A 72,089-nucleotide genomic window follows, 5' to 3' on the forward strand; every position below is an offset into this window, starting at 1 on the left:
CCCAAATTCCCTCCGTAGGATATCGTGATGGCACCTAATCTCTAAGACTAGGTAAGCCTATCAATGCGGAATAATAATAAATATCTGAAATAAATAAACTACAATTCAAACAATTTCAACTCCCAAAACCCGGTAGAAATAAGTCACAAGCTTCTAAGAATTTATTCTTTATGTCTCTATACATCAGAGTCTAAAGCAAATAAGGAAGACAACATAGTAAAATAGAAGGGGACTCCGGAGTCTGCGTACGCTGGCAGATATACCTCGAAGTCTCCTCGTATATCTAGTTTACTGATGCGTGGTCTAATAAGATGTACCTGGATCTGCACAAAAAGATGTGCAGAAGCGTAGTATGAGTACACCACAGCGGTACCTAGTAAGTGCCAAGCCTAACCTCGGTAGAGTAGTGACGAGGTCAGGTCAGGCCCAGCTAGAAAATAAATAATGGCATGGTAAAATGTTTAAACAATATTATAAGATAAAATGACAATGAAAATGAATCAAGTAGTATGTCACATTTAATTACATCAAATAATGGCAAATAAATACCTCGTTGAAACAAAACAGAATTCTTTTCAACTTTAAAAAATCACAACAATAATCAAAGGCAACTACGACCATAAATCAATATCAACAAGGGCACTCCCGAGGTACCGCCTCGTAGTCCCAAATCATAAATAAATTCACAATATCTCATTTCCTTATATCACCACGGGAGCCTTCACAATTTATTTAAAGAAAATATTTTTTTCCCGAAATAACATCCCGCGTTTTAGCCACCCTTATCACACTGCACGACTTCTAGTAATTCCCCTACTAGCCACGCGTATCAAGCCACCCTTATCTCACCGCATGCGTTTCAACACTCAGACCTTATACCACCGCATGCGTATCAATATCACAATATATCACAATTTGCACCTCAAGTGCTCAAATAATTTAACTTGCCAAAATAATTCAACAACAATATTTTTTCACAATAAAGAGCTCACGACTCATGCCAAAATAAATCATCAATAATAATTTGCCACAATAAAGAGCTCACGGCTCATGTCAAAATAATTCATCAATAATATTTTTCCACAATAAAGAGCTCACGGCTCATGTCAAAATAATTCAACAATACTATTCTTCCAAAATAAAGAGCTCACGGCTCCCTCACAATGAGTATAAAAATATTAAGGAGTAAATAATTTAGGAAAATAATATTTCAAAATCTTTACTACATTGCTTCAATATCAAATTTAAAAATGTCAAATACTTCATATTAATAATATTTACTTTAAAGAAAATCAACCTTCAAATAATGCACATAATAAAAGAAACCGAGTTTCAACTAAACAGGTAAAACAATTAGTAAGAAAAGATCAAACAAATTTGAAGTATATATCTCAGATCAATGATGAAGAATATAACAAGATAAAATAATTTAATAAATGCGTAACAGTGATCTACACAATTTAAAAATATAATCTTTCGCAATTTAGCCCATGTACACACTCGTCACCTCGTGCACACGACTTTCAACACATTTCAATAATCACATCAATACCAATCCTAGGGGAAATTTCCCCCATACAAGGTTAAACAAGTCACTTACCTCGACTTGCTCCAATTTAACCAAGTATTATGCTTTTTCCTCGAATTTCTGACTCCAATCGACTCGTATCTAGTCATAATTAATTCGATACAGTCAACAAAAATTATAGTAATCAATTTCATAAGAAAATATTACATTTTCATTAAAATCTAAAATTAGCTTAAAATTTACTCGTGGGCCCACATCTCGAAATCCGGCGAAACTTATAAAATCCGACAACTCATTCAATTACGAGTCCATCCATACCAATTTTACCAAAATCCGATAACAACTCGACCTCCAAATCTTAAATTTTCGTTTTTAGAAGATTTTGCAAAAATCTTGATTTCTTCCATTTAAATCCGAAATTAATGATGAATATGACAATGGATTTATGAAATATAATCACATTTGGATATAGGACACTTATCCAAGTTGAAGTCTTGAAGAAATCCTCAAAATGGCCTAAGAACCGTGCTCCAAAACTCCAAAACGAAATGAAGGAAATGACCATTTTTGGTCCTTAAGTTTCTGCCCCAAAAACACTATTCCGGTCGCTAAAAGTCCAATCTCGTCGCTAAAAGTGTCACATCTAGTCGCTAAAGGTGCACACCATGACTATTTACACCAGCAGTTGTATTTCACTAAAAAGGCTCTAACTCCATCATACGAACTCTGAATTCGACGATTCTTGTTCCTATGAGTCACAAATAAAACTATGAACCCATTCGTTTAATCGAAACTCAATTCGGAGCTCATTTACTCAATGTGATACCAATTTCGCTCGTTAAACAATTAACTCATATTTCGCGCTTAAAACTCAATCGCGACTTGATGAAATTAGACCAAACTTTCCAAATCACTCCTATAATTCATTATCAAAATGTCGAAAGTCTCAAAATCGAATTTCGATCTCTAGAACTAAAAATGGACTTTTGGATCATTACATGCTTATGTTGAAAACATCAAACTCTTCCTCGACAGCCTATAGTTTATCAATCATAACTTCTTGTACTCAACTCCAACTGCCAAACGGTTTAAAGTTCTGCAAACTAGATACAAAGTACTACAACTTTTATGTTTTTCTCATCACCCAACACCTTATAGATTGCGAGATATAAGCTCCCAAAGTCAGCCTTGTGCAGCAGAAATTTCTGGCGATGCACACTGCTGTAGCCAAAATCTGCAGTACCAGCTTCAGTCAATCGATCATAACATTTTGTATAAATGTCTGAATGATAAATGGTTTATCATTCTGGAAACTAGAATCAAAGGGCTACAACTTTCATGTTTTGATAATGTTCAGATTCCTTATAGGTTTCGAGATATAAGTTTCCAAAGTCAGCTCTGTGATTGCACCGGTTGTTGTCCAAAAATAGCTTCTGCAGCAGAAATATTCCAGCAGTTCCTTTTTGTCCGAAATCCATTCCGTTAACCTTCCAAAATCCACCGAGGCCCTCGGGACCTTAACCAAATATACCAACATGTCCCAGAATACAATATGAACTTAGTTGAGGCTTCAAACCATGCCAAACAATGCCGAAATTACGAATCGCGCATCGAATCGAATTATGAGTTTTCAAATCTTCCAACTTCTATATTTTGTGCCGAAACATATCAAATCAATTCCGATTGACCTCAAATTTTGCACACAAGTCATAAATGACATAATAGATTTATGAAAATTTTCAGAATTGGATTTCGACCCCGATATCAAAAAGTCAACCCCTCGGACAAACTTCCCAAAAAATCAACTTTCGGCATTTCAAGCCTAATTCCACTACGGACTTCCAAATAAAATTTCGATCACGCTCCTAAGTCCAAAATCACCATACGGAGCTGTTGGAATCATCAAAATTCTATTCTGGGGTCATTTGCACATAATTCGATATCCGGTCACTATTTGAACTTAAACTTTAAATTTTTCATCAAAATTCCATATCTCGGGCTAGGGATCTCGAAATTTGATTCCGGGCATACGCCTAAGTCCCAAATAACGATACGGACCTACCGAAACTGTCAAAATACTTATCCGAGTCTGTTTGCTCAAAATGTTGACCAAAGTCAACTCTGTTGAGTTTTAAAGCTCTAATTCATATTTTAATCCATTTTTCACCTGAAAACTTTTCCGAAAAATTTTACAGACTGCGCACGCAAGTTGAGGAATGATAAATAGTGCTTTAGAGGTCTTAGAACACAAAATTAACTATTAAATTTAAAGATGACATTTTGGGTCATCACATTCTTCACCTCTAAAACAAACGTTCGTTCTCGAACGGAGTTAGAAAAAGTACCTAAGCTGGTGAATAAGTGTGGATAACAGTTGTGCATATCATGCTCGGTCTCCCAAGTCACCTCTTCGACTGGATGACCCGTCCACTGAACCTTCACGGAAGCAATATTCTTTGACCTCAGCTTTCGATCCTGCCTATCCAAAATAGTCATTGGTTCCTCAACATAAGATAGATCTTTGTCCAACTGAACCGAACTGAAGTCTAACACATGAGACGGATCGCCGTGATATTTCCGAAGTATGAAAACATGGAATACCGGATGAACCCCAGAGAGACTAGGTGGTAGTGCAAGCTTGTAAGCCATCTCTCCAACTCTCTCAAGAATCTCAAATGGCCCAATATACCTAGGGCTCAACTTGCCTTTCTTCCCGAACCTCATCACAACCTTCATAGGCGAAACCCGGAGCAATACCCGCTCACCAACCATGAATGCAATATCGTGAACCTTCTGATTCGCATAACTCTTCTGTCTAGATTGGGCTGTACGAAGTCAATCCTGAATCAACTTAACCTTTTCCAAGGCATCCTGAACCAAGTCTGTACCCAATAGCGTAGCCTAGCCTCGCCCGGTTCTAACCAACCCACTGGGGACTGGCACTACCTACCATACAAGGCCTCATACGGAGCCATCTGAATGCTTGACTGACAACTGTTGTTGTAAGCAAACTACGCAAGTGGTAAGAACTAATCCCAAGCACCCCCAAAATCTATCACACACGCACGAAGCATACCCTCTAGTATTTGAATAGTGCGTTCGGACTGGCCGTCCATCTGAGGGTGAAATGTTGTACTCAACTCTACACGAGTACCTAACCCTCTATGTAAAGCCCTCCAAAACCGTGAGGTAAACTGTGTACCCCGGTCAAAGATGATGGATACCGGTACACCGTAAAGTCTGACAATCTCGCGAATATATACCTGAGCCAGCTGCTCTAAAGAGTAAGTAGTAATCACAGGAATATAATGAGCTGACTTAGTCAATCTATCCACAATCACCCAAACTGCATCGAACTTCCTCTGAGTCCTTGAGAGCCCAACAACGAAATCCATAGTGATCCTCTCCCATTTCCATTCTGGAATCACTAACTTCTGAAGCAATCCACTCTGTCGTTGATGCTCATATTTCACTTGTTGACCATTTAGACACCGAGCTACATACTCCACTATGTCTTTCTTCATCTTCCTCCACCAATAATGTTGCCTCAAGTCCTGCTACATCTTCGCAGCACCCGGATATATGGAGTACCGCGAACTGTGAGCCTCATGGAGAATCAATTCATGAAAACCATCTACATTAGGCACACATAGCCTGCCTTGCATCCGTAATACATCGTCATCTCCAATTGCGACTTCTTTGGCATCACCGTGCTGAACTGTATCCTTAAGGACAAGAAAATGGGGGTCATCATACTGACGCTCCCTGATACGATCATAAAGAGAAGACTGAGAAACCACACAAGCCAAAACTCGACTCGATTCAGAAATATCCAATCTGACAAACTGGTTGGCCAAGGCCTGAATATCCAAGGCCAAATGACTCTCTACTACCGGTAAATATGCTAAGCTGCCCAAACTCTCCACCTTACGATTCAAGGCATCGGCCACTACATTGGCCTTCCCAAGATGATAGAGAATGGTGATATCATAATCCTTAAGCAACTCCAACCATCTTCGATGCCGCAAATTAAGATCCTTCTGTTTAAACATATGTTGTAGACTTCGGTGATCGATGTAGACCTCACAATGGACACCGTACAAATAATGCCGCCAAATTCTTCAAGGCACGAACAATAGCTGCTAACTTAAGGTCGTGGACCGAATTTTTTTTTTGTTTTTTTCTTTGTACCTTTAACTGTCTAGACGCGTAGGCAATCACCCTACCGTCTTGCATCAACATCGTGCCGAGACCAATACGCGACGCGTCACAATACACAGTATAAGACCTTGAACATGTAAGTAATACCAACGTTTGTGTCGGAGTCAAAGTGATCTTGAGCTTCTGAAAGCTTAACTCACACTCGTCTGACCCTGTAAATGGGGCACCCTCTTGGATCAATTTGGTCTTAATAGTTATTCATAATCAATTACAGAATCGTCATTTAACCTCATGTTAACAAAAATATCATTGCAAACCTTCACAATACTGATAACTATATGTAAGGCATGAAGACTTCATAATTATTTACCTGAATTAACGAGTCACATTTAACGCTACCTAGGTGGGCACCTACCTCGTAGGTTAGAAATTAATAATTACAACACGAATTTGACAACTATGCACAGAGAATTTCATATAAGAATTTTCAAATAAGCCTAACAGGCATGACTCTCTATTAGTACTATAGTACAAATTTAATTTCACAAGGGAGAACTTAAACACAAGAATTTTTCTCACAAGGATCTCGTCCTTATATAAATTCCACCGCAGCTCGTAGCCCGGTTTAAACATATCAATTTATATAAAAATGTGATGATCTCGTCCTCAATTCTGAATCACAAGTAATATGCACATCGTGCCAATTGAAAATTTCTATTTTCTCCTTTTAAATAATTTCGGTTACACCAAATCACAACACATAATGAACCCCACACCGGTAGGGCATATAATTCATAATTTGCAATTAATTATTCGAAATTTACATCAAATTTACCGAAATGAGTAACAGAAAGCCACATTTAGCCTCGCAGCTCTTATTAGTGACCAACACGAAATGATAGGCGTAGTTATCTCCATAAAATCTCCCAACATGGGTAAACACATAAGTAAATTATAGAATTAAGAAGCTCACTCATAAGTGGAGCACAATAGGAAGACTCGTTTCGATATTGAAAACCGAATCAACTTAAGGAAATAATTCCTTTATATTATATCAAGGTCGTACCTGTAACGACATCAACTGATGTAGCGACCTCCGCCATACCATAAAAGAAATATATCAATGGCTGGGTCTTCACCTCTAGGACGCCTTTTACCCGTCTGTCCTCCACCCCTAACTGGTCGTGTGGATGGTGTAGTAACTGCAATGGGGCACATAGCCTGAGTGATTTAATGAAATAAGTCTCTCCCGAGTTTGGGAAAATTTTCTCCTGATGTTCCAGTATCACCGTATTCATAATAACCCCTTTGCGGGATAGGCTGCTCATATTGAGTTTGTGCCATATAACTGGAATAACCATTGTAGGAACTCATGTCGGTGGTGCATTAAAAGAACTTACTAGAGCACCCCTAGTAATCCGATGTGTGGACTGGGCTGGACGACTGCCTGAGCCAAGTGGGCGGTGTTGCATTGGCTGGTCTGCCCTCTTCATAGGCTTACCACGAACACTGGTGGAGAATTATCTCTCCCAAGGCAAATTTCTTCTTTTGTTATGCTGACTCAACACTGTTGAGCTCACCCATTTCTTAACATACTCTTTGATTCTTCTTTGGGGTAACCCTTACCCCTATTTATACACAACGATCACAAAAGTAGAGCTCCATACAGATAAATCTTGTCACGAACCACATAGTCCAGACTCTCGTCAACAAGTGTACTTACTCCGAAGCACCCCAAAATCCGCAACAGTGACGTCCACGCTGAGTAGACCTTCTATAAATTTAGAGTTGTTTCTATAACTCCTTTGGTATTGAAGTATATGATTATTAAGGAGGCGGACATACCGCAAGTCCCAACCTTATCCTCTACAAAATCTCAGGTCTTAAATATGTGTAAATTTTAGTGAACCTTTTAGTACCACATATATATATTTCAGGCCAAAACTGATATAATACATGACCCGCAATCCACCCATTGGTAGTGGACTCCCCCTACTCAGCGCGAAGTCATAGGTCACAACGTCCGATGATCCACAATAATAATCTTCACAGCTTGTATAAATCAACCAGACGCCAACGTCCGTTGCACCCCCACATGATTCACTAGGTGATCTCTCAATACGTCCGCATCTTCAATCGGAACCACACGTTGAGGCAATGTTTGAGCATCTCTGACTCCCTCATAGTCCATCTACGGCATCACGAACCGTCGACGCACAACTGATACCGAGTGCGCAATATCATACACGAGTGGATACAAAGGAATATAAGATATATGTTTCAAGCTAAATCAATGCCGCACGATAAGGAGTCAAAGAAGTGAATATTTCCTAACAGTTCCATAGCCTCTCGAAGATGAGTACAGACGTCTCCGTACCGATCTGCAAGACTCTACTAAACCTGCTTGTGACTCATGACACCTATGAACCTAGTGCTCTGATACCAACTTGTCACGACCCCAAATTCCCTTCGTAGGATGTCGTGATGGCACCTAATCTCTAAGACTAGGTAAGCCTATCAATGCGGAATAATAATAAATATCTGAAATAAATAAACTACAATTCAAACAATTTCAACTCCCAAAACCCGGTAGAAATAAGTCACAAGCTTCTAAGAATTTATTCTTTATGTCTCTATACATCAGAGTCTAAAGCAAATAAGGAAGACAACATAGTAAGATAGAAGTAGTATGTCACATTTAATTACATCAAATAATGGCAAATAAATACCTCGTTGAAACAAAACAGAATTCTTTTCAACTTTAAGAAAATCACAACAATAATCAAAGGCAACTACGACCATAAATCAATATCAACAAGGGCACTCCCGAGGTACCGCCTCGTAGTCCCAAATCATAAATAAATTCACAATATTTTATTTCCTTATATCACCGCGGGAGCCTTCACAATTTATTTAAAGAAAATATTTTTTTCCCGAAATAACATCCCGCATTTTAGCCACCCTTATCACACCGCATGACTTCTAATAGTTCCCCTACTAGCCACGCGTATCAAGCCACCCTTATCTCACCGCATGCGTTTCAAAACCCAGACCTCATACCACCGCATGAGTATCAATATCACAATATATCACAATTTGCACCTCAAGTGCTCAAATAATTTAACTTGCCAAAATAATTCAACAAAAATATTTTTTTCACAATAAAGAGCTCACGGCTCATGCCAAAATAAATCATCAATAATAATTTTTCACAATAAAGAGCTCACGGCTCATGTCAGAATAATTCATCAATAATATTTTTCCACAATAAAGAGCTCACGGCTCATGTCAAAATAATTCAACAATACTATTCTTCCACAATAAAGAGCTCACGGCTCCCTCACAATGAGTATAAAAATATTAAGGAGTAAATAATTTAGGGAAATAATATTTCAAAATCTTTACTACGTTGCTTCAATATCAAGTTTAAAAATGTCAAATACTTCATATTAATAATATTTAATTTAAAGAAAATCAACCTTCAAATAATGCACAGAATAAAAGAAACCGAGTTTCAACTAAACAGGTAAACCAATTAGTAAGAAAAGATCAAACAAATTTGAAGTATATATCTCAGATCAATGATGAAGAATATAACAAGATAAAATAATTTAATAAATGCGCAACAGTGATCTACACAATTTAAAAATATAATCTTTCGCAATTTAGCCCGTGTACACACTCGTCACCTCGTACACACGACTTTCAACACATTTCAATAATCACATCAATTTAACCAAGTATTATGTTTTTTCCTCAAATTTCCGACTCCGATCGACTCGTATCTAGTCATAATTAATTCGATACAGTCAACAAAAATTATAGTAATCAATTTCATAAGAAAATATTACATTTTCATTAACATTCGAAATTAGCTCAAAATTTGCCCGTGGGGCCCACATCTCGGAATCCGACGAAACTTACAAAATCCGACAACCCATTCAATTACGAGTCCACCCATACCAATTTTACCAAAATCCGATAACAACTCGACCTCCAAATCTTAAATTTTTATTTTTGGAAGATTTTGCAAAAATCTTGATTTCTTCCATTTAAATCCGAAATTAATGATGAATATGACCATGGATTTATGAAATATAATCACATTTGGATATAGGACACTTAACCAAGTTGAAGTCTTGAAGAAATCCTCAAAATCGCCCAAGAACCGTGCTCCAAAACTCCAAAACGAAATGAAGGAAATGACCATTTTTGGTCCTTAAGTTTCTGCCCAAAAACACTATTCCGGTCGCTAAAAGTCCAATCCCGTCGCTAAAAGTGTCACATCTGGTCGCTAAAGGTGCACACCAGGACTATTTACACCAGCAGTTATATTTCACTAAAAAGGCTCTAACTCTATCATACGAACTCGGAATTCGACGATTCTTATTCCTATGAGTCACAAATAAAACTATGAACCCATTCGTTCAATCGAAACTCAATTCGGAGCTCATTTGATCAATGTGATACCAGTTTCGCTCGTTAAACAATTAACTCATATTTCGCGCTTAAAACTCAATCGCGACTTGATGAAATTAGACCAAACTTTCTAGATCACTCCTATAATTCATTATCAAAATGTCGAAAGTCTCAAAATCGAATTTCGATCTCTAGAACGAAAAATGGACTTTTGAATCATTACATGCTTATGTTGAAAACATCAAACTCTTCCTCGACAGCCTGTAGTGTATCAATCATAACTTCTTGTACTCAACTCCAACTGCCAAACGGTTTAAAGTTCTGCAAACTAGATACAAAGTACTACAACTTTCATGTTTTTCTCATCGCCTATCTCCTTATAAATTGCGAGATATAAGCTCCCAAAGTCAGTTCTGTGCAGCAGAAATTTCTGGCGATGCACACTGCTGTAGCCAAAATCTGCAGTATCAGCTTCAGTCAATCGATCATAACATTTTGTATAAATGTCTGAATGATAAATGGTTTATCATTCTGGAAACTAGAATCAAAGGGCTACAACTTTTATGTTTTGATAATGTTCAGATTCCTTATAAGTTTCGAGATATAAGCTTCCAAAGTCAGCTCTGCGATTGCACCGGTTGCTGTCCAAAAATAGCTTCTGCAACAGAAATATTCCAGCAGTTCCTTTTTGTCCGAAATTCATTCCGTTAACCTTCCGAAATCCACCCCATACCCTCGGGACCTTAACTAAATATACCAATATGTCCCAAAATACAATATGAACTTAGTTGAGGTTTCAAACCATGCCAAACAACGCCGAAATTACGAATCGCGCATCGAATCGAATTATGAGCTTTCAAATATTCCAACTTCTATATTTTGCGCCGAAACATATCAAATCAATTCCGATTGACCTCAAATTTTGCACACAAGTCATAAATGATATAATGGATTTATGAAAATTTTCAGAATCAGATTTCGACCCTGATATCAAAAAGTCAACCCCTCGGACAAACTTCCCAAAAATTCAACTTTCGGCATTTCAAACCTAATTCCACTACGGACTTCCAAATAAAATTTTGATCACGCTCCTATGTCCAAAATCATCATACGGAGCTGTTGAAATCATCAAAATTTTATTCTGGGGTCATTTACACATAATTCGACATCCGGTCACTATTTGAACTTAAACTTTAAATTTTTCATCAAAATTTCATATCTCGGAATTTGAATCCGGGCATACGCCTAAGTCCCAAATAACGATACGGACCTACCGGAACTGTCAAAACACTTATCCGAGTCCGTTTGCTCAAAATGTTGACCAAAGTCAACTCAGTTGAGTTTTAAAGCTCTAATTCACATTTTAATCCATTTTTCACCTGAAAACTTTTCCGGAAAATTTTACGGACTGCGTACGCAAGTTGAGGAATGATAAATAGTACTTTTCGAGGTCTTAGAATACAAAATTAACTATTAAATTTAAAGATGACATTTTGGGTCATCACACCTTCGATCCTCGGCTCGATTGCACAGCAGAAGAGAATTTGCAACAGCTTTTGCAGCAGCTATTTAAGTCCCATTTTTGATCCGTTAACCATCCGAAACTCACCCGAGGCCCTCGGGACCTCAACCCAATACACTAACAAGTCCTAAAATATCATACGAACTTATTTGAAACCTCAAATCACATCAAAAAACGCTAAAATCAAGAATCACACATAGATTCAAGTTTAATGAACTTTGAAACTTTCAATTTCTACAAACAACACCGGAACCTATCAAATCAAGTCCGATTGACCTCAAATTTTGCACGCAAGTCATAAATAACATAACGGAGCTATAAAAATTTTCAGAATCGAATTTCGACCCCGATATCAAAAAGTCAACCCCTCGGTCAAACTTCCCAAAAATTCAACTTTCGACATTTCAAGCATAATTCCACTACGGACTTCCAAATAAAATTTCGATTATGCTCCTAAGTCCAAAATCACCATACAGAATTGTTGGAATCATCAAAATTCTATTCCGGGGTCATTTGCACATAATTCGACATCCGATCACTATTTAAACTTAAACTTTAAATTTTTCGTCAAAATTCCATATCTCGGGTTAGGGACTTCGGAATTTGATTCCGGGCATATGCTCAAGTCCCAATTTACGATACGGACCTACCAGAATTGTCAAAATACTGATGCGAGTCCGTTTGCTCAAAATGTTGACCAAAGTCAACTTAGTTGTGTTTTAAGCATCTAATTCACATCTTAATCTATTTTTCACCTGAAAACTTTTTGAAATTTTTTTTTCGGACTGTACACGCAAGTCGAGTAATGGTAAATAGTGCTTAGATCACATAATTAATCATTAAATTTAAAGATGACATTTTAGGTCATCACACGTCTACTATCAAATTTACACATAAAAAAAATGCATTTATAAGAAATCAAATTTAACTGTACAATATATTGTCAAATTAAATATGTATACAACAGATTTAATAAGAATATATAATAAAATCAAGAAACATTGCAGTAAGAGATTCACATTTACCAAATCAAGTGAGAAATTTTATTAGAAAAGAAAATTAAATAAAAAGTTATTTATTGTTCATTTAATATGAATCTGATTTGAATTTCACAATAATTCAATAAAATCTCATCACTCTCCGACTTATTACGTATGACTAACTACGTGTGAAAATTAAGGAAATAACGGTTATCTTGATATGTGAAATAGACATAATAAATAGAAATAAAAAAATAATGAATTTGAGAATATGAAAAAGGTATTGAAAAGAAAAACAAGATGTTATATAAAACAAAATTCATGAAAAATTGAACATAAATCACACATTAAAATAAATATAAGATGGATTAAAAAGGCGAAAGCAAAATTAAAGAGAAAGAAGATAGTACCAATGTGCTGTAACGGAGATGAACATCTCCTTCTTCTCCTTTACGCAAAGCAATTAGATCCCCGTAGGAGTTGGAGTTAATTGGAACTCCATAAAATTCATTATATTGCACTGCGTTTTTGTGGGATTAATAAGCTTAAACATTAGGGTTTTCTAGTTCAAATAAGGAAAAATTTAATAACTAAAATTTTAGCTAATTTCAAATCTATAAATATTAGAAAAATATTAAATTGCACTTTTATCCAATGTAAACGCTATTTTAAAAGGGTAAAAATGACGAACGATATTTTACTAAGAGTTTTCGTGCTTTTAATATAATATAGATATAGATATAGATAAATCACATTATGCAGAATAAGATCTTCATGTGAGTCACATATTGTGTATTTACCGCTTTCGAATTTTTGAAATTGGATTTATGATTTATCGACTTATTTCATATCATGGTTCAGACGTTAAAAATCAGTGAGATTTACTCTTCCTTTTCGATGCCCGTGGAACTACCGTCAATGGTTTACTCAATTACTTCTTGGGAAAAAGAAGAAAAAAAAGATTACTATTGCGTTTACCTATTGCATTTCACAACTCGCATGTTGAAGCCCTATTTAGTTATCTCTATGTATATTAAGGTCTTTGGGGAAAAAAGATCGTCTATTTTTGAGATTTTTACGTGAATAATCTTTTTTAAAGAGTTAATAATATAAATGGTATTACTTTTGCTTTATTCCAAAAACATCAAATTGATTTACAATTATGGCATATTTTAAAATCTCATACGTTTATTTGCCTATAAGTTTTAAAAGATTCATTAATTAAGGAATCACTAATTAAGGGATGGATTACTAATTTGTTCTCGTTAATTTATCCCTCTATACCTAATCTCTCTCTCTCTCTCTTCCCTTTATACAGACGACTCCATTCTCTCTCTCCCCTCTCATCTTACATCTTCATCTTTTTCAACTGGACCATAATGGCTCTTTCATTGTTTCATAATATATAATGAATATTATGCTATGTATTTTTATCAATTCCATAAATATACAAGAATATGTTCTAGCTAAAACAAACATGCGCAAACACATATACATTATACCATTAACATATCATTTATATAATAAAATATTTTTAATTAGATATGCTATATGCCAAAATTATTTCATAAATATATAATGAATATATTATATACCATAAATATTCCTTGTATAATTATTAATGTTTTTAAAATCTTGTTTGTTGTACAAATCATAATATATATAGTTCATATATATATACTATGTAGCTTTTGTGAATTATAGGATTTGGTATTGTTAATTTATATTTATCTTGATTCACACTTAAATACACATGATACGATAATTATACAATTTATAACCATCAGAATATCGCAGTTGCTTATGATAGTATAAGTTTATTATAGCAAGGGGCATATTTTTGGAAAACAAAGAAAAAAGGAAATTAAGAAGAAAAAATTGTAAGGAAAATAGAGCTATTCTCATATGAAAGAAGGATATAAAAAATTTGAATAGCTGCTATTCTCATGTGAACATCGCTGCCTTTTATTGTTCATCTTTTGCTTTTTTACCAAGTCTTCATTCATTATAGTTTTGCTAAAAGTGATGAATTAAAGAATGCAAAATTGACATATTATATACCATGTATATATCTAGTATAATTTATAATAATTTTTAAGAAATTATATTTGTATAAATCATATTATAATTCATATTACATACCATGTATTTTTCCTAGTATATATACAATGTATTTTTACATTGTAGGATGTGATATTTTAACTTAAATAACAAGTATGTTTAATTTATATACCTTGATTCCCACTTATATAAACATTATAAATATGATTGTACCATTATTATACAATTTATATATCATGTATTTTTAATTTATATATCTTTATATTCACACTTAAATACACATTATATTACTATTTATACAATGTATATAACATAACACATGATGCAATTAATATATGCAATAGTGGATAACGCATATAAACTTAGACAAATATTACAGCCATATGCAAGTGTCCATTGTGATGTACTGTGCCAAAGGCAACAAGGGGATCTAATCCTTTTTGTTGGATATTTATCGATAAAATAGGAAAATAGTTAATGGGGTTGAGTGGGCGACATATACGGATACGTTTTTGCTAATTTTATAATTATTTTACTGTTATCTTTGTTTATTAAGTAACCCTGCTGGGTTGGTATAATTACTTTTTAAATATTGCCCACTTATGAAACTTTCCCTTTATTTATTTTTCAATAACTGGCTCGAAAATGGCTAGCCTGCTACTTTCGCCACATAAGTCCATGGATTGACCACTTTATTGGGCTTTAATTGAAGTCCAGTCTTCAATTTATTAGTTAGGTTTGTTATAATTTTTTGAGAGCTAGTCTTGTCTGATCCATCCACTGGCACATTTAGAGTTGAGATTAATATTTATTTATTTTTGGGAATCTTATAAATGTCCCAAATAAATTCAAAACTTACCAACCTCTAGTCATTAATCATACACTTACCAAAACTAGCCAAACACATATAAAATTGAAAAACTCAAATAAATAAGATTCTTTCTCTCCAAGAATCACACACAAAGATCTCCTTCCATATTTTTAAGCGTGATCAGCAATATTAGATGCAATACAGAAAAAAAATTTCATGGATGAGATAGCAAACAAGGTGATGAAATACAAATATATATATATATATATATATATATATATATATATATATACAAGATTTCAGAAATCTAAGGAGAAAAATGATCTTTTTTCAATGGGTATGATTGGAATTCATTGAAAACATATGGATGAGTCAATATACAAATTTTGAGGAAGATTAGAGGTGATTTGGACTGATTTGACATCAAATTTCGTAGTTAAAATCGATTTCAAAAAATTCTTCAGTGACACTTGTATCAAACCTATATCACGCATGTATCTCACAAATAGGTATACATGAATATACACGTGATACACATTTGATACAAATATGATACATATATGATACACATATCATTTTTTTCATGTTCGTTTATCTTCTATTTAGAATTTTCAATTCAAATCACCTCAAAACTTCATCAAATTATCTCAAATTGAGATTCAAGCTCCTTAAGATATACCTAATCATTCTAATAACACCACTCAAAAGAAAGCAAAAATTTAGCCTTTTTTTTTTTGGTTACAAATAGTGAATTGGCTAATATATTAGTAATATTTTATGAATTGACCAATTTTTGTAATAAGTTACTTATAAATGGATATAGCTAGTAGTTTCCCTTTATTTTTTACTTAAAAGGAAAATAAAAATCTGCTTAATATCATATGGATCATGCATATATATTGAGAGAAAGAGTAGTTAGGAAATCAAGATTAATAAGTTAAGTGGTTAGTAAAGTTAGTAGAAGAGGGGTTTAACGTCTCAGTCTTATGTATATCGCCACTTCTTCAACGAAGTTAGGAGACTTATAGAGGAAATGAATAATTAGAATCTATAAAAAAAAATCATTTGCTCTCTTTTTATCTTCTCTTTTCTTTCTTCGAGCTAATTTGACATAATATTTGCGATGCTCAAAATTGTGACAGTCAATAAATTGTGACAAATTCGTTACAAAGTCATATTTGTGACAAAATTGTGATGGATTTTTCGATTCGAGCATTTTTTTTTTTTTCTTTTAGTGAAGGTGTATAATGTACGTTTTTCTTAGGATACCTCCCATTGGAATTTACAGAATATAGGCTGCCTAAACATTATACTTTTTGGGCTGCAGCCCTTCCCCGAATCCTACGTGAACATAAGATACTTCGTGCACTAATCAGTTGTCTTTTATCGATAAATTAAAACTCTCCTTTCATCTTAATTTTACGACCATTACAAAAACCATACTTGTTTTCACCTTTTTTTTGTTCTTCTAACTCGGAATTATGCAAAAGACATCCTAAAAGTTAGAAAATTTTAAATTCATGTGCATTCTAATATGCCTTGTCAAGACCTTATCATGTATAGTACAAGTACAAGATGCTAGAAGGAAATATTTCTCCTATGAATACAAGAAAAATAGTGATCAAGCGATCCACTACATATTTTTCAGTTTCTTCCCCGATCTCCAGTATTCGTGTAGGCCCGACTAAATTTAGAGTCGCATCAGAAAGTCCTATATTAGGATAATCGCTCCCTAACAAACACGATTTTGTATTCAAAATTCAAACTCAAAACCTTTAATTATGACAAAGGAATACTTACCCCTCCATAACTTTTATTGATGATTGGCTACATTTAAGTGCTAGATAAGCTTACTTATTACTCCTAGTGGGATCCCATACTCAAACCATTAAGATAGAGTTGGAGGATACTTTTAAAAGGCACTACACTTTGTGGAATCTCCCCAATATGGTAGCAACAAAGAGAGGACACAATACGAAGTCAACTAATGATAGTTTATGTCATTAGAATACAATTTTAGTTGACCTTGTTTTGACATGGTGTAATCTCAAAGAAGTGTTAGAATTTTTTTATTTTTTTTTTCCTTATTGGTGTTTGTTACTTTCTTTGGGGCTCGATTAATCGGGATTCGCCCTAAACAGTCTAACTTTTGGGGTAAACTGTTCCCTTCAAAATAAGGACTCCATATTAAGGCACGGGCACATGACATACGAACATGTTTGCTACTTATTGTCCAAATATATTATTTTTATCAAATAGAACTAATATCACTGCATTGCATTCGAACAATTGAGCCACCTACTATCAACCTTCTTTGAATAGGTTATAGATTTTTTTTTTCCGCTCGTGCGTCTTTACTTTTCTCTAATTGATTTTTAATAAAAATGTGTTACTACACCATGATAAGCTCATTCATGAGCTATGCTTACAAATAATTTAGTACTATAATTTAGTCTTCAAACCAATAGACTGAAATTAATTATCCTCTTAAACGAAAACAATTAAAGGAAAAAGAGAACTCGTTTTCCATGGTCAACGAATTGAGGCACCAATTAGTTTATTCTGCGCTCACCTTTGACTGGACGTTATCTTGTCTTGTTAGTTTGGAAAGGACAAAGAACTCTTTTGTTAAATGTTATGTTTGGAAGGTATTATATAATTTATTTTTGGTAGAACTAAATGTACAAATTAAATGAAGAAATCTTCACCAGAATATGACAAATCAACTTGAATAATGAAAAGATAAGTTACCTTAACCAGAAGAGAAATTTGACACGATCTTTTTTTTTTTTTTTTTTGTCATTTATGTCTTCAATTTTAAGAAGAGAAAAGATTTTTTTTTTTTTAATCCCAGGAAAATCCGCAGTCGCTACAACTTCTGCCACAGTATCTGCCCTTCGGGTGAGTACTCTGTGCGCACTGGGTAAACTCCCCACTGTATAATGGCCTACAAATCATACAGGGGATGTAAACCGCACTAGGCAAACCTCGTGCGACATGCTCAGACCCAGAGGGCATTGAGGGGGGATCAAACCCGCGTCGCCAGTGGCGAAGCTACACATTGGTGAGGGTGGTCAACTGACCACCCTTTGTTGTGAAATTACATTGCGTATATAGGTAAAATATCATGTTTTAGAGGTACATTACATATATTGAACACTTTTTGTCGAAATTTTTTTTTTTCCTTTTTTCAAATTTGAACACACTTGAAAAAATTTCTAGATTCGCCACTGCGCGTTGCCGTTGTGGACAACACCTTCCAAACTAACTGGGCCGTCCTTCGGGACAGCAAAGCAGAAGAAGAATAGATAATATAAATAAATAAATAAATAAATAAATAAATAAAAGATCAGGAAGCTACAGTCAGCAACTACGAAATCAGTTATTGAGACGTGACTATGTAATGACAACAAAAATGACAGTACCAAATGATGTTATGCTTACAAGAGGCACAAATCACTTTTATTATAATAAAATTAAAAAAAATGCTCTATAAAACGTGTTCATTTGTTATGTTAATTGAGACTTTAAAAAGTCGTTTATCCTAATTTCTTTCTTGTACAAAATCTTGTCTATTAAGGATCTAAGGCATCAAAAATGGAATAAAAGATTTGACGACGTTATTCTTTGAATGGAAAGAATAGGATGAAAAGGGAGTGAAAAAGAGTAAAGGATTCTGTTCTTATTTGGTTTATAAAAAACTATAAAATTATAAAAGAAGAGGGAATCTTGAAAGGAAAAAAGAAAAGTTTTATGAGATATATACAGTGAACGTAACTTTCAAATTTCACCAAATTTATATTTACCCCAAAAAAAGGAAGCAAACATGAAATTTATCTTTTATGAAAATCATTTTCCAACAATCGATTTCTTCTCTTCTTAAACGTTGTACCGTCGGTTCTTCTTTCCTATAAATAGAATTTAATTCAACGGCATTGGTATAATGTTAAATAAGCTACTAATTTATTTGTTTTTTCCACGTGATATTCTGTATTAATTTTTGTGATCTCAATTAATTTAAATTTTGTGTCACGTAAAGTTTATTATTTCTCTATCAAAAGTTATTTTTATTAACAAGGTTCGAAGTCGAAATCGCTGATTAAAAGTAGATAAATAGTATCTATTCCACGCAATCTTTAATATTTTGGTATAATAATATATCAATTTACAATCAATAAAGAAAAGAAAGGAGGAAAAGCACTACCTTAAATTCCACAATGTATTACGTTCATGCACATAAAGTTTTTTCAACTCTAAATGCAATATGCACTACAGTATTATAATGAAAAGTGCAACTAAGGACTTCTTCTAGAAACTTTGCCCACAAAAGGCATGATGAATGGATAACGCACTTTTAACTTTTTGAAACACTTACTCGTAACTCCCTCTTTTTCAATTTTGATGAAATATTTCATTTATTCGAAGTCAATTTGATTAAATTTATCATAAATGATCCGCTTGCCCCGAAATGACCTGGACCAATAGGGAAATCCCAATTCATTGGGCCTTTCGATACAATCAAATAGAAAGCCCCAAGGGCGCCATATTCTAGGAGCCCAATTCTTCTTTCATTTTCCATTCTTTTCGGGTCGGAAACGCGGGTTGCTAGTGGGGGACTGCAATTCGTCTGAGCTTAGTCTTCTCTTCTGAGACGATTGGAGGCTGGGGAAAGGGCGTTGCAAGCAAATGGTTTTTGAAAAGCGTTAGAAATCGTGGTCAACATTTTTCCAGTGCTTCAGCGGGCTTTGGCCTTTTTTTGTTATAGGTATTTAACCGTCCGATTTGCTGAGGCTAGCTTGACTTCACTCAGTTAAATTAGATTAGTTCAACTTCCGAAAAGAACTATAAATTATAATTTTTCTCATGTCAATATGGTAAAAAAATATTTTAAAATATTGGTCAAACTTTACATAGTTATCTTATATCTGGTTCGTAATTAAATATTTATACATATCTAATAAATTTTATAGTACAAATATAAGATTTATGCAAAAACTACTGGGTTCATTTGAATTGGCAGATAATACTCTAGTTCCATCCTTACTTACAACAATGAAAATCACATAATATTAAACTACAAATAAGGGAACAATTTTTTCTATTGTAATTGAATATATGGAATGACAAGAATGTATATATAAACTTATAAAGGGATATAAATTGCAATTTTTAAAGAGAACCAAAATTTTGAAATAATCAAAGGAAAATATGAAATTTCGACATTTATTATATAGTTTTTTATAACTATGGTATACGAGCCAGCTTGCATATACTTCGATTAACTTCGCGGAGCACCTGCTACCTCCAACCAGTACATAACATTCATTCCTTATTGATGAAATGCTCTATGTTGAAAAACTTAAAAAACTAAAACTTTTCGTTTCTTGATGTTTAGTTGGAAAAATGTTGAAAAAATGTTCATTTGAAAAATATTTTTTACAAAAAGAAATTAAAAATGGGGTTGAAACTCTTCTTCAAAATTTGAAAGAAGCTCCATTAAAAAATCTCATTCCAATAACAACAACATAACCAGTATAATCCAACAAACATTTTCATTCCCTTTGGTAGAAATTTTGATAGTGTATGCTAAATATTCTTCTTTATCAACAAAATTGCTTTCAAAAATTTTCTTTTACAAAGGTTTTTCCCCATTTAGTAATTTCTACAAATACATTTGACTTTAAAAGAGCTTTTCACACAAAGGAGAATAGCCTCCATCATGATGACAAAAGCATGAAATCATCATACTTGAATATCCACAAACTAAACTCCAAAAGATATTAAAAAAAAATAAAATTAGCTGTCCCTTTCAACATTCAACTTACAGAGTTTCCTCAATCTGAACTCCCATTGTCTCATTTCCCACATTCTAAAAACTCTCATATAAATAGGAGAACATAGTTTACAAGAGAGACACAAAAAATTTCCAAGAATTGGCCATTTATGAGAGCTATTTTTAAACAATTGTTAGTGAATTATTTCCCATTTGTTAGAGCTAAAATACTATCAAGAAAGTCAACTTCTATCAGAAATATTATGTCTGAATCAAATCAATATGATTCTTGTTTTGATAGACCAAGATTGGTAATTAAGAAAGTTTTGGCTAAGCCTCAAAGTGAAGGGAATAGAGCTGTTGTTAGAAGAAGCATTGGGAGGTATATATTGGAATTTGAGATTTTCATATTTGTCCCTTTTTTTCTTAATTTTACAACTTTTTGTCATCTGGTTATTCTCCTTTTTTTAAATAAAAAAATGAATTTCTTCATTTTGGAGTCTAAAACAGAAAAAATTCCCTTAAATAATCTCAGCATGTGCACATAGGTTCAAGGTGAACACCATTCGTCGAAAAACATTATTTTTTGTATATATATATATATATATTAAATCTTGAACAATTATAGAGATTTTTCCGCCTTCGCCACTAAAATTCTCAGCCCCTGAAAAAAGTGAGGAATATATGTGTTTGAAACTTGGACCTTGATTTGTTTCATTTTGTAAAGTCTTTGTCTTGATGATATATGTGTGTGTATATATATATATATTATTTTGTTTTTGGATTTTTCATCTGGTTGTTCATGAAATGTTGAATTTTGTTTTGTATAATTTGATTTTGCAGGCCTGAATTGAGGAATCTTGATCCATTCCTCATGTTGGATGAATTTTCAGGTACTGTATTGAGCTTCTAACTGGAATATATTGTTTATTTATTTCTCTTAGTTTTGTTGAGTCAAATGAAGTTGAAATAGTACTGTTTTATTGTTTCAGTTTCTGCTCCTGCTGGATTTCCTGACCATCCACACAGAGGTTTTGAGACAGTAACTTACATGCTAGAGGTAAATAATTAAGTTCCATAATTCAATCCAATATAATAATATTTGACCATGACCTGTTGACACTGTTGAATTCGTACAGAGGCGGATGTAGCATTTACTTGAACCTAGTATTTTGACACGTAAAATAGATATGCGTGTGAAAAATCACTAAAATGTCAACGGACACTAAATTTTTGAACCTATAATTTTAAAAGTAAAACATTGAAAATGCTAATGTGGTGTTTTAATATTTTAGGGTGCTTTTACTCATCAAGATTTTGCTGGTCACAAGGGTACAATCAATACTGGTGATGTGCAGGTACAGAATTATCAGCTCTTAACATTTTTAGCTACAAGAACAAAGAGAATTCTTTTTGGTTGTTGATAATCTGATATATTTTTCTTTTGGATGATATATATTGCAGTGGATGACAGCAGGAAGAGGAATAATTCACTCAGAAATGCCTGCAGGAGAAGGCAGTCAAAAGGGGTTGCAACTTTGGATAAATCTTTCTTCTAAGGACAAAATGTAAGTCATTTACATCAGTTTTGTCTTCTCTTTTCTACGGTCCATTGGAAATTTACACTATAGGATTTCAGTGCTTTTCATCCCTTTTGACTTGACCCCATCTAGATACTTTTCACACCACCACTTCTTATCTATTGTACTTGACTTTTAACATATTAGTAAAAAATAATGTTAGCTCTTATCTACCTTTTTTTTTTTTTTTTTTTTTGTGTGTGTGTGTTAGCTCCACTCCCAATTAAGAGGTTGTGAGTTCGAGTCACCCCAAGAGCAAGGTGGGGAGTTCTCGGAGGGAGGGAGCCGAGGGTCTATTGGAAACAGCCTCTCTATCCCAGGGTAGGGATAAGGTCTGCGTACACACTACCCTCCCCAGACCCTACTAGTGAGACTATACTGGGCTGTTGTGTTGGGGTTTTGGGGGGTGGGGGGGGGGTGTTAGTAGTATGCAGCATAAAAAACACCTTTCTTTTTGATGTTTTTTGTTGAGGTTAATCATTCACTTTGATTAAGTGCTCAAGATTTTGGACATCTTATGATAAGATGTTCTAGAAATATAGAACTATAAATGTGACATCTAGACTTGCTGTCAAATTCATGTATATCTTCTCTAATCATGTCAAAATGGACTTTAAAAAAGTCAGTTTTCCTGCTTGTCCTATAGCTCACTTTGATTTAGTGTGAACCAATATTTTCCCAAGTCAAGTTATAGCACGAAAAATGAAGACTTTGTGGCGCCAATGGGACACTCCAAAAAGTCTATTGGAATTGGCTCCGTATCAGTCGAATCATGTTTGATGTTGGAGCTATTGCCTTTTAAATTACAATATTTGAAATATATTAGAAGTGATAGATTATAAACTATTCTAGTTCCTATTCTGATGATTCAATGGAATGAAAAATGATTCTCTCTGTTCACTAAATTGAAAATACAACTGCAGGATTGCGCCAAGGTATCAAGAACTGCTGAATGAGGATATACCAAGAGCAGAAAATGAAGGAGTTGAAGTAAAAATCATAGCAGGTGAAGCAATGGGAGTTCAATCTCCAGTTTATACGCGAACGCCTACAATGTACCTCGATTTCACCCTACAACCAACATCTTATTATCATCAAGCCACTCCTGAGTCTTGGAACGCGTTCGTATATATAGTTGAAGGAGAAGGAGTATTCGGAATTCCAAATTCAGGTCCTGTATCAGCTCACCATTGCTTGGTTTTAGGCCCTGGAGAAGGACTTAGTGTGTGGAACAAATCTTCAAAGCCATTAAGATTTGTTTTATTAGGTGGACAACCTATTAATGAACCTGTGGTTCAACATGGTCCTTTTGTGATGAATTCACAAGCTGAAATTGATCAAACATTTGAAGATTATCAGTATTGCAAGAATGGTTTTGAGAATGCTAGATACTGGAGATCAGGGCACTGAAGAAATCAACAACAACAACAAATACTGTGTAATCCCACTAGTGAGGTCTGCGAAAGATAGTGTGTACACAGATCTTACCCTTATCTTGAAGGTAGAGACGCAGTGCACTGAAGAAAGCCACAAAATGCATCTTTTTATGTTTCTTGTTCTTTTCATAAATATTCCTACTAAAGAAATAATGGCTCAGCTTATCTTGAGTTTTCATTTGAAAATTGTAAGTTAATGTTATTCTATTCTTATTTCAATGTTGATAGGTCATTGTCAAAAAGTTGATTGTTGTTTCTTCTTCCTATAGTGAAGATTGATTCCGAATCTTTGATAATATCTTGATCTTGGATATGGATATAGTGGTGGAATAGTGGTGGTGGTGATGGTAGGGTAAGATTCTTTGTTGTAAGTTGGTTTCTCAATTATAAACAGGTGACCATACACCAACTAATGTACTTGCCAAAAATAATGCAAAAAAGATGAAAGTTAACTAAATGGGTCATGGCTGGAAGGCAGAGGCGGAGCCATGATTTGAAGCTTATGCGTTCAGGATTCAAGTTCTTTTAAGTTACTGGGTTCTAACTTAATAATTTGTGCATATTCAATAAGTTTCTTAAGACAAATATAAGGTTTGGACCAAAAATACTGGGTTCGGCCGAATCCGTAGCCAAAAGACTGGTTCCGCCCCTGCTCGAAGGGCAGGGCAGTGCAAGGTAGGGCAACATTTTGGAAAAATGCTAGACGGGACAGGGCAGGTCAAGGCTTGTCTTGCCCCGCCCCATTTACATCCATATAAACAGGTGACCCTACACCAACTAATGTAACTACCACTTAACAGCATAGCAGAAAATGTTGCAAATTTTGTCACAGGTTGATTTGCCAATTATTGAGAATCATCTTCTATCATTACAGTCTGTTGCTTCAAGGTCATATCACTGCAATGATCTTAGTAGATTTTGATGGTCTTACCAAAACTTTTTATTAACACATCCTATAATTTTATTTTAAAGAAAAAAGAACTTATGAAGTGAATATAGCAATTTTGGTAGATCAAGATTGAATAGCAGAATATCTTCACAGTAAAATTAGTTTAAAACAATCAGAAAAGATAATAATTATTAATTGTTTAATTTAAATTATACATCATGAAATAACTGATAATTAGTCCTGTCATTGTAATTTATTTCACTTTATATATGGTCGACATAAGACGTCAGTTCTTTATTAACAATATTCTTTTTTCCATAGACTTGTGATAAATGCAGCCCCTACCATGTTACTGTAAGAGAAATTTCATTTTATAATATATTTTTTTCATTCTTTGGAAGAGGAAGAATTTGATAGGACAAATTAAGGCCTTATCTTTTACTCCATTTTTTAAGAGAGTGAGGAAATTTCATGTTATCTATCTCTTTACCTATTATTTTTGCAAAAACGGCTTAAGAGATAAGATCAGACTGAAGAAATAATCTATATTAAGGTGGTAGATGGGTGTATACTCTAGCTATATTGAACATCCTAGTGCCTCATTAAAAATGATCCACCTACTACTAAATAGCATTATCCAAGGTATGACTGTTCCCATTCTTTACGCAAATAATCAGTTATATTCATTATTTATTTTTTCTAATCATATACATCGTTTATATATTGATTATACATAATTATTCACATATAATACGTAAATTATGCGTATATTATACCTTCACTGACTATTTTTAGTTTAACCGATTTGGTGGGCGACTATTCGGGTTAATTCTTCCTAACTTTTTCCCCTGTCAAGTTTGAAATGTAGGGAAATGTCTCATAATGTTTCTAGAACAAGAATAGTAGTGAGGATGAAAGAAAGCATTCACTCTTATTTGGTGAGAAAATGATGTTTGTTCAGTTTCTAGAAGATGTTGATATGCATAGTTTTTTGATAAGCTGACCTTGACAGATTCTATTATCTTCTTCTTCTTCTAGCAAAACATTTTGGCCTTAAATGATTGGATACAACTAATGTAGGATTTACATCAAACTTATCCAAGTTATTATTTCCTCCCACCTTTATTATATATGAATTTTATTCTGTACCCAAGGGTGACACAGAGGAGCATTAGTGTAAATTAATAGATGAGTTTAATTACAAATAGGATTTGTATTGCTTGCGCCCTATAAATTTGCAATAGCAATTGCGATTAATAAATCGTATTTGCTAATCGCGATGTATAAATCGCATTTGAGTATTGCGCTTTATAAATCTTATTTCAATTGCATTTTATTCCAACTGCGCTCTATTAGTTAATTGCGCTTTGTAATTAGGAAGGTGAGGAGATCGAAAATCAAGATGGACGGCTAGTAGGTAGTTGAGAGTATTAGTGTTAGTCCTTTTTTACCTGTTGTTCTTTGCGTCTCGATTTCTTACTATCTTATTGTTGTTAGTGCTAGATTTTTTTTTCTCGTGAGCCGAAGGCCTATATGGGAAACAGTCTTTCGACCTTCAAAGTGGGGCTAAGGTCTGTGTATAAACTATCTTCCCCATATCTCACTTATGAAATTATACTGAGTTTGTTATTATTGTTGTTGTTAACTTGTAATTGTTTCTGACGATTGCATTTTGAGGCTCTATTTAGTTATCTCTATGTATAAAAAGGTCTTTGGGGAAATTAATTTTCTTGCAAGGACGCTGCTTGGAATCATTTAACTGGTGATTAGTTTAATAACTAGTGAATTTTTCGTCCTTAGTGCGATTTTAGATTAAAGAAAATTACTTTATACATCTATTTCTTGTTAACTTAAAACTTCTTCCAAACACATAAATTTCACAAACAAAACAATAAATAAAAGGCAAGACGTACATATGAATAAATAAATTATTAAACTGTTTTAGAAACTCTACGATAGTTGTATTATCTTGCTTAGTAAATAATTTGGTTACATGTATATTATTTAGAAAAATAGTTTCGTCAATGACAGAATCAATTATCAAACCCAAATTTACACATTTATTCTTTTTATCTATCCTTCTCTTCCCTTCATTCCTGTTTTCCCCTTTATTTTTCTTCTATCCTTATAGTTGCCTATTTTTGCCTACTCTATTTATTAAATGTTTCGGAATGGTATCCTATCGCAGTTGAAAAAGAGTTTTACTTTTAATTAATAATTGCAATTTCCAAGGTCATTGAAGGAACCGTTGTAGTGTTTAAAATTTTGGTGGCCTGAACACTTGCAACTGATTTTGATAAAGTAGAATTACAAATCTTGCTCAAACATTGTTAAATTGTATTTGAAAATTAAAACAAAAACGTAAAGAAGGATTCAATTTTACCTATTGTGAGTAGTACTTGTTGCCTGAACATTTTTTAGTTTTTTTTTTTTTAAATCATTACTTTCTTCTCGTGCAAACGAATTACTATCAAGTTCCGTAGGAGTATTATTATTGTCTTATTGAATGTTTCATATCTGCAGATTCCAAGTCTAAAATTTTCACCATTTTTGTGACGGATCAGAATATAGATATGCAGGGGCGGACGGAGAATAGACTGTACATGTTGGTCGAATCCAGTAACTTTGGTCAAAACCATTTATTTATCTTATGAAATTCATCGAATATGTACACATTAGTAATTTAGAATTCAATAACTTAAAAGGTTTAGAATCTCGAACCCATAAACTTCAAATTCTGACTCCGTCTCTCTAAATAAGTTGACAATCCTTTCAAACTCATGTGTATTTGGATATATTATCACTACCAACCTCCTTTGAAACCGAAGAACATCCTAAAAAGATTGGAATAAAATATCTCAACTTCTTCGACTTCACTTTTCGGTCCTGACCCGTTGGACTTCCTCCATGAAAGTAGAGCTTTTTCAACCTTGTTTTTCATATAGCACTAAACGCTCTTGAAATTCTCTTACACCCTGAATTTCAAGCAATATTAACTACATATTAATAAATATTCATTATAAGGAAGCGAAAAATATTTAATAGAGCGTTTTTGAATTCTTAAACATAAGTTGGTGAAAAGAATGGAGGAAGAACTGTGAATTTTATTCATACCTGGATATAGACATTGCAGTCAAAATCCTGAGGAAACAAACACATGCATATTATTACATCTCACTGATCAGCATAGTGATATAGAAAACTTTTGTTTATAAATTGAATAAACTACATACCAGTACATATTAAATTAATTACCAATCAAAACTATTATATATTTATTAAAATTGAACAACGGCACTTGAAAAAACTTGTCACTATCGATAGGAAAGAACTACTAACTTTTTAAATATTTAATACAATCAAACAACACGTACATAGCATTGGTGGCTTGGTATTTCAAAGAAGACTAGCTGTCGTAGAACTTAGCAAAAAATATCATGATTGTCAGTTGCCACGCATTTCCTAACCGTTGAATGGCGTCCTCTTAAATTATATGGAGTAATATTTGCATGCACCGTTATAATAACCGTTGCATTTCTTCGTTATGGAAGTAGAAAATAGATGTTGAACACGCAAAATGAAGAAAAAAAATGAGAAAAAACATAAATAGCTTTCTTGATTATATAGAGGCGCCACATCACTTTTTTATTGCCCTGCTTTATATTAATATATAGATATTAATGGAGAGAGTAGAGACTACCTAATTTATAGATATGGCATCATTTACCGTCAAAAGCATCTCAGAGATTTCTGACCCATAGATTCCGTAATCTACCATAATGTTATACTTCGGCGAGCAGTGACGAAGTCAGAAAATTCAATAAGAGTGTTCAAATTTTAAATTCCTTTTGCTATACAGAAGTGTTGAAGGTCTATTTTTATATCAATAACAAATAATATTTTATCCTATACATAATATAATTTTTTGGCGAAGATTGTTCAGTTGACTATCCTTGGCTACACATAGCTTCGCCCTTGTTGACAAGCTAGGTTGTTGGTCCTAATTAATTTCACAATCAAGCAAATAAAATAGATTCCATAGAAGTATGATCCTTTTACTAGTATAATTAGATTTGTTTGTGGAGAAGGAATACCTTAAAAGAGTTACTTAAGGATTATAAGATGACAAGATTAGAGGTTGTGGTAAACTCACTGCTCGAATTATATATACATATGTTAAAAATTAAAATATTATACATATAATAAGATCAAATTTGTCTTAAATCAATTGGCTTTAAAATTTTAATTTCCGCGTGGCGGAATAGAGCAAGACAAGTGAAACCTTGTTGTGTATACCTCGTTTAGAATACATGTAACATTTTATCAATACACAGAGGCGGATCTAGGAATTGAAGTGTATGGGTTCCTACCGCAATTTTAAGTCAATATATCATAATAATCGAACTAAGGATTGAATATCGATATTCAACATAAATTTCAAAATACAAAATACTTAAAGAAAACATATGAATATAAACATTATCATTACAATTGTATTCGACGACTTATCATATTTTGAAAATGATCAATGATCGCATCATTAGGTACACTTTCAAATACTTCATCCTCTATATAACAAACTAAACAATCATTCAAAAATTCATCACCAATTCTGCTTCGCAAGTCATTTTTAACGTACTTCATCGAAGAAAAAGCTCTTTCTACCGTTGCTGTAGCGACATGCAATATTAAACTTAACTTTACAAGCAAATAAATAAGTCTCCAAGTCATGTGCAAATTTGTTTTAACCAACGTCTCTGAAAGATCACCAAGTCTTTTAAAGTTAGAAAATTCATTGCCCGCTTCTCGCACATAGTCAATATAGATGTCAAGCTCAAAACTAAGATCCTCAAGCATAGAATCAGTGAACTCGTTCGGATAGTGTGTAGCAAGTTTCATAATCCTATATTTATCATAATTTGCGAAAGATTTTCTGGACTCAAACTAGCCATACTAAAAAATTTTCTGGATATGCTACTATGTGGACGATTATTGCAATAATTTGTGGTTGACATGTACATCAAATTGGAAATAACGAGACTTGAGTATTTCATATTTGACCAATCAAATTTTAGAAGGGAAATATTGCAAGGTATAGTCGATAGTATCATGGTTGGAGAATGTCGAGGAGATAAAGTTGGTCAGAGAGTAATACTTCCGACATCATTTATCGGAGGTCCTAGGGATATGCGTTGCCGATATATGGATGCTATGACACTGGTTCAACGTTTTGGCAAACCAGGCCTAGTTATCACAATGACATGTAATGCTGATTGGGGGAGATTCAAGAAAATTTATGTGAGGGCCAACTTCCTCAAGACAGGCCTGACTAATTGGTGACAAGAGTTTTCAGAGCTAAATTGCAGGACTTAAAGGATCAAATATTCCACAAACAAATATTTGGGCCAGTCGCAACGCATGTATTTGTGGTTGAATTTCAAAAAAGAGGTCTACCTCACATACACCTTTTATTAATACTTAAAGAAGGACACAAGATAACATCACCAGATCCGCATAGCAAGTTTATTACAACGAAACTGCCAGACAAAGACGAATATCCACTATTGCATGAATTAGTTGTCAAGAATATGATGCACGGTCCATGTGGAAACTATCGTCCATCAAATCATGGTCAGTGCAAAAACCATTATCCTCGACCATTTAGCAATAAGTCAATACAGGGAAAGGATGGATACCTTATTTATAGGAGAAGAAATGATGGGAAGAGCGTAAAAGTTTGTGGCACGTTCATGAATAACCAGTGGGTTGTGCCGTATAATCCTTATCTACTAACTCGATACAATTGTCATATTAATGTGGAAGCTTGCTCCGGAGTTAAGGCAATAGAATATTTGTACAAATATATATATATATAAAGGTCACGATAGGTGTGCTGTTTATATTGAGTCAGATGATGGGAAAAGAATAGTTGATGAAATTAAAAACTTCCAAGATGCGCGTTGGGTGTCTCCGTCAGAAGCACTTTGGAGAATTTATGAGTTTATTCTCAATGAGATGCAACCTCCGGTCATTAACCTTCAGATACATCTTCCAGATAAAAAAGCAGGTATAATTTTTATATCTAAAGTGAACTTTGTTACAGTATTCTTACTAATTAAGATTAAAGTGACCTGAAGAAAGTTATCTAAGTTTCTAATAGAAGTTTAATAACTATATTCCATTGAATATACTATGCTCAGTTGCATACTTCTGCCATGAATTTTTAAATCAAATTCATATTAAATTATGAAAACAGAAACAATTTATTGTCTTCATTTTTCGATAGTGCATAACATGAAAGACCCTTTCAAACCTTTATTGTCTTCATTTTTCTTTAGTTCCCTATCTTCTACAGGATTTGTCGGGTCTCAGGATTTCAAATATATTAAGTTACAATGCAGGATTTTTCTTTTCATAACCATGATAATTTAATTCTCTTTATTACCTTCTAAGCTGCTACTTTTCCCCCCAACTTTCAATGTCTCTTTCGTATGCAATGAGTGACAAAACGCATTCCATGATATCCTGCTTTGACGAAGGTTCAAATTTGTGTGTAGGTTATTGCATTTGCCACATTCACTGTTAAATACAAGTTTTTAGTTCTTATGTCTTTTTCGGCCACATGAGATATATTGTGTTCAAATATGTTGTGCTCACGTTATTGGTTTTATAACTTTAACACAAGATATACTGACCTATAATTTTATATCTTTATTTAGTGTACTACTGGAAAAGGCAAAATTTGCAAACTGTTATAGCATCAGACAATGTCAAAAATACAATGCTCACTGAGTATTTCAAGATATGCTCAACAGACGGGGAAGCACGAATGTACCTATACAAAGAATTCCCAGAGTATTATGTATGGAACTCTCAATCAAAGAAATGGGCAAAAAGACAAAAAATATCGGTAATTGGTCGAATTGCTACAGGTAACGAAATTAATATTACTCAATAAATTTTTTATATCTTTTTAGAAATTTCATCTATTTTCCTTTTATCTTGAACAATGCAGCTAATCCTAGAGAAGGTGAAGGGTACTACTTGAGATTGTTGCTGAATCATGTCGGAGGACCCTTTTCGTTTGAAGACTTACTCATGGTTAATGAAAGAGAGTGTCAAACATTCAAGGAAGCTGCAAAAGAAAGAGGGTTACTAGAATCAGATAACAGTATATCTGAATGCTTGCGCGAGGCGGTTCTCTTCAAAATGCCATCGGCTCTTAGAAACTTGTTTGCAACTATATTGGTACATTGTAATCCAATGGACGTTAGAAAATTGCGGGACACATATTACGAGGATATGTCAGAGGACTTTCGAAGAATACATGAAAATTCATCTGATACTCAACTGCAATACACGTTGAAGAGCGTTAATTATTTCCTACAAAGTATGGGCAAGAGTGCTGAAAAATATGATTTACCTAAACCCGATCAGTGTCGAGATGAAAATGTTCCCACAGAATGCAGAGAGATTATTGAAGAAAAGGCTATACAAGTGTCTGAAGAAGATTTTAATGTACAATCAAAGCTAAATCCTGAACAAGAGCAAGCTTTCAAGATTATATTGCAAAGAGTTGATTCTGGTAGAGCAGGTTTGTTCTTTGTAGATGCCCCAGGAGGAACCGGAAAAATATTCCTTTATCGTGCATTACTTGCAAATGTCAGATCAAGAGGTATGATAGTATTAGCAACAACAACAAGTGGTGTAGCAGCAGTAATTTTACCAGGGGGTCGTACCGCTCACTCTAGATTCGACATACCTCTTCAAACGAGTGAAACAACCATCACAAATATGTCGAAGCAGAGTGGTGGAGTTAAATTGATACGAAAAGCAAAGTTGATAGTATGGGATGAAGCGCCTATGGCAAGGCGTCAAACAATCGAAACAATTGTCAGGAGCTTCCGAGATATAATGGATGTAGATGAACCGTTTGGTGGAAAAGTAATGATTTTTGGAGGTGATTTTCGTCAAGTACTACCTGTAGTTCCAAAATCAACACGAGTTGAGACTGTAAATGCTAGCTTGGTTAGATCGTACTTATGGCCTAAAATGGAAAAGATTCAACTAACAATAAATATGAGAGCAAAGACAGATCCATCATTTAGTGATTTTTTGCTTCACGTCGGCAATGGCGAAGAGCATACAATAAAAGTGTCACGGCCCAAAATTCAAATAGTCGTGATGGTACCTAACCTAATCCGTTAGGTAAGCCAATTACCAACTGTCCAATTTTATTGAACTTAATTAAAAAAAATATCTAAAACCAATACATCTCCCCAAGAACTGGTAGTACAAATCATGAGCTTCTAAGAATAGAGTTTACAAACCAGAAATAAAATAAATACATAGTCTGTTTGAATAATACATAAGCAGAGCTTTTATAAATCTAAGGCTACCATGAACAAGAGGCAGCTACAACAGGAATGCAGGTACATCTTCAAATTCCGCAACTATCGAGCACAACAACAACATCAGCCAACATCTGCACGCAATGTGCAGAAGTGTAGTATCAGTACAACCGACCCCATATACTGAGTAAGTAACAAACCTAGTCTTAGGTTGAAAGTAGTGACGAGCTTCTACCAAGGTCGGGTCCAAAATCACTAATCCACAACAGTCCATAATAACATAAAGCAAATAATACCAGAAGTAACTCACAGATAAAATGCTCAGTCAAATCATGATTTCAACAATAATAGTTCTTCCTTTCAAGTACATCAGTGAAAACCCAAATCTTTTGCCGAAGTTGCCAAAAATATGAATAGTTTGAAAACAATAAATTTCTCCCAAAATCTTTTCAATAATAAATAAGATGTTTTATTTTCCTTCCGGATAACCCGTGTAAAAACAAATGCATCACTATACCCATCTGCCAAAATATGTGGGAAATCATGAATGATGTGATGCTGTACATCATGAGGAAAATACATCTTTATGCCTGTATGTCATGTGTGCATGCCAATGCTATGCAACTCAGTGATAAAATCATAAACAGTCCCTCAGGCAGACCTCACAATCACTCGTATACATCCCCTCGGGCTTACCTCACAATCATTCGTAAACAGCCCATCGGGCATACCTCACAATCACTCATGCCTCCCAGTCACTCATCACTCGGCACTCGTACTCAGTAGGTAATTGCGCTCACTAGGGGTATGTACAGATTCCGGAGGGGCTCCTTCAGCCCAAGCGCTATTGTGAGCACCTAATATTTTACCATACTTGTGATTTTTAAACACTTTTTAGCATATAAATAATTTTAAGTTTAATCTACATATTTTAACTTTAACTTCATTTTTAGTAGGTTTATTTACGAAAATTAAAAATCACAAAAATTATATGTTCTTGATTTTTAAATATTTAGCTAGTATTTTTATTTTACACTCTTAAAAAAAAAAATTAATTAAAGCAAGAGTCAATGAGTCATTTTCATGTGGCAAGATTCTTCCTTATCTTTTGTAACAAACTCACATGCTCTCTCTCAAAAAATGCACATGCCCATACACACTCTTTTTCTTGGCCACCAATTAATCCTTATACCTACACCTATATATTTTTCACTCACCCAACACACAAGGAGGAAGGACACCTAAGACGGAAAAAACAAAGAGGGGGATAGGGTCTGAAGAGAGAAAACGGATTTGGGGGAACTAGCACCCGATAGACCAAAAAAGAGCTAATAGAAAACGGAGAAGCAAAAATTCGGGTCTTCTTCTTTGCAAGAGGAATGCGTCAGAAGCTAACTAAAATCCCATCCCAAGCTCCATCAAAATCAGCTTCTTTTACCCTTTAAACTACCCAAAACCAACTATTTTTTTTTCGTCCATTTTTCACTCCCAAAACAGTCCCAAACTCCATTAGAAACCTCACTTTCAAACGCCCTTTAAACCCAATTTCCAAACATCATATAAGTCACAAAAGTCACTAATTTTCCATCCAAAAATACGTCGGAGTCGAGCTAAGGAATTCGTGGAGTTACGAGATTTCCAGCGAAGTTTCCTTTAGAGAGGTCCGTTGAAGTTTCCGATCTGGTTTCGGTCAAAGTTTTCAGCTTTCTCGGTTCGAGCTCATCCGCCGTTGATTTTAGATGCTGTAAATTTTAATCAATTTAAAGAATTTTATTTTGCTCAAAGGTTTATTTTCTTCACCTTATGCTATGAATTTCTATTTCTTAATTATTGTTGCTGTTTCTCATTAGTTAGACATTTTCCTTTTATGATTTGTTAAAATATTATTTTTTCCTGGTTATTCTCCTTTAATTGCTTTGTTTATTCTTTTGATTTACTTAGTTTATTTGAAGCTAGGTTAACAAATGCTTGAAACTGTGAGTTGTTCACTTACACGCTAAATGTGAGCATGATATTTCGATAGCTTAATAATTCTCTTTTCTAACCCATTTGATGTTATCTTGTCTGATCAGTTGTATTGATACGACTATTGTGTTATTCTGAGATTGGAGAGAGAATAAGAATGAGGGATTTTTATTTAGTTTGGGAGTAGGATGAGCCACACTCTTTTAAGATATTCTGTTGGGTCTTGGATAAATTAGACAAGGATTTGGGCTTAAGTCACTTTGGTTGGTTAACGTTTTATGGGCTTCTAGGCTTGAACGTATTAATCAAAACTATTCCCTTTCCTTCGTAATAAATAGTTTCGAATAGCTAAACCATAATGGGGCCTCCAACTCATTCAATGTCCATAATCCGTGACCTTACAATAATCTTAAATTAGCTTTAGGAAAATAACTTATAAACATTCGTAGCTTGCTTTAGGCGCGAATAATAGATCATCGTGACTATGAGTACGGTTCTCGTGGCATGGTCATGATACATAATCCCCAATTCGAGTGTGCGTTTCACGTGACTCGACTACAACTTCGAATAATAATAAAAATAAGCATGTCGTAAATCGCGGGTGCATTTCATGTGGCGCGGTTTGCGACGTGTGCCAAAACGACAAGTGTACGACATCGTGACTTGTTCCAGAAATAATTTCATAAATAATTAAAAGCGGTATAGAAGCATTAACACATAAATAGTTCTAAAATATGTAATAAATCAGATAATTAGGCCAAGAATTAATTGTTAAGCGACTGTGCGAAAATCACGGAACTCGAGAGTGCCTCACACCTTCTCCCGTATTAACAGAATTCCTTACCCAGTCTTCTGTGTTCGCAGACCATAAATAGAGTTAAATTTCCTCGATTTGGGATTTAAAATAAACCGGTGACTTGGGACACCATAACTTATTCCAAGTGGCGACTCTGATCAAATAAATAATCTCATTTCGAATATTGTCACTTTAATTGGAAAAACTCTCCTATCCCATATCCCCAGTGGGAAAAAGGAGGTGTGACAGCTCTGGCGACTCTGCTGGGGACAAGAACCCAGAATCTCTGGTTCAGGGTTCAGAATTCGAGCTTAGAATAACTGTTATACTTGATTTTTGTATATTATCTGATTTTTACGTGTTTGAGCATAATGTGCTAAATGCCGCTTTTTACCGCTTTGATATTGTTTGAACTGTATATAAACTACTACGAAACCCTCCTTCTCTCTGAGTCTTCTAAATCTTCTGGGGAGCGTGCGCTTCGCGTGGCTTCTTTTCTGTTAGAGTCATATCCTAATTTTAGAACGAGGTTCGGACAAGTTGCAAAGCCGGTGAAGCTTCTGTATTCCCGGTACGCTGCCCCCCCCGGCTCGAGTTGTCTGCTCCGCTCGGGTAAGCCAGGTCTAGAACAATACACCCAGGATTTGAAACTTAGAAAACACAGCCTCATGCTGGATCCCTAGTAGGTACGTTTGCTTGCATCACGTGCATTTGACTTAGGGGACTCAACACAGGGGTTGGGTCCGTCTAGGATAGGTGCACCCGAAAATCAAAAAACCATCCTGATGCATTCTTTACGTGCTACTTGTGAATTAATTTGCTTGGCTTGTATGTTGACCGGCTTCTAGAGTAAGGAAAGAAAATTAAGAAAAAAAAGAAAAAGAAAAACCAAGAGTGAGGTAGGATAGAAAAATGCCCGATTTTGATAATCCCGATATTCAAAAATCCCGTTACTCTACCAAAGTTTCAAAAAAAAAGAAAAAAAATCATTTCAAAACAAATCATATCTTTCTGTGCATCAAGATGGACCGAACTATGCGGGTTTGATTCTCACCGGATGTGAGATACGTAGGCAACCCTCATCGGGTTCGGCCCCGTTTTTGCAAAAAATAACTAGAAAATATGAAAATGCGTCATATTGTCATAAATAAATTTAGGGGATGTCACTTTCTGTCCAAGTAGCCAGAAACGTCCCGACGGGACACAGGAAGTTTGTTTTACCAGAATAGCCACATATGGCTCTTTTCCTAATTTTGGCCACTTAGCAAGAACAACTTTAAAATCTTCATTTATGAAGGGCTGAAGGGCCGTATTTGCAAAGGTGGCCTTGAGTTGTTTGAGTTTTATTTTGCACAAATAATCTTTCTTTTGGGGTCAAAAATAAAAATAAAATAAAAAATCACTTGTTTTTAACCAGTCGCCTTAAATAAAAATGTGCAGGATGAGCACTGTTGAAAATATACCTTTTCGAGTCGTAGACGAGATTCCACTAGGACTCCATATGTGGTGGAACGACCTGGGGGAGGTCAGCAAGCGTTCTGTGAAAAAGGCTTTAGGTGGGCTTACTGGTCTTCTGGAAATTAAACCAAGGGTTGATATAATCGAAGCTTTGATACCGTTTTGGGACCCGACACACAATGTTTTCCACTTCTCTGATTTCGAGTTGACCCCTACACTAGAGGAGATAGCAGGTTATGTTGGTTTCGAAGGGAAGTTAAGGTATCAATATCCAGTAGCACCAAGAACTGTAACCTCTCATAAGTTTTTGGACCTCCTCAGTATTAGCCGGCAGGTTAAAGATGAAAATTTAGCCGGAGGATTCTGCACATTCCGTTTCTTATACAGCCGGTATGGGGACCCCCACAGATTTGAGGCTCCGGACACTGGTTTGAATCATCAGGGAAATAAAGACAAATGGGAAGCACGCAGGGGTTTGGTCTTTGTGGTGGCATTTTTAGGCACTCTGATATGCCCAAGGAGTGACAGACATATAGAATTGGGGCTCGCAGGAGTGGCCGACTTTATGGTCAAAAAGGCCAATGGCACTATCATATCGATGATTCTCACAGAAATTTACCGAGCTTTAACCGCTTGTCGAGCCGGGACAAAATTTTTTGAGGGTTGCAACTTGCTTTTACAAATGTGGTTAGTAGAACATCTTTGTCACCGCCTAGGTTACATGAACTACGGTCTGACCGGACTCAATTGCATCGAAGAATATGAAAACCGAGTAAATGGTCATGAGTTGCCAGAAGGTATTGAGGCATGGTTCGCGTATTTGGGTTCTTTAAATGCAAATCGAATTGAGTGGATTTTTGGTTGGCTCCCGGTCGATGAAGTTATTTACATGTCCGCCGGAGTGTGCTTTCTTTTATTAATGGGTCTTCGGATTATTCAGCCATATGCCCCGCATCGGGTCCTACGCCAATTGGGCAGATACCAAACAGTCCCCTATGACGAAGATTTGAGTCCACAGGTTATTGAACTATGCCTAAAAGCCACATTTCCAGAAGAAAGGGTTCGTCAGATTTGGCACCAATGTAGGTTCTTGGAACCACAGACTCAAGTACGAGAACAGCCCGCCAAAAGGCCCCATGTCCAACAATTCACCGATGGAGCACGAGAGCAATGAGTTTGGTTAGCTAAAGAAAAGGAATACCGGACTACTATAAACAAACTAGAAGAACAAATTGAAAAAATCAAATTTGATAGTAGTTTGCAGGCAGCTGAAGATGAAGGGGAAAAGAAGAGGTTGGCTAGGGAAAATGAAGCCATTCGAGCCCAAATCCAGAGAATGAAAATAGCCGCCGAGACACCGGTAAGAAGTGAGAGAGATGAGAAAATTATAACCAACCTAAGGCGAAAAGTGCATGATTATGGTTTTGACTTGACAAAGGCTGAAAAGGACTTGTTAAATGCTCAAGCAAAGTTGGCCAAAAGTGCAGAAGAACATGCTAGATTAGCCCACCAGTTGAAGCTGAAATATGATAAAGAAGTAGCAATTTTACAGAAAAAGCTGGTTGCCATGGAAAATGAAATAGTCAAGCAAATAAAGGATTTCAAGACAAAAAGAGAGCATTGCTATGCATTGATTTACCAACTACAAGAAAGCCTGCAACAGTTACAAGACCAAAACAACACAGATACACAAGTGTTAGAGGCTCGGGCCCAGCAGATTGGACGTTTGCTTCAAGAAAAGGGTGTCATCAGAATGAGGATTAAAGAGATAGCTGATTATGTTGTAATGAAATGCCATGAATGTAAAGACATGACCAAGTCTATGTTTTTTGCTTCTGTAATGAGATTCGTTCGACAGGTGATGGTTGACCTAGACCACCTTCAAGAAGATATTGCCCGTAGGCCCGTGCGGAGACCGGCTGATGTCCCGCAAGCCCCCGGAGTACCAGTGGAGGCTCTTATGTATTTTTGATTTTTTTTTAGTTAGTTTTTGAGTCTGTATTTTACTTTCCTCGAGTTTTGTTCATCCTTGTCAAGGTTTCTTATTGCTTTATTTTGAGTCTGTAGATTTTTCTTTTGTAGTCATCACTACTTTTAAGTCCTTGTAATAGAAAATCTAAAAGATGTCTTTTATTAATGAAATATTGAAAAAAAAATCATTTCGCATTTATTTTCCTGAACTACGTAATGATCTGATTCATGCGGCGTCATGATACGTAGGCAATCCCCATAGGATTCGATCATAGTCTTAAAAGAAAATAGAGAAAAGAAAACAAAAAAAGAAGAAGAGGAAAATAAAAAAAGGAGGGAAGAAAGAAAAGAGGGGCCAAACAAAAGAAGAAAAAGAGAATGAGAATTAAAAGAGCGAAACACAGCAAAAGGAGAGAGGAAAAAATCAGGATTCGAAATTTGGGAAAAGAGCCGGGATGAAACACATAAGCCGTCGCAAAGCATTTAGAAACGTTTAACTGCTTAGGTGCATTGCATCCCCAATATGCGATTCCCTATCTGTTAAATGCTTCAAAACTGACCAAGTTATTTTTGTGTGCAAAGAAAGACAGGTTCTGTTTAGGTGGTTAGTTTGTTGGCATCCTGGCAAGTCACCCCTATAATACCAGATCAAAGCGCAAGGCAGTCATGACTAGCAAAGAGTCGGACACGGGTGTTGTTGACCCGCCGAGGGAGATTGTAGAATCAGAGTCTGAATTGAAAGAGGAGGTCCACAGGTTGAAGCATCAAATGGATGAAATGTATCAAGCCTGGATCAGGGGGCATCCTCCACCTTCATTTCCCGCTAACTACACAGAAAATCCCGCTTTCATCCCATCACTGGCACAAGCCCAGAATCCCACTACCGTTGATCTTTCCCCTCGGCATGCACCGGGTTTTACCCCTTTCCACCACTACCCCGGCACCTCGTCCTAAACTTTCCATGCTCCACCAGCCAAAACAACCGCATACCCGGCTCTGACATCTGCTCCTGTTTTCGTAGCCCCTCCGCGAATTACCCTCCACTGATCTTCTAGTGAACCCGCGTTCCAAGCTCCAGATACCCAATATTATGCTCTGGAACCAACTTTCAAAGTCACGGATCCTTATTCCTACACCCCTTACTTTGAACCTCCTGTTGAAACTGAGAAACCATCCCGGAACGTGGAGCAGGATGAGATATTCAGGAAAGTGAAGAGTCTAGAACAATCTTTGAAGAACATGCAAGGGATAGGAAGCCAAGTAAGTGTGGCTTACAAGGATTTATGCTTATTCCCTGATGTCCAACTGCCCGCTGGGTTCAAGATGCCCAAGTTTGACCTGTACGATGGACATGGAGATCCCGTGGCCCATTTGAGAGGCTTTTCCAGCAAGATGAGAGGCGCCGGTGGGAAAGACGAATTATTAATGGCGTATTTCAGTCAGAGTCTGAGTGGGGCGGCTTTGGAATGGTACACCCGCCAAGACGCTAGCAGGTGGTACACATGGGACAACTTGGCTCAGGCCTTTGCTCGGCACTTTCAGTACAATATAGACATTATCCCGGATCGCCTATCTTTGACCAAGGTAGAGAAGAAGCCCAGTGAGAGCTTTAGGGAATATGGTTTCAGATGGAGAGAACAAGCTGCACGGGTCAATCCTCCAATGGAAGAAGATGAGATGGTCGAGTACTTTCTTCAAGCATTAGAACCTACTTATTTTGGCCATTTGATCTCAGCCATAGGTAAGTCCTTCAACGATGTGGTAAAGATGGGATGAATGGTGGAAGAGGGACTCAAGTCAAGCAAGATCATGAGCTACTCCACCATAAAAGCAACCACACAGGCAATTCAAAGTGGCACCGGAAGCCTGTTAGGCAAAAAGAAGAAAGATGATGTCGCTATGTTTGTCTCTGGATCAGGGCGTGGCCCAAGGGGTTCGCCTCACCAGTACACCCAACCTCGACCCCAACCTCAAGCCTACACCCTAGCTCCATATAATCCATCCCAACATTATTTCCCACCACAAGACCCTCAATATTCAGTCAGACCACCCCAATACCATGTTCACCATGCACAGTCATATGCGCAACCCCCTTCTTACCCGCAATGGCATGCTCCAACTCCACAAAATCCTTATCCACCCCCACAACCATACCGAAACCCTACTGGTCCAAGCTTTCGATCGAGGCCAAATTATAGAAAAGAGAGGCAGCAGCGGAAAGAAACCTTCACCCCTCTTAGAGAGTCGTATACCAATTTGTTTCAAAGGTTGAGGCAGTTGGACGTTTTGAGGCCTGAGCCAAAGACACCAAATCCACCTCCAAGGAACCTTGATTATTCCCTCAGATGCGCATATTGTACTGATGCCCCAGGGCACGACACAAAGAAGTGTTGGCATTTGAAGAGGGCGATCCAAGAGCTTATTGATACAAATCAAATTGTGGTCCAGATCCCGGAGGTGCCAAACATCAACCAAAATCCTTTGCCGGCTCATGCAGAGACACATATGATTGAGATAGTTCATAAGTATGGGGAGCCCAAGAATTCTTCCAAGTCTATCTTGATGATCCGGGCTAGCGAAAGTAATCCATTTAAAGATCCAGATTTTGCAAAAGCAACGACCTTGACAGTTGAAGGGGTGTCGGAGAAGCTAAGCATGCTCGGCGTGAAGCCATCTGTATTGGTTATGAAAGGGCCTCTGATTGATGTTGAAGCGAACCAGGAAAAGCAAAAAGTGATTGTACCAGGAGCTCGTATTACCCCCGTTATTATTAAGCCAGTGACCCAATTACCAATGGTTGACACAAAAGCCGTCCTGTGGAATTACAAACAGGTGATAGTAACATATAAGGGGAAAGAAGTAGAGGAAGAAGTCAATAAAACTGGAGGACTGACTCGTTCTAGGAGATGTTTTACCCCAGAAGAACTAAGGAAAGCTAAGCCATTCAAGGATGGACACCTCTCAGTAAAGAAGCCGGTCACCGAAGAAGAGGCTGAAGAGTTCCTGAAAAAGATGAAAATGCAAGACTATTCCATTGTAGAGCAGTTAAGGAAAACACCAGCTCAGATCTCTCTTTTGTCTTTGCTGATACATTCAGATGAACACCGCAAAGCCCTGATGAAGATTTTAAATGAGGCCCATGTTCATGATAAGATCACGGTAAACCAATTGGAAAAGATTGCTAACAAGATTTTCGATGCAAACAGGATCACTTTCTCAGATGATGAACTTCCTATGGAGGGTACGGAGCACAACCGAGCTCTTTATCTTACAGTGAAGTGTGAGGATTCTGCTGTCTCAAGGGTATTGGTTGATAATGGTTCTAGTGCAAATGTCTGCCCTCTGTCCACTTCGCAAAAGTTGAAGATCGGCACTGAAAGGATCCACATGAACAATGTATGTGTTCGAGGCTTTGATGGAGGAGGGAAAGATTCTATCGGTGATATAATGCTCGAATTGTCAATAGGGCCAGTTGAGTTCACTATGGAGTTCCAAGAGCTAGATATGGCTGTCTCCTACAACTTGTTATTGGGCAGGCCATGGATACATGCTGCCAAGGCAATCCCGTATTCTCTGCATCAAATGGTAAAGTTCGAATGGGACAGGCAGGAAATAGTTGTGCACGGTGATGAGAACTTATCTGCTTACAATGACACAATTGTTCCATTTATTGAAGTTGAAGATAATAAAGGGCCTTGGGTGTACCAAACGTTTGAAACAGTGTCTGTCGAGAAGATTCCTGAAGGAGAATGCATTCCAGGTCCAAAGCTACCCTCCGCGTCCGTCATGGTAGCAAATGAAATATTGAAGAATGGTTTTGTGCCGGGCAAAGGCCTGGGTTCGTCTCTGCAGGGTATTGCACATCCGGTGTGTCCACATGAAAGTTTCGGTACATTTGGTTTGGGATTCACACTCATAGGGAAGGACATGAAAAAGGCTAAAATTTTGAAAAGAAAGGCATGGTCACTTCCTAAGCCTGTTCCACATATCTCCAAGTCTTTTGTCAAGCCAGGGGTCGCAAAACGCCCAATATCAGCGGTCCCAAAACCTGTGGTCGACTTTGATGAAGAGCTGATCAGGAGGTTCCAGAGTTTGTTTGATGAGGCTAACATGGTGGAAATCGGGGAAGGTTCCAGTAATGCCGATGTGCAGCTCGTTGGGCCAAATGTGAAGCTTAGCAATTGGAAAGCTATTCCTCTCCCCACCCGGAAGGAGTTTTGGTAGTTTGCTTTGTTTTCCTTTTTGTTATCTGGGTTATTCCAGGGTTGTAATCCAAATTTTTTATTTTTTGCTTGTTTTGATGTACAAACCCTTCTATCTTTTATTTTCAATGAAATACAATTTCCCGTTTTCCATTATTCCTGATAGCGTTTCAATTTTGTTTTGTTTCTTTTTTTCTGTACAGTTCTTTTTATGCTGGTTTCAATGACATGACATGCATGAGGAATTTTCAGCCAAATCTTAAAAGCCAATCTAATTCCGAAACAACAATCCAAGAAGTAGAGTGTGATGATGAAACAGAATATGATGAAGAAGCAGCATTTCAGGAAATCAGTAGAGAACTAAATCACTTTGAAGAAAAACCCAAGCCTAATTTGAATGAAACTGAAGCAATCAATTTAGGAGATCAAGATAATATCAGGGAAACCAAGATAAGTTTGCATCTGGAACCACAAATCAAGGAAGAAATAATCAAAGCACTGTTTGAATATAAAGATGTTTTTGCATGGTCGTATGACGACATGCCGGGTTTGAGCACTGATTTGGTAGTTCAAAAATTGCCAACTGATCCGGCATTCCCTCCAGTCAAGCAAAAGTTAAGGAAGTTCAAGACTGACATGAGTGTGAAGATCAAAGAAGAAATCACAAAGCAGCTTGACGCAAAGGTCATTCGGGTCACTCGATATCCCACTTGGTTAGCTAATGTCGTGCTAGTACCAAAGAAGGATGGTAAGACCAGGGTCTGTGTTGATTATCGTGATCTCAATAAGGCAAGTCCAAAAGATAACTTTCCATTGCCGAACATTCATATTCTGATCGACAATTGTGCCAAGCATGAGATTGGGTCTTTTGTGGATTGCTACGCAGGATATCACCAGATCCTGATGGATGAGGAAGATGCAGAAAAGACAACGTTCATCACACCATGGGGGACATACTGCTACCGGGTAATGCCAGTTAGTTTGAAGAATGCTGGGGCAACTTATATGAGGGCAATGCCTACCATATTTCATGACATGATACACAAGGAAATTGAGGTTTATGTAGATGATGTGATCATAAAGTCAAAGAAGCAGTCCGACCATGTTGGAGACTTGAGAAAGTTCTTCCAAAGGCTCCGCAGGTACAACCTCAAGCTCAATCCGGCAAAATATGCATTTGGTGTCCCGTCCGAAAAACTGTTGGGATTCATAGTCAGTCGATGCGGTATTGAGTTGGACCCATCAAAGATCAAATCCATCCAAGAATTACCACCGCCAAAGAACAAAACCGAGGTAATGAGCCTTCTCGGAAGGTTAAACTACATCAGCAGGTTTATTGCTCAACTCACGACAACTTGTGAGCCCATCTTTAAGTTGCTGAAGAAGAATGTTGCGGTTAAGTGGACTGATGAGTGTCAGGAAGCATTTGATAAGATCAAAAGTTACCTGTCAAACCCACCTGTGCTGGTCCCGCCAGAACCTGGGAGACCTTTAATTCTCTATTTGACGGTATTGGATAATTCTTTCGGTTGTGTGTTGGGTCAACACGACATCACGGGCAAGAAAGAGCAAGCCATTTATTATCTCAGCAAGAAGTTCACTCCTTATAAGGTTAAGTATACTCTTCTTGAAAGGACATGTTGCGCCCTGACTTGGGTGGCACAAAAGTTGAAGCATTATCTATCATCCTACACTACTTACCTCATTTCGCATGGATCCTCTAAAGTATATCTTTCAGAAGCCTATGCCCACAGGAAGATTGGCAAAGTGGCAGATTTTACTCACAGAGTTTGATATCATCTATGTGACTCGGACCGCGATGAAAGCCCAAGCCCTGGCCGATCACTTGGCCGAGAATCCGGTGGATGAAGAATATGAGCCACTGAAGACTTATTTTCCTGATGAAGAAGTGATGTATGTTGACGAGGCTGATCATGATGAAAAGCCAGGTTGGAAACTCTTCTTTGATGGAGCTGCTAATATGAAAGGTGTCGGAATAGGGGCTGTACTCATTTCTGAAACAAGGCATTACTACCCCGTAACAGCTCAGCTTCGATTTTATTACACTAACAACATGGCTGAATACGAGGCATGCATTCTGGGTTTGAGGCTAGCTATAGACATGGGAGTTCAAGAAATATTGGTTTTGGGAGATTCAGATTTGTTGGTTCACCAGATTCAGGGAGAATGGGAGACTCGGGATTTGAAGCTCATACCGTATCGACAATGTTTGCATGATCTTTGTCAATGATTCAGGTCGGTAGAATTCAGGCATATTCCCAGGATTCATTATGAGATTGCCGATGCCTTGGCTACTCTGGCGTCAATGTTACACCATCCAGATAAGACTTATGTCGACCCTCTGCATATTGATCAGCATGCCTATTGCAATGTGATTGAGGAGGAACCTGATGGTGAGCCTTGGTTCCATGATGTCAAGGAATACATCAAATCGGGGGTATATCCGGTACATGCCACATGTGATCAAAAGAGAACCATTCAACGTCTGGCTAGTGGATTTTTCTTAAGTGGGGGAATATTGTACAAGAGAACTCCAGATCTAGGATTACTAAGGTGCTTAGATGCTAAACAAGCTTCGACTATCATGGCCGAAGTGCATTCCGGAGTTTGCGGGCTGCATATGAGTGGGTATGTCTTGGCAAAGAAGATTCTTCGAGCAGGTTATTATTGGCTCACCATGGAACGAGATTGCATCAGCTTCGTTTGCAAATGTCATCAATGCCAGGTGCATGGTGATTTGATTCATTCCCCGCCATCTGAGTTGCACACAATGTCTACACCTTGGCCCTTTGTTGTTTAGGGCATGGATGTCATTGGACCAATTGAGCCGGCAGCATCAAACGGGCATAGGTTTATTCTGGTGGCCATTGATTACTTTACCAAATGGGTCGAAGCTGTAACTTTCAAGTCCGTGACCAAGAAGGCGATGGTAGATTTTGTTCATTCAAACATCATTTTCCGGTTCGGAATTCCCAAGGTAATCATCACAGATAATGCTTCTAACCTCAACAGTCATTTGATGAAAGAGGTATGCCAACAGTTCAAGATTATGCATCGAAACTCCACTCCGTATCGTCCTAAGGCAAATGGAGCTGTTGAGGCTACTAACAAGAACATAAAGAAGATACTTCGTAAGATGGTGCAAGGTTCCAGGCAATGGCATGAAAAGTTACCTTTTGCTTTACTGGGTTATCGCACTACTGTTCGCACTTCAATTGGTGCAACTCCCTATTTGCTGGTATATGGAACCGAGGTAGTTATACCTGCGGAAGTTGAGATTCCATCCCTGTGGATCATTGCTGAAGCTGAAATTGATGATGATGAGTGGGTCAAGACCCGGCTAGAGCAATTGAGTTTGATTGATGAAAAAAGATTGGCAGCAGTATGTCACGGTCAATTGTATCAGAAAAGAATGGCAAGAGCATACAACAAGAAGGTGCGTCCCCGAAAATTTGAGGTGGGTCAGTTGGTGTTGAAATGCATCCTTCCACATCAGGCTGAAGCTAAAGGCAAGTTCGCCCCAAACTGGCAGGGGTCGTTCATTGTGACAAAGGTGTTGCCCAATGGTGCTTTGTATTTAACAGACATAGAAGGTAAATGTGTGGATATGGCCATCAATTCTGATGCAGTAAAGAGATATTATGTATGATTATTTTGCTTATCTTCAATCGCATTTTGTACTAAGCATGTTCAAAGTTGGAATGACGAAGGCATTTTATTCTGCTATCCCAAACACTTTTATCATTTGTTACCCCTTTTGAGCCTTATTTATGTTATTTCATACTCCTCTTTTGGAATCAGAAGTAGAGCTGGAAATAGAAAAAGAAAAGGAAAAAAAAAGAGAAAAGCAAAAGAAAGAAAAGAGAAAAAGAAAAAGAAAAGCAAAGTAACAAAAACAAAACAACTTTTACTAGTTTGAACTACGTTTGACCTGATTCCTTTTAAGGATATGTAGGCAGCCTTACACGGTTCGGTACTATCAAAATAAAAATTTAAAATTTCCCAGATTCGAAAAAACTGGGGCAGAAGTTTTAGTTTTGAAAAAAAAAAGATTTAATTCCAAAAGTTGTAATTTTGAACCCCTTCATCTTAAATTATTTTGAGCCTGCATGCCACCCTTTCTTTCTAACCCTGTCCAAAACCTACACTACAGTCCAAAGAAAGACCTTCCGATCAACTTTGAGGATGCCAAGTCAAGTGAGATGGAGGTATTATTTACATCATGGGTAGCACCTTTGTTCATGGGCAGAAGGAAAAGTGAATAAATGAGAGAGTCTTATTGGTGAAAACCCTCACGGGCACCATAGGGCGATGGTGAGTTGAGAGAAAATTTAAATGAGAGAGTCTTATTGGTGAAAACCCTCACGGGCACCATAGAGCGATGGTGAGTCGAGAGAAAATTCAAATGAGAGAGTCTTATTGGTGAAAACCCTTACGGGCACTATAAGGCGACAATGAGTTGAGAGAGGAGCAAATGAGAGAGGTTTGCTGGTGAAAACCCCTCGGGGCATTACAAGCCGAATGAGGTTCATGACTTTACAGAGAAATTGAATTATGGAAAACACGATTTTGAAGTCTGAAGACATGGCATGAACTGAAATGTGATTAGTTGGATGGATTAGGCCGATCAGTCCGAAATGCATGTCATGATCATTGGAGCCAGTTGCTTCATTCAGATAAGTCTCTTTTCCATTTTTCTTCAAATAGTCATCTTTGTTTTTTTCTTTTTTATTCCTAATTCTCAAAGTCACTTCGCTTCGTTTCTTTTGGGTCTATTTTTCTAAGTCTCTGTCAAATTAGTCTTTTGTTAAGCAAGCAAGAAAGGACTTCAAAGCTCATTACCAGCTTTTTATTTGCACCAAGCGAAATTCAGCCAGGCACATCACAAGGGACAAGATTTAGAATGAGCAATGTGGTGGTAACTGAAGTTCGGGTGGTCAAGTGATTCGTGAATTTGTAGGAAATGCAAAGGTTCAACAGTTGTCAGAATGAAAGTGCCATACGACGAGTTGAGTGTAAGGGATTCAAGTCATTCAGAGGTTTTGTGGTCGAGGTCCGATTGAAAGGTCAAACAATTTTTTGTAGCCCGAAGCATCTAATCAGAATGAAGCGGGATAGTGGCAGAAGCAGACACTTTCAGCAAGGATGCCGCAAACTAACCGCCACATTTTCAAACTAACAAATTTTCTTTGTTTTAAGCAGGGGCAAGAAATCTTTTTCGCTTTGCCAGGAAATCCCCATGAGGAAAGCATGTTCCAGATAAGTTCAATCTTAAGTTTTCAGGACCCTCCTGGATAATGGGATCTAATTTTAAGTTTTCAGGACCCTCCTGGATAATGGGATGCAACTAACAATCAATGAATGTTCCTGGTACAAACTGGGGCAGAAATTTTTCTCTGTTTTGTCTGTGTTGTGGTGATAGCAAGCGCCTACATGGAGAACGAGGGAATTTATTTCAAGTTTTAAGTCATCAGGCACCCACCTGGGGTACAAGGGAATTTATTTCAAGTTTTAAGTCATCAGGCGCCCACCTGGGGAACGAGGGAATTCATTTAAGTTTTAAGGCAAAATCAGGCGCCCACCTGGAGAACGAGAGAATTTATTTCAAGTTTTAAGTCATCAGGCGCCCACCAGGAGAACGAGGGAATTCATTTCAATTTTAAGTCATCAGGCGCCCACCTGGAGAACGAGGGAATTCATTTTAGCTTTAAGCCATCAGGCGCCCACCTGGAGAATGAGGGAATTCATTTTAGCTTTAAGTCAAAATCAGGCGCCCACCTGGAGAACGAGGGAATTCATTTTAAGTTTTAAGTCATCAGGCGCCCACCTGGAGAACGAGGGAATTCATTTCAGTTTTAAGTCAAAATCAGGCGCCCACCTGGAGAACGAGGGAATTTATTTCAAGTTTTAAGTCATCAGGCGCCTACCTGGAGAACGAGGGAATTTAATTCAAGTTTTAAGTCATCAGGCGCCCACCTGGAGAACGAGGGAATTCATTTCAGTTTTAAGTCATCAGGCACCCACCTGGAGAACGAGGGAATTCATTTTAGCTTTAAGCCATCAGGCTCCCACCTGGAGAACGAGGGAATTCATTTTAGCTTTAAGTCAAAATCAGGCGCCCACCTGGAGAACGAGGGAATTCATTTCAGTTTTAAGTCATCAGGCGCCCACCTGGAGAACGAGGGAATTCATTTTAGCTTTAAGTCAAAATCAGGCGTCCACCTGGAGAACGAGGGAATTTATTTCAAGTTTTAAGTCATCGGGCACCCACCTGGAGAACGAGGGAATTCATTTCAGTTTTAAGTCAAAATCAGGCGCCCACCTGAAGAACGAGGGAATTTATTTCAAGTTTTAAGTCATCAGGCGCCCACTTGGAGAACGAGAGAATTTATTTCAAGTTTTAAGTCATCAGGCGCCCACCTGGAAAATGAGGGAATTTATTTCAAGTTTTGAGTCAGCATCAGGCTCCCACCTGGAGAACGAGGGAATTTATTTCAAGTTTTAAGTCATCAGGCGCCCACCTGGAGAACGAGGGAATTTATTTCAAGTGTTAAGTCAACATCAGGCACCCACCTGAAAAATGAGGGAATTCATTTCAAGTTTTTAAGTCAGTAGGCGCCCACCTTGAGAACGAGGGAATTCATTTCAGAATTTATTCCAAGTTTAAAGTCAGCATCAGGAGCCCGCCTGAAGAACAGGGTCGAGTTTCAATTTTCAAGTTCATGTCAGAGACAACAGGATCCCGCCTGAAGAATAGGGGTAATCTCCAGTTTTGTTTTCAATTTAAATCAGAAGTAGCACGAGTTGCTTGAGGAATAAGATTTTTACCTCGAGGCACAGGGTTCAAGATGACCAAAAAAGAAGTCTCAATCCAAAATAAAGAAAAGAAAAAGAAAAGAAGTAAATCTGAAATGCAGAAGCAGATGAAAGGATGTGGACTGCTCAAGACATGACTGAAGTCACAAGTTTTGCATGTCGCGTCTTGATCCGAAGAAACCATAGAAGAATGAACTAGCACCTGCAGCTAACAAGCATCAAGGTTCAAATCAAAAGTCTGCATGAAGAACCATTCAAGACTCAAAATCAAGCTTCAGAAGACTTATAGATAGAAATCTTGTAACACATAGCTGATAGGGTTGTTTAGTTCCTTTAGATTTTGATTTTTATGTAATAACAGGACCACAGACCGGAGCCTCGACGGAACCTCACTCGATTCCTCAACCCATCATTCCATCACTCTCCTTGAACTACACGCAACCTGATTCCCTTATGACCCGGGATATATAGGCTGTCCAAAATCAGGACTCGGTTGCACCCTTTTCTTTGTTTATTTTCCCTTTTGAACAAAGATTTGGTCAAAAAATTAGTCACACGGCTCACTTTGTCTTTGCCTGAAAACTCTTCATGTTCCCAAGCAAAGAGGGGCAGCTGTGAGCACCTAATGTTTTACCATACTTGTGATTTTTAAACACTTTTTAGTATGTAAATAATTTTAAGTTTAATCTACATATTTTAACCTTAACTTCATTTTTAGTAGGTTTATTTAAGAAAATTAAAAATCACAAAAATTATATGTTCTTGATTTTAAAATATTTAGCTAGTATTTTTATTTTACACTCTTAAAAAAAAATTAAAGCAAGAGTCAATGAGTCATTTCCATGTGGCAAGATTCTTCCTTATCTTTTGTAACAAACTCACATGCTCTCTCTCAAAAAATGCACATGCCCATACACACTCTTTTTTTTGGCCACCAATTAATCCTTATACCTACACCTATATATTTTTCACTCACCCAACACACAAGGAGGAAGGACACCTGAGACGGAAAAAACAGAGAGGGGGATAGGTTCTGAAGAGAGAAAACGGATTTGGGGGAACTAGCACCCGATAGACCAAAAAGAGCTAATAGAAAACGGAGAAGCAAAAACTCGGGTCTTCTTCTTTGCAAGAGGAATGCGTCAGAAGCTAACTAAAATCCCATCCCAAGCTCCATCAAAATCAGCTTCTTTTACCCTTTAAACTACCCAAAACCAACCATTTTTTTCCCGTCCATTTTTCACTCCCAAAACAGTCCCAAACTCCATTAGAAACCTCACTTTCAAACACCCTTTCACAAAAGTCACTAATTTCCCGTCCAAAAATACGTCGGAGTCGAGCTAAGGAATTCGCGGAGTTATGAGATTTCCAGCGAAGTTTCCTTTAGAGAGGTCCGTTGAAGTTTCCGATCTGGTTTCGGTCAAAGTTTTCAGCTTTCTCGGTTCGAGCTCATCCGCCGTTGATTTTAGATGCTGTAAATTTTAATCAATTGAAAGAATTTTATTTCGCTCAAAGGTTTATTTTCTTCACCTTATGCTATGAATTTCTATTTCTTAATTATGGTTGTTGTTTCTCATTAGTTAAAAATTTTTCTTTTATGATTTGTTAAAATATTATTTTTTTCTGGTTATTCTCCTTTAATTGCTTTGTTTATTCTTCTGATTTACTTAGTTTATTTGAAGCTAGATTAACAAATGCTTGAAACTGTGAGTTGTTCACTTACACGCTAAATGTGAGCATGATATTTCGATAGCTTAATAATTCTCTTTTCTAACCCATTTGATGCTATCTTGTCTGATCAGTTGTATTGATACGACTATTGTGTTATTCTGAGATTGGAGAGAGAATAAGAATGAGGGATTTTCATTTAGTTTGGGAGTAGGATGAGCCACACTCTTTTAAGATATTCTGTTGGGTCTTGGATAAATTAGACAAGGATTTGGGCTTAAGTCACTTTGGTTGGTTAACGTTTTATGGGCTTCTAGGCTTGAACGTATTAATCAAAACTATTCCCTTTCCTTCGTAACAAATAGTTTCGAATAGCTAAACCATAATGGGGCCTCCAACTCATTCAATGTCCATAATCTGTGACCTTACAATAATCTTAAATTAGCTTTAGGAAAATAACTTATAAACATTCGTAGCTTGCTTTAGGCGCGAATAATAGATCATCGTGACTATGAGTATGGTTCTCGTGGCATGGTCATGATACATAATCCCCAATTCGAGTGTGCGTTTTACGTGACTCGACTACAACTTCGAATAATAATAAAAATAAGCATGTCGTAAATCGCGGGTGCATTTCATGTGGCGCGGTTTGCGACGTGTGCCAAAATGACAAGTGTACGACATCGTGACTTATTCCAGAAATAATTCATAAATAATTAAAAGCGGTATAGAAGCATTAACACATAAATAGTTCTAAAACATGTAATAAATCAGATAATTAGGCCAAGAATTAATTGTTAAGCGACCGTGCGAAAATCACGGAACTCGAGAGTGCCTCACACCTTCTCCCGGGTTAACAGAATTCCTTACCCGGTCTTCTGTATTCGCAGACCATAAATAGAGTCAAATTTCCTTGATTTGGGATTTAAAATAAACCGGTGACTTGGGACACCATAACTTATTCCAAGCGGCGACTATGATCAAATAAATTATCCTATTTCGAATATTGTCACTTTAATTGGAAAAACTCTCCTATCCCATATGCCCAGTGGGAAAAGGGAGGTGTGACAGCTATAATCTGCACGGACAACACGTGCTACACGGCAAACTCACGTGCAATAGTGTAATATAAGGATCCGCAAGGCCAACTCACGTCCAATGGTATAATATATGGATCCGCACGGCCAACTTACGTGATGCACGGCCAACTCACGTGCAATAGTATAATATATATATATATATATATATATATATATATATATATATATATATATATATATATATATATATAAAGCCAACATGGCATGCAGCGGCGTGCAACCCAATCCCAAAAATATTCTCACAATCAGGCCCTTGGCCTCCCTCAATCATCAATCTCTCCAGTCTCTCTCTCATGGTCTCACAATGTCATGAGAATTGCCCAAAATGATGATATGATGTATCAATAAATAACAACAGAGATTGAGATATGATATGCAATGAAATGAATATGATTGAGTATGAATTTTCAATTTAAAATAAATAATTCACAACAATATGACCTTTGTGGGTCTCAATAATACTGGCACATATCCTCAACATGATTTTTAATATGTTTTTCAGCATTATTACATAAAACCGCATGGAAAATGCCAAGATTATTTACTACAAAATTTCCAAAGAAACAATTATATCACAATTTCTATAGTGCACGCCCATAACCTGTCACCTAGCATGTGCGTCACAACAATTCACATAATACATATATTCAGGGTTCATACCCTCAACTCCAAGATTAGAAGAGTTACTTACCTCGAACGAGCCGAATCTAATGTCGAGCAAGCTAAACAATGCTCCAGAAATCCCATTATGTGCGTATCAACTCCCGAACGGCTCGAATCTACCACAATTATTTTAATTCAGTCCACACAATTTATAGTAATTAATTCCATATCAAAATATTAATATTTTCCACAAAATCCGAAATTACGTCCCAAAACTCACCCGTGGGGCCCATGTCTTGAAATCCGACGAAACTCACAAAATCCGATAACTCATCTAATTACGAGTTCAACCATACTAATTTCACTCTAATCCGACTCCGAATCGGTGTTCAATTCTCGAAAATTCATTTTATGAAGTTTCTACAAATTTTCACCTCAAAATACTAATCAGATGATGAAATCATTGATATATTCATATATATTAACCAAATTCGAGTTAGAATCACTTACCCGGATGAATTTCTTGAAAAACCCACGAAAACTCGCCACAAACCGAGCTCCCTAGGTCCAAAATGTGAAATAATACCCTAAACCCTGTTTATATAGTGCACCTCTGATCTCCCACTTCGCGGTCCGCAAAATTTTGAGCGCGGCCACGCCTCACAGGTCCTACGGTCACGAAATTCTTGGTGGTTGCACTGCCAGACTTTAGTATTTTGGCCATAACTTTCTCTGTAGATGTCCAAATAATAGGTTCTATACCTTTCTGGAAACTAGACACGAAGGCTACAATTTTTGATTTTTCATCATCTCAACTTCCTTGTAGATCAAAAGATATAGGCTTCCGAAGTCGGACTGGCGAATCTGCAGAACTCCCTGGAGCGCGGCCGCGGACAGAATTGTGCGGTCCGCGAAATTCCAAGTGCAGCCACGAAATTCTGCTGCGGTCTGCACTCTTATGTGCGGTATGTGCCCCTTCTTCGCCTCAGCACCCAAAAATGTGCGGTCCGCACCCCCAAAAGTGCCAGAACAATATTAGAGTTCCAAATGCTCGGACTCGCTCAAAATTCACTCTGAAACTCATGTGGAACCTCCCGAACACAAACCATATATGAATTACAATCATAAAACATGCTACGGACCTGCTCGCGCACTCAAAACACTGAAAAGATGTCGTCTTGACCCGATATTGACCATGGCCAAACTCCCAAATTTCTTAACTTCATTAATCTCTCAACCAATTATTCAAAAATACACCCAAGCCCCTCGAGACCTCAACCAAATATACCAATACGTTCCATAACATAACACAGACCTACTCGAGGCCTCAAATCACATCAAATAACATCAAAACGTCGAATTGCACCTCAAATCAAAATCTATGAACTTTGAACTTTCAAATTCTATATCTTATGCCGAAACACATCAAATCAATCCGGAATGACTTCAAATTTTGCACACAAGTCATAAATTACATAACGAAGCCATTCAAATTTCCATAATCAGATTCCGACCCCGATATCAAAAAGTCACCCTCGGACAAACTTCCCAAAAATTTAACTTTTGGCATTTCAAGCCTAATTCCACTACGGACCTCCAAATAATTTTCCGAACATGTTTCAAAATCCAAAATTACCATACGGAGCTGTTGGAATTATCAAAATTCAAATGCGAGGTCTCGTACACATAGGTCCACATCCGGTCAACTTTTCTAACTTAAATTTTCAATAATGAGACTAAGTGTCTCATTTCATTCCAAATTCCTTCCGAACCCGAACCAACTAACCCGATAAGTCATAAATAAATTGTAAGGCATAAATCGAGCAGTAAATTAGGGGACGGGGCCATAATACTCAAAATGACCGGCCGGATCGTTACATTCTCCCCCACTTAAACATACGTTCGTCCTCGAACGTGCCAGGAGTTATTTCCAAGCCACCACATCAATATTCCATCTTACCACGCACGTACCCGGGGGTGATCTCACGTCACCCTATTCTATATAGGCTTGACAACACAATACCATTGAAATTATTGATTTAACTTTAGCCCATAAACCTTGGAAATTAATTTCCAACCTTTAGAATTTCTTTCAAGACATGAATCTTACATTTACACACTGTATGAGTTCGAACAAGATGTATCAAGCCATAACCATTACCATAAAGCGGAGAGTTTGGGCAGCTTAGCACATTTACCGGTAGCAGAGAGGCCTTTAGCCTTGGATGTTCAGGCCTTGGCTGACCAGTTTGTTAGATTGGATGTTTCAAAGCTGAGTCGAGTTTTGGATTGTGTAGTTTCTCGGTCTTCTTTATATGATCGCATTAGAGAGTGCCAGTATGATGATCCCCATTTGCTTGTCCTTAAGGACACGGTTCAGCACAGTGATGCCAATGAGGTCACTATTGGGGATGACAGTGTATTAAGGATGCATGGAAAGTTATGTGTGCCTAATGTAGATGGTTTGCGTGAGTTAATTCTCCAGGAAGCTCACAGTTCGCGGTGCTCCATTCATCCAGGTGACGCAAAGATGTATCAAGATTTGAGGCAACACTATTGGTGGAGGCGAATGAAGAAATATATAGTTGGGTTTGTAGCTCGGTGTTTAAATTGTCAACAGGTAAAGTACGAGCATCAGAGACCGGGAGGATTACTTCAGAGACCGGGAGCGCATTACCATGGACTTCATAGTTGGGCTAGACGTTGAGGAAGTTTGATGTGGTTTGAGTGATTGTAGATCGGTTGACCAAATCCACGCATTTTATTCCAGCTAGTACTAATTATTCTTCGGAGCGGTTGGCTGAGATTTATATCCGCGAGATTATTCGCCTACACGGTATGCCAATGTCCATCATTTCAGATCGGGGTTCATAGTTTACATCACAGTTTTGGAGAGCAGTGCAGCGAGAATTGGGCACACAGGTTCAGTTGAGTACATCATTTCTCCCTCAGACAGACGGACAATCCGAGCGCACTATTCAGATACTGGAAGATATGCTACGCGCTTGTGTTATAGATTTTAGAGGTTCTTGGGATCAATTTCTTCCACTCGCGGAGTTTGCTTACAATAACAGCTACTAATCGAGCATTCAGATGGCTCCGTATGAGGTTTTGTATGGTAGACGGTGTCGGTCTCCGGTGGATTGGTTTGAGCCGGGTGAGGCTAGACTATTGGGTACTGACTTGGTTCAGGAAGCTTTAGAGAAGGTCAAAGTGATTCAGGAACGGCTTCACACGGCGCAGTCTAGACAGAAGAGTTATGCTGACAAGAAGGTTCGTGATGTTGTTTACATGGTTGGGGAGAAGGTTCTACTCAAGATTTCACTCATGAAGGGTGTGTTGAGGTTCGGGAAGAAGGAAAAGTTGAGCCCTCGGTATATTGGGCCTCTTGAAATACTTAAGAAGATTGGAGAGGTGGCTTATGAACTTGCAATGCCCCCTAGTCTATCGAATGTTCATCTAGTGTTTCATGTATCTATGCTCCGAAAGTATGTCGGGGATCCATCTCTTATTTTGGATTTCAGTACAGTGCAACTGGATGGTAATTTGACTTATGATGTGGAGCCGGTGGCTATTTTAGACCGGCAGGTTTGAAAGCTAAGGTCAAAGGACATAATGTCAGTGAAGGTACAATGGAGAGGTCAACCAGTCGGAGAGGCTACTTGGGAGATTGAGCGGGAGATGCGGAGCAAATATGCACACCTATTTGAGACTCCAGGTATAATTCTAAACCCGTTCGAGGACGAACGTTTGTTTAAGAGGGGGAGAATGTAATGACCCGGCCGATCGTTTCAAGTATTACAACCCCCTCTCCCCATTTACTGCTCAAGTTATGATTTTCAGTTGTTTTATGATTTACTGGGTTAATTGGTTCGGGTCCGATAAAGTTTGGAATGATTTGGAATACTTAGTTTGAAGGTTTAAAACTTAAGTTAAAAAGGTGTTCTAGGGCCGAGGTAGATTAATTAGTACAAAGGTTGTAGAAATTTCTCGCAGCGAGCATGCGAACCGCGGCTCGGACTTTTCAGGTTGAACAATGCACCGATGTGTAAAGAAAATTTTTGCCGGAAAAAGGTCATTTCTATGGCCCACTATGCGGTCGCAGAATCACTTTGCGGACCGCATAATGGCCGCATAGTGGATCAAGAGAGGGGCAAGTGTGGAGGAAAATTTGCGGCACATTATGCAGTCTCATATCAGTTTTGCGGTGCATTATGCGACCGTAGAAGAGTTTTACGGACCGCATATTGAGAGAGCCTTGCTCAGTTCCGGAGGCCACATTTCGCGGCAATTTCACGAGCTGCAGAAGCGTTATGCGGTCGCATATGCGACCGCATAGTGTGTTTTGGGGCTTAATTTTTCTGGTTTTATAAACCCGACCCCATTCTTATAAAAACACTATTGGGGGTCATTTTGAAGGGTTTCATCTGATATTTTAGAGAAAGGTAAGAGCATTTTAGAGAGAAAAAGTGAAGACTTAGTGTCACGACCCAAAATTCTAACCTGTCGTGATGGCGCCTATCTCGATACTAGGCAAGCCGATAATCTCAATAAACCAAAACTTCTCTTTAAGGTTGAAAATATAATATTTAAATACAATACAAACACTCCCCAAAATCTGGTGTCACTGAGTACATGAGCATCTTATATGAATACAAGTCTGGAAAATATAGTCTATAATAGTTTGAGACCAAATACAGTAAACAAAGAGATGGAGAAGGAGAGACAAGGTCTGCGGAACACAGCAGCTACCTCAAAATCTCCTGAAAATCAACCGCGCGAAAGGATCAACACCCGCTATGTCCGCGAATACCTGGATCTGCACACGAAGTGTAAGGTGTAGTATGAGTACAACCAACTCAGCAAGTAACAATAATAAATAAGGAACTGAAGATAATGACGAGCTACACAGTCATAGTTCACTTTCAGTAGTTCCAGTAAAGAATAGACATGCTTTTAAATCCGGCAATTTAAGTCAAATCAATTTTATACAGTTCAATTTCAAGTAATCCGGATATAAATTCTTTTAGAAATTTTACAACAATGACAGATAACAACCAAGTGCAACAACAAATGCAAAGCAAGTACAGCCTCTCAGGCAACAGTCACTCAACTTATCAACCAAGTGCAACAACAAATGCAAAGCAAGTATAACCTCTCAGGCAACAGTCACTCAACTTATCACAACAGCTCAACCATTCGGCTCTCAGCCCTCAGCACTCACACTCAATAGGTACCCGCGCTCACTAGGGGTGTGTACAGACTCCGGAGGGGCTCCTACAGCCCAAGCGGACAACTCACGTTCTGCACGGACAACTCACGTGCTATAATATCCTGCACGGACAATTCACGTGCCATTATATCCTTTCCTCACCGACAGGCCCTCGGCCTTACTCAATCCTCAACCTCTCAAGTCTCTCGAGCTCTCAGAAATCACAAAGATCCGCCCAAACAAAGATAACATAGTATATCAACAAATATCCAGAAAAACTGATGTATAATACGCAAGAAAAATCATGATTGAGTGCAATACAACAATTAGCAAATAATTCAACAAGTACGCGACCTCTACGGGTCTTAACGGTACTATAACATAGCCTAAGCATGATTTTTAACATGATTTATAGCCAAATTTCTTCAACACATAGAGATCATATAGCTAACAATAAATTATTCAACTTTACAGTTTTCCGGGACAAACCAAGTCACAATCCCCTCGGTGCACGCCCACACGCCCGTCACGTAGCATATGCGCCACCTCCAAAATAATCACATGATACCAAAATCCGGGGTTTCATACCCTCAGGACCAGATTTATAATTGTTACTTACCTCAACCCGCGTACTTATTTATTCCGCTATGCCCTTGCCACGAGAATTGGTCTCTGAAAGCCTCGCATCTAGCCACAATTAATTCGATTCAGTCAATACAAATTATTGTAATTAATTTCATAAGGAAATACTAATTTTTCCAATAAAATCCAAAATTAACTCAAAAATCATCCGTGGGGCCCATATATCGGAACCCGATAAAAGTTACAGAATATGAACGCTCATCCAACCACGAGTACAACCATACAAATTTTACCAAAATCCGACATCAACTCGACCCTCAAATCTTCAATTAAAATCTATGAAGATTTCTACCATTTTCAACCCAATCCGTACCCATTTGAACTTAACAATCCTTCCACAACCTTATTGATATGTATACATAAAACTCTTACATCTAAGAATCATACTATTAATCACCTATCTTTACTCCAAACCCGAAATTGAAGAATTAGGGAAAGAAATTCTTACCTCTTTGAAGCCCTAGCAAGATCCTTGTGAAATCTTCAAACTTTGAACAAGAATTGATGGATAAATGACTAAGTCTTCACTTTCTCTCTCTAAAATGCTCTCACATCTCTCTAAAATATCAGATTTTGGCTCAAAAATGAGTTTCAAGGGCTATAAATCGAAGTTGGGTCGGGTCAAAAATTAGAAAGAATGGAAGCTCCGACGCAGTTATGCGGTCGCATATGCGATCGCATAACAGGTATGCGGTCCGCATACCGGCCGCATAATTTGGCCTCCAAAGCTGGGCGTTACTGACTCGGTCTGTGGTCATTATGTGGTCCGCATACTTGTTATGCGGTCGCATAATGCACCGCAAAATAGATCTGCGGCTGCGGTCGCATAGTGCACCGCAGATTTTCCTCAAATCTTGCCCTTCTCCTGTTCCACTTTGCGACCATTATGCGGTCCGCAGACTGATTCTGTGACCGCATAGTGGTCGCAGAAATGACCTTTTTCCCACAAAATTTTCCTTTACACATCGATGCATTGTTCAACCCAAAAAGTCCGAGCCACGGCTCGCAAGCTCGCCACGAGAAATTTCTATAATCTTTGTACTAATTGATCTACCTCGGCACCACCAAACCTTAATTTCCTTAGCAAAATTTTACCGGATCTAAACCAATTACCCCGCCAAGCCAAATAACAAATGAAATTCACAATTTGAATAGTAAATGGGAAAACGGAATTATAATACTCAAAATGACCGGGCGGGTCATTACACTAAGTTATTTATCCATCAATTTTTGTTCAAGGTTTGAAGATTTCACAAGGATCTTGCTAGGGCATCAAAGAGGTAAGAATTTCTTTCCCCAATTCTTCAATTTTGGGTTTGGAGTAAAAGATGGGTGATTAAGAGTATGATTTTTGGGTGTGAGAGTATTAGTTATACATACATATACCAATAAGGTTTGTGGAAAGATTGTTGAGTTCAAATGGGTAAAGATTGAGTTGAAAGTGGTAAAAATCTTCAAAGACTTTAACTTAAGATTTGAGGGTCGAGTTGATGTCGGAATTTGATGAAATTTGTATGGTTGGACTCGCGGTTGGATGGGCGTTCATATTTTGTAACTTTTGTCAGGTTCTGATGCGTGGGATATTTGAGCTAATTTTCGGATTTTTATGGAAAATTAGTATTTTCTTATGGAATTAATTTCAATAAATTTTATTAACTGAATCTAATTAATTGTGGCTAGATTCGAGGTGTTTGGAGGCCAATTCACGAGGAAAAGACATTGCAGAGTAAAGAATTTCACGGTTTGAGGTAAGTAACAGTTATAAATCTGGTCCTGGGGGTATGAAACCCCGGATTCTGTGTCATATGATTATTTTGGAGGTGACACACATGTTAGGTGACGGGTGTGCACTGAGGGGATTGCGATTTGGTCTGTCCCGTAGAAACTGTAAAGTTGAATAACTTATTGTTAGCTATGTGCTATCTATGCATTGTGGAAATTTGACTTTAAGTCATGATAGAGACCATGTTTAGGCTATATGTTAGTACTGTTGGGACCCACATAGGTCGTGTACATGTTGAACTATCTGCTTAATTGTTATTTTATACTCAGTCACAGTTTACTTGTTTATTTTATCCCAGTATCTATTGTTCATTATTGATGCATCATATCATTGTTGTTTGGGCTGATTTCATGATTGTTGAGAGCCCGAGAGACTGGGGAGATTTATGACTGAGCGAGGCCGAAGGCCTGATTGTGAGATATTATACTATAGCACGTGAGTTATCCGTGCGAATCCAAATATTGATACTATAGCACGTGAGTTGTCCGTGCAACACGTGAGTTGTCCCTGCGGATCCAAATATTGATACTATAGCATGTGAGTTGTCTGTGCAGCACGTGAGTTGTCCGTGCGGATTATAGTGTTGTCCGTGCAGATTATAGCGCTTGGGCTGTAGGAGCCCCTCCGGAGTCTGTACACCCCCAGTGAGTGCGGGTACCCATTGAGTGTGAGTGCTGAGGGCTGAGAGCCGAGTGGTTGAGTTGTTGTTACGAGTTGAGTAATTGTTGCCCTGAGAGGCTATACTTGCTTTTCATTTGTTATTGCACTTAGTTGCTATCTGTCATTGTTGTAAAATTCTCTGAAAAATTTTATATCCGGATTACATGAACTTGAACTGTATAAAACTGATTTGACTTAAACTGCTGAAATTGAAAACATGTCTACTCTCTGCTGGAATTACTGAAAATGAATTGTAACTGTGTAGCTCGTCACTATCTTCAGTTCCTTATTTATTATTGTTACTTGCTGAGTTGGTTGTACTCATACTATACCTTACACTTCGTGTGCAGATCCAGGTGTTCCCGGACATAGCGGGTGTTGATTCTTTTGCACAGTTGATTTTTCAGAGATTTTGAGGTAGTTGTCGTGTTTCGCAAACCTTGTCTCTCCTTCCCAATCTCCTTATTTACTGTATTTGGTCTCAGACTATTAAAGACCGTATTTTTCAGACTTGTATTCATATTAGATGCTCATGTAATCAGTGACACCGAGTTTTGGGAATATTTATATTTGTACTTGTGAGATTTCTTCCGCTGAGTTTAATCATTATGTTTTCAAATTTAAAAGATATGTGGTTTATTGAGATTGTCGGCTTGCCTAGTAATGAAATAGGTGCCATCACGACGAGTGAGATTCTGGGTCGTGACAAGAAATAACAATAATTTTCATAAGATATTCCCGTAGAAAACCTCAAATATCACAATAAGGTATATATGCATATTTCCATGGACAACAATTCTTCCTTTATTGAGCTAACAAAATGGACTCAACATTCATTATTTTCAAAAACCAGTATTTTTGCTTTAATTTTAATTTTATAAGTCAAATATATTATTTGATAATATTAATTTTTCAAAATTATGTATTCAATAGTATGAGTACACGCGCAAAGCGCGTACCCCTAAATAGCCTTATAGAGAAAAAAAAAACAAAGCTGCTCAAGAAATGATTATACTAGTGATTAAAATAACAATCAAGAATGATAAATGCATAAAGCAAACACAGAATACAGATATATTAGGGAAAATAAGCTTTTTTTTCATTTTAGCTGCTATTTAGAATAGAATATAAACATCAAGTTCCTGGCCATTACAAAAGTATTCCATCAAAATGAAATCAATAAACAGAATAAAACAAACCAAATAATTTAATGAACAATTCTTATAAGCTTAATAGCCCTGATTCTCTGGTTTGATTACCATTCTTGTAACCATTATCAATCACCTAGAACAACAAGAATAGCCTTGATTTTGTTTTGATCCATCGGTACCATTGTCGACGAGGCTAACTCTGTTGACAGATAATTCAGCTTTATAAGAATCAGAATTCAAAACCTTTCTGCTAACACTATTATAGATCTCTCGAATCACCATCTCGAAAGCCTTGTTTACGTTCGTCGCGTCAAGGGCAGATGTCTCCATGAAGAACATCCCTTCTGATTCCGCCAGGCTTTTACCTTCTTCTACGCTCACAGCTCTTATGTTATCCAAATCACATTTATTTCCCACGAGCATCCTTGCAACCGTGGTATCAGAATGAGCTGCATGTAATTAGTCGTTTTAGTTAAACAAGGATTTGAAATAGGTAGAGATTGAGTGTGATAAAGGGAAACCCTGTGCACTAAGCTCCCGCTATGCGCGGGGTCCAGGGAAGGGCCGGATCACAAGGGTCTATTGTACGCAGTCTTACCCTGCATTTCTGCAAGAGGCTGTTTCCACAGCTCGAACCCGTGACCTTCTGGTCACGTGGCAGCAACTTTACCAGTTACGCCAAGGTTCCCCTTCAGAGATGAAGTGTGATAAACATTGAAAATCTGAAAACTACATCGAACACTTCCGTTACATGTAATGTGCATATAAATAAACTGTCGGAACCAAAGAGAGGTAATCGTAGAAACTAGAAAGTATCATTTCAAGCAAAAATGTGAAATAGACTTGTGAATGCAATGTTTAAGCGCAGCACCTACACATATAAATGGTCAGTAGAACTTAATATTACCACTACTTTCCATATTTCCTTCGAAAGTATGTAGGTGAAAATTCTTAAGTATTAGCTATGTCGTTGTCGCTTTCACATGAGGAACAAAAATGTTACACCTCATTAACACAGAATCCCCTCTTTGCTTCATAGGCATTTGTAGGCTAAAGATATGACTGTTACTGCTTGGAGAATGAATCAGTTTAGTTGACACGATTGTCACGGCTATTGTGACTACTGAATTTGATTTTATGACATAATCCTCTGCTCATTTCAGCCCATATTAAATGAAGCTTGCGGAGTACAAACATCAGTAAGGGTTACCTATGCTGCAAACGCTAACATTCTATCTATCACATTGCCTTGGCACTAAATTAGAAGGCCGCATTTGGAAAAGGACTAAATTAGAAGAGTTGATGAAAGAAGGATCATACATAGTTTGTTGGATATCTGGTTATACTTAAATGTTAACTGATCTCGAATATTTTAACTACATGCACACAAAAGAAAAGATGCAAATACATTCTGCACAAATTAGAAATCCCACACCTTGCGCATTGTCATGCCAAGCTAAGCCATACTTAGTTTTCCCCCCGAGTCAATACTCATCTGCTTTATGGTCATTAAGTTCTAAAATTTTCAATTTTTGCGAAAAGTGAGCACAAATTCATTCATTTTCAAGTTTCAAATGATATTTGCAAGACAAGAACAGATTGCGCAAGTATCACATAGCAACTTACGGCCCAAAATGACATAAGTACACTCATGTCCAGCCAAAAGTTTATTAGCTAAGGGCTTAACAGAGAGACTACCTAAATCATAGATTCATTTGACATCTTTCACCGTCAAAAGAATCTCTGAGGTTTCGATCAATCCCAGAGATTCATTAGTACCATGATGTCATACATCGGTAAGCTAGGCTGTTGGTCCTAATTAATTTCACAATCAAGCAAATAAAATAGATTCCATATAAGTATGATCTTTATACTAGTTTACTTAGATTTGTTTGCGGAGATAGCAAAGCATGATTTGAGTTTCCATTCCTAATATACATTCAATTGACAGTCTGTCTATTTTGTTCTTATCCTAGGTTTCCAAACTGCATCTAGACAAAATTGATTATGACAGTTACATTGGCATAAATACAGCTTTCTTCATCATTGCTTCAAGTACAATTATACATAGTCAAGGCCTTACTAGTGACAACAACAAACCCAGTGTAATCCCGCAGGTGGGGTCTGAGGAGGGCAATATGTATGCAGACCTTAACCTTACCTTGTGAAGGTAGAGATGTTGTTCCCGATAGACCCTCCGCTTAAGGAGCAGTGAAAATAAATCAACATGCCTTACTAGCTAATATCACCACTTATTTCTATGCCTGGTAAGTAGAATTTCACTAATAAATTTGAATTAGACATGATGTCAACTGTAAAATCTTGCTTTATCCAATAAAAGCGAGAAGATACAGAAACAAGATTCAAGAAACAGGACTCAACACATCCATTATTCAATTCTAGAAACACCCAATTAAGATTACCTTTTCTCCATTGTCCTAATAGTGAAAGTAGCCAGGATTCTTCAGATCTACAAGATATCTTACATACTAATTATCAAGAAACAGGAATAGTACAAGTCAAATCTAAGAATTACCATTATATCATAACATCATCAAATCTAAAAAACTACATTTTATACCCACGAAACCCCTCAATATATCTCAAAAAGGTGAGAACTTTTTATGCACTAAGAAAAGATATGTACTAAACTTTGATGGTAACTCAACATAAACCAAAACCAAGTTTTACAAAAATGGATCTTGACAGACTTGGCAATTTATTCAATACATAATTACCAAGAAACAGAATGTAGAAGTCAAATCTAAGAATTACCATCCTATCTTAACACCATCAAATCCAAAAAAAACCTGAACTTCATAGCCAATCCACCAAAAAAAGGTGAGAATTTTTTATGCACAAAGCAAAGATAAGCATAAAACTCTGATGGTAATTCAACATAAACCAAAACCAAGTTCAAAAAATTGGGAACTGTAGCAACAAAGACATACTTTTGAACCTATCAAGTTTAAATTCCGGATCCACCTATGGGCTATGAATCTCATTCCACTTTTATCTAATACCTAATTATCAAAAAAAGACCATTTTATCATAACACCATCAAATCTCATAATCCAAACTTTATAGCCAATCTACCAACAAGGTGAAAACTTTCTATGCACAAACACACAAATGCATAAAACTTAAATAAGAATTCAACATAAACAAAAACCAACTTTAAAAAAATTGAAATTTCAGCAAAAAGAGGCATACTTTTAAGCTCATCAAGCCAACGAGGGATGCTATCAAAAGTGGTACGTCTACTAATATCATAAACAACAAGAGCACCAAAAGCACCACGGTAATAAGCAGAAGTCACAGCTCTAAATCTTTCTTGACCAGCAGTATCCCAAATCTGAGCTTTTACTTCTTTACCATCAATTTCAAGAGTTTGGGTCTGAAACTCAACTCCAATAGTTGCTTTTGAATGCAAGTTGAATTCATTTCTTGCATAACGTGTCAACAAATTTGATTTTCCAACTGCTGAATCACCAATTATTACAATCTTGAAAAGATACTCCTCACCACTTTCATCATCTGATGAATCCATTTTGAAGTTTTGAAAAGTGTAAGAGTCTTTGGGGGGAAGTGAGAGAAAGTGGAAATGGTGATCTAGAGAGAGAGAGAGAGAGAGAGAGAGAGTTGGGGTTTTGTACAAGAAGTAATGGGCAGAGCTGGCAAAGATTGGTACAGAGAATGTGTAAGAAAGTGGTCTTTGCTGGATTTGTTTTTTAATTTTGTTTTTGGGTGAGTTTCCTTATTTTGAATGATTAATTAGAAAGAAAAAAAGATTAATTAGTGGGTGTCCTGTTTGGGTAAATTTATAGCCCTCAACGTTTACATCAAATCAACCAAAGTAAAATAAATATTTTTCATACACACATTTACACTGATTTATAGCTAAGTGATATATTAACATCACTTTAATTTTTAACTGCTAAGATTATTTTTATTGGTTGGTGTAAATAGTAGATACGTGTAAATATTTATTCATGAACTTTAACTTTTATAAAAGTTAAATACACATTTGGAAATTACATAAAGATACTATAAGTTACAATTGTCAATAAGTAATGTTAAAATTATTGGTTATTTGGTGCAAAGTGATGGCAAAGCTGGCAAAGATAGGTACAGAGAATATGCAAGAAGTGGTGTTGCTGGATTTTATTATTTTTCCTTTTATTGAATGATTTCATAAATGGGAGATATTTTAATAAAGAAAGAGGTTTATTATAATTATATTATTTTTCTTTCAAAGAAGAAGAATGAGCTTCTATTATCTTAAACCGGAGATTTTTGCAAGACTAATGGTAAATTGAATTTAATTACATAATTCTAAATTAGATACTTCCGTTGTCCCAAAAGATGATTGACCCGGATTAGGACGATTAATGTGTCTGATTCTAATGCGAATTTGAATATCAATTCTTTTTTATTTTATTTTTCGTAGAAAACTCCAAGTTAATATGAATCGTACGAAATTAATTTTCGAGTCAATTTTTAAAAAACATATATTGTTTGTAAAAGAATATTTTTTAGAATTAGTGTGACGTCGTTTAAACTTTGGATCAGATAAATTGTAATTGAATTGCTGATTTTATAGCGAATTTGTCTCAATCTATCAAATGCTACTGAAACTAATTCAATCTCTTTCACCCTTCTAGTGCGAGTAAGTAGTAGTAAGGTGAAAGAATTTTCTTTTTCTTTTTTCAAAATCTTTATCATTGTATAAGGAGATGAAAGATGGATTAGAAAGAGATAACATATTGTGGAATTTGAACCTTCCACTTATGTGATGGAAAGTGGATTCGCAAGCTAACATCATTCCTATTGTAAAAGAAATTAATTGCAATTATAATACCACATGTACTCAATAATAGAGAAATGATTGTGAAAACTACATGCACCATGTTTTCATTGACATACACTCACTATAAATACAACAACAATATAATTTATATATTATCACAAGTGGGGTCAGGAGAAGGTGGATGTATTCAACTTTATTTTTATCCGAAACGATAGAGAGTCTGTTTTCGGTAGACCTTCGGATTGTCACGAATAATCAAAGCAATAAAAAAGGAAATATAGTAGTGAAATCACTCACCATAAATATGATAATATACTGCCATTACATTTCCCATTCCATGATCCAAACAAAAGGTAAGATATCAAGAAATGAACATACTTTCCACTATGGCTACAAGAATTACTATCAATACAATCTTGAACAAATGAAGGAAATGAAAAATAAACTTCAACGAAAACACATCAAATTTCGAAAAAAAGGACTATAAGAAGCTGAAATTCAGAACATATCAGAAAACTATTGAATGCTGCAGTTTGTAGGCTTATTTTTGAAACATAAGATATAGCTCTGTATACTTATTTAGAATTCCAGTGCCTTGCCCTTTCAAATCCATTCTTCCCAAGCTGATAATCTTGATAAGCCTGCATTATCTCACTCTTGGTGTTCATAACAAAAGGACCATATTGCGCGACCGGCTCGTTAATTGGCTGTCCCCCTATCAAAACAAACCTCAATGGCTTAGAAGATTTGTTCCACACACTTAGACCTTCTCCAGGGCCTAAAACTAAGCAATGGTGAGCTGGTATAGGCGTTGAATCCGAAGAGCCAAAGACGCCGTCTCCTTCCATTATGTAGACGAAGGAATTCCAGGACTCGGGGATGGGTTGGTGATGTTCAGATGCTTGTTTTAGGGTGAAATCAAGGTACATTGTTGGCGTTCGTGTGAAAACCTGAGATTTTACACCCATTGCTTCCCCTGCTATGATTGTGACCGAAACACCATCTTTTTCTACCTTTCGTATGTTCTCTTGTAGCAGTTCTTGATACCTTGGCTCAATCCTATACATAGACAAAAGGTTCATTCTTTTCATTTCAGAAAAGCAGACATAATCATCAACCAAATGTACATTTCACTATGTATTTTGAGATTTCTTAAGTTACTATTCCATTATTTTTGTTTATAAGGATGAGTTGCTGTGTCTAGAACCACAGTATAACCAAAGTTCTGCAACAATTTTACGAATTTTGATCAAATTGCATAAAGGACAACTCGATGCACTAAGCTCCCGCTATGTGCGGGGTTCCGAGAAGGCCGGACCACAAGGGTCTAATGTACACAGCCTTAGACCTGCATTTCTGCAAGAAGCTATTTCCACGGCTCGAACTCGTGACCTCCCGGTCATATGGCAACAACTTACCAGTTATGTTAATGCTCCCCTTCTTTTATCAAATTACATGTTGTAGGCATATGTTAAAATGAAAAAGATTAATATTGTCTAAGCCAAAGTCAAGATTGAATTAATGTAAGAGGACTAACTTACATTTTGTCTTTGGAAGAAAGATTAATCCAAAGTTGCAAGCCCTTATGAGTACCTGGACCTGCAGGCATTTCTGAGTGCACTATACCTCTACCTGCTGTCATCCACTGTATTGAACCAAATGGAATATTATAAAATAAAAAAAATCTTTCTACCTTAACGCGCATACCTTTCCTTCTTTCTTTTTTTTATGAGTTTAATTGGTTCTATGCACCGATAGCGTAAAACTTTTTTTTAGCACAATCAGGTCATATATAACGTAAATATAGGTAAATCTCGAGAATAAACATTACCTGCACATCGCCCGTCCTGATTGTACCCTTGTGACCAGCAAAATCTTGATGAGTAAAAGCTCCCTAATACAGAAAGTACAAAATTAGCTCCAAAATATTACTACGGTATAAAAAGGCAGCCTGGTGCACTAAGTTCTCGCTATGTGCGAGGTCCGGACCACAAGAGTCTATCGTACGCAGCCTTACTCTGCATTTCTACAAGTATTTTTGCAAGAGGTTATTTCTACGACACGAACTCGTAACCTACCGGTCACATGAATTATTACTGTATAATGTTTGGAATGGAGCAACAAAACTGAAGTTTACCTGTAACATATAAGTTACTGTCTCAAAACCTCTGTGTGGATGGTCAGGAAATCCAGCAGGTGATGAAACTGCAAGAAATCAGAGTGTATGGTTTTCCCAATTAGTAAAAATCAAATTCATTTCTAAAGTAATAAAAGAATTAAATAAAACAAAGAATATCATTGGTGTTGTAAACATTTACCACTAAACTCATCTAACATGAGGAAAGGATCAAGATTCTGCAATTCAGGCCTGAGAATCAAAATTTTCAAACAATTATAAAAGAAAAATCAGCACTCAAATAGATTAAGAACATTTCCAGTTCTAATGGTAATCAAATCATAGACCTGAATTTTTACACACTTTAATACACTATAAGTCCTAATGGAAAACAAGTTACCAAGAGTTTAAGACATCTTTAATTAAAAAAAAAAAGGAAAAACAAAGCACACACACAGAAAATATATGAATTTTGGGAAAGACGGAAACACAAGTAGGAAAGTATTCATTTTCCCCAAAAGCTAAAAAGGAAAATCAGAGCGCATGATGTGTGAGCTAGTTATAAGTCATAATACGGTCCATGCTATATTAAAGTGGAGAAGTATAGAGGAGCGAACTCATTATTAGAAATCGGTCTCGAAATTTTTCGGAGGGAGCATTGACGTAACCGGTAAAGTTGTTGTCATGTGACCAGGAAGTCACAAGTTCAAGCCGTACAAACAACGCCTTGCAGAAACACAGGGTAAAGCTGCATACAATAGACCCTTCTGATCCTGCCCTTTCCGGAGCCGTGTAATTTCTCAGTTATAAAAAAAATTAAGAAAAAGGAAACAAATTTCCAAAATACCTTCCAATACTTCTCCTAACAACAGCACCATCACCTTCATTTTGAGCTCTGGCTAAGATTTTCTTGACAACCAATTTTGGTCTACTGAAAACAGAGGATTTAGACATGATTTTTGAGGATTTTGATGTTGTTTGAATTGAATATGTTTTGTGTAAATTTATGTTGTGTTATGTTTCTTTTGAATCTACCCTGCTATTTATAGGTGACGAACATCTGATTTGGCAAGTAGAATAGAAGTTTCAAGTGGAGTCATTACTTATTTTTGGGATTTTTGTAGTTTTGATGATTTCATGCTTACATCATTATGACGATTGCTTCTCATTATAATATTTTTATTTGGTTAAAATGATCCATCTATCTTTTGCATGAATTATAAAAATGGAAGGAATTAATGATACACAAGCAATTAACAAAAAAGAAAAGAAGTAAAAAGAATTAACAAAAAACATAAATAAGATACCAGAATTGACCAAAAAACTATAGAATCTTAGATTGTTCTAGATTAGTTGATAGAATAATTGTTGTATAATTATATAATCTTGAACAATTCTTTTCTCAATGAAAAATCGAAAATCATATAAATGGATTTAAAAAAAATACTAAAAATATCATAACCATGATTTGAATTTTACACGTAAGAATCAAAACTATATTAAAGTATCTATAAAGTTGTGTGTTTACCTCAAAAATAAAATATAAAAAACTTTAGACGTAAAACAAATTTTGAACTTTATTTTTGCTACACTTGAATATTTTT

At 36.7% G+C, this 72,089-nt stretch overlaps 5 protein-coding genes and 1 pseudogene across 5 annotated transcripts; 4 read left to right on the forward strand and 2 right to left on the reverse strand.

Annotated features, from left to right (window-relative positions):
* Positions 1 to 21,380: 21,380 nt before the first annotated feature.
* Positions 21,381 to 24,567, forward strand: LOC104088465 (pirin-like protein). Its single transcript, XM_009593137.4, has 6 exons — positions 21,381 to 21,637; positions 22,099 to 22,148; positions 22,248 to 22,315; positions 22,551 to 22,613; positions 22,720 to 22,823; positions 23,759 to 24,567. The coding sequence occupies exons 1-6, from the start codon at positions 21,426 to 21,428 to the stop codon at positions 24,243 to 24,245; spliced, it is 984 nt and encodes a 327-aa protein (XP_009591432.1). The 5' UTR covers positions 21,381 to 21,425; the 3' UTR covers positions 24,246 to 24,567.
* A 5,594-nt stretch (positions 24,568 to 30,161) lies between these two features.
* On the forward strand, positions 30,162 to 34,337 carry LOC138899549 (ATP-dependent DNA helicase RRM3-like). Its single transcript, XM_070186106.1, has 3 exons — positions 30,162 to 31,227; positions 31,896 to 32,092; positions 32,176 to 34,337. The coding sequence occupies exons 2-3, from the start codon at positions 31,942 to 31,944 to the stop codon at positions 33,366 to 33,368; spliced, it is 1,344 nt and encodes a 447-aa protein (XP_070042207.1). The 5' UTR covers positions 30,162 to 31,227; positions 31,896 to 31,941; the 3' UTR covers positions 33,369 to 34,337.
* Positions 34,338 to 37,704: 3,367 nt separating this feature from the next.
* Positions 37,705 to 38,904, forward strand: LOC138899519 (uncharacterized). Its single transcript, XM_070186057.1, has one exon. The coding sequence runs from the start codon at positions 37,705 to 37,707 to the stop codon at positions 38,902 to 38,904; it is 1,200 nt and encodes a 399-aa protein (XP_070042158.1).
* A 162-nt stretch (positions 38,905 to 39,066) lies between these two features.
* On the forward strand, positions 39,067 to 47,561 carry LOC138899520 (uncharacterized; annotated as a pseudogene).
* Positions 47,562 to 63,485: 15,924 nt separating this feature from the next.
* Positions 63,486 to 67,250, reverse strand: LOC104118508 (ras-related protein RABA5c-like). The gene is made up of 2 exons (XM_009629760.4): positions 66,773 to 67,250; positions 63,486 to 64,008 (listed from the first exon to the last, which is right to left on the reverse strand). Exons 1-2 carry the CDS (start codon positions 67,107 to 67,109, stop codon positions 63,689 to 63,691), a joined length of 657 nt encoding a protein of 218 aa, XP_009628055.1. The 5' UTR covers positions 67,110 to 67,250; the 3' UTR covers positions 63,486 to 63,688.
* Positions 67,251 to 68,672: 1,422 nt separating this feature from the next.
* On the reverse strand, positions 68,673 to 71,527 carry LOC104118507 (pirin-like protein). Its single transcript, XM_009629759.4, has 6 exons — positions 71,333 to 71,527; positions 70,688 to 70,737; positions 70,507 to 70,574; positions 70,201 to 70,263; positions 69,911 to 70,014; positions 68,673 to 69,428 (listed from the first exon to the last, which is right to left on the reverse strand). Exons 1-6 carry the CDS (start codon positions 71,437 to 71,439, stop codon positions 68,945 to 68,947), a joined length of 876 nt encoding a protein of 291 aa, XP_009628054.1. The 5' UTR covers positions 71,440 to 71,527; the 3' UTR covers positions 68,673 to 68,944.
* Positions 71,528 to 72,089: the final 562 nt, after the last annotated feature.

The sequence above is a fragment of the Nicotiana tomentosiformis genome, chromosome 9 (genome assembly GCF_000390325.3).
Source record: "Nicotiana tomentosiformis chromosome 9, ASM39032v3, whole genome shotgun sequence".
NCBI classification, from domain to species: domain Eukaryota; kingdom Viridiplantae; phylum Streptophyta; class Magnoliopsida; order Solanales; family Solanaceae; genus Nicotiana; species Nicotiana tomentosiformis.

Excerpts from the sequence above, each read along its gene's own strand:
- LOC104088465 (XM_009593137.4), top strand. The coding sequence starts at position 21,426 with ATGAGAGCTATTTTTAAACAATTGTTAGTGAATTATTTCCCATTTGTT. Across the intron at positions 22,316-22,550 it reads CAGTAACTTACATGCTAGAG|GGTGCTTTTACTCATCAAGA; the intron begins GTAAATAATTAA and ends TTAATATTTTAG. Across the intron at positions 22,614-22,719 it reads TCAATACTGGTGATGTGCAG|TGGATGACAGCAGGAAGAGG; the intron begins GTACAGAATTAT and ends TATATATTGCAG.
- LOC138899549 (XM_070186106.1), top strand. The coding sequence starts at position 31,942 with ATGCTCACTGAGTATTTCAAGATATGCTCAACAGACGGGGAAGCACGA. Across the intron at positions 32,093-32,175 it reads AATTGGTCGAATTGCTACAG|CTAATCCTAGAGAAGGTGAA; the intron begins GTAACGAAATTA and ends TGAACAATGCAG.
- LOC138899519 (XM_070186057.1), top strand. The coding sequence starts at position 37,705 with ATGTGCAGGATGAGCACTGTTGAAAATATACCTTTTCGAGTCGTAGAC.
- LOC104118508 (XM_009629760.4), bottom strand. The coding sequence starts at position 67,109 with ATGGATTCATCAGATGATGAAAGTGGTGAGGAGTATCTTTTCAAGATT. Across the intron at positions 64,009-66,772 it reads TTGGCTTGATGAGCTTAAAA|CTCATTCTGATACCACGGTT; the intron begins GTATGCCTCTTT and ends AATTACATGCAG.
- LOC104118507 (XM_009629759.4), bottom strand. The coding sequence starts at position 71,439 with ATGTCTAAATCCTCTGTTTTCAGTAGACCAAAATTGGTTGTCAAGAAA. Across the intron at positions 70,738-71,332 it reads GTTAGGAGAAGTATTGGAAG|GCCTGAATTGCAGAATCTTG; the intron begins GTATTTTGGAAA and ends TTTGATTCTCAG. Across the intron at positions 70,264-70,506 it reads CAGTAACTTATATGTTACAG|GGAGCTTTTACTCATCAAGA; the intron begins GTAAACTTCAGT and ends TTTCTGTATTAG.